The sequence below is a fragment of the Macrotis lagotis genome, chromosome 1 (assembly GCF_037893015.1).
Source record: "Macrotis lagotis isolate mMagLag1 chromosome 1, bilby.v1.9.chrom.fasta, whole genome shotgun sequence".
Lineage (NCBI taxonomy): Eukaryota > Metazoa > Chordata > Mammalia > Peramelemorphia > Peramelidae > Macrotis > Macrotis lagotis.
The window spans coordinates 775,881,483-775,953,571 of record NC_133658.1 but is presented as its reverse complement, the minus strand read 5'-3'; the positions used below and the strand labels follow the sequence as shown (position 1 = coordinate 775,953,571).

Sequence of the window (72,089 nt, the reverse complement as noted above, 5' to 3'; positions counted from 1 at the left end):
TTATGAAGATGAATCTTTTTGATTCCAAGCTCAGTACTCTATTCACTGTACCTCCTAGCTGTCCCTAAAAGGCAAAAGCAATCAGGAAATATTTAGCAATATAAATACAATAAAACATAATATATTTTAAAACTAAGTAGTCAGCCTATAAGAATCCTTATGTTACATATTAATGACCTCTATTTCTATTTAAGTTTGACAGCACTGATCTAATCCACCCCCTTCATTTTACAGATGAAGAAACTGAAGCCCATAAATATAAATAGGCTGTCTTCGTGAGGCATACTGCTAGTGATGAAATGATCTAAGTACATAGATGTCTATAATACAAAGACAGTCTATCTCTTAGACTAGATCAATATGACAAAGAGAAGACTTAATTCTTAATTATGAAGCAGTTTGGAATAGTGCATGAAAAAATTGTTCTTAAATTTAGCAAGCTCTGAGTTCAAATCCTGCCTTTAACACAAGTTAGTTATATGATCCTGACTGGGTAAGTCACTTAATGCCACAGTATTCTAGGCAACTCTCTAAGACTGTAAATTGCTGAGACCTTGAATCTCATTGGTAGAAAGAGTTCCTTTAAACAGAAAGAAGTTCCCTGTATAAGTAAAATCACAGGTCTAGTCTCTATTTTACTTTTTTAAATGTTACATAGGGCCTTAAATATGCCCCCATTTCATTTACTCTGAGAAAGTGAAATAACCAAATTCAACAATGATCATTTGATTTGTTTCCTCTATTATTTATACATATGAAGTCAAGTTTCATGTCTGATGGAGCTATCTATTCAGGAAAGGATTTTGTGTCATTTAAATATGAGTTAATAAGTGATTTAAGTCAAGTAGGCAGTTGCTGAAATGGTTATATTTTAATGGTGTCAAGAAGGTCTCTTTCTCCCTGATGCCTGAAATACTATACAATAGAGAAATATTTTCATTCTATGATTAAGTAACAAAAGTCCTTGGGAGAGGGAATAAATCAATTTAAAGTCATCCTAATGGACAATTGGCTTATATCAGAGTTCTTTCTGAAAGCAACTTTGAAAGGAGACCTGAGATAGCACAAGAGCATGGGCTCCAAAGGTAGGAAGGTATAGTGGATTCTGCAGAGGGATAATAAAGGTGAAGAAAGGGGGAAGCTGAAGGACCAAATACAAACTTTGACTCCTTCCCCATTTTGCAAAATGTTGGCCCTCTTGTCAGGAAACAGGATATAGCAAATGTGCAACTTCTAGAACATTTAAACAGTCCCCAAGAATCAGCCTGAAAATGTTGGTTTTCTGACTAGCCGCTTAAAGAAAAGTCAAGTAAACCAAGCTTGACTATATAAGTAAATTCACCAATATGACTGCAACTTAAGGCAAACATTAGATACTTCTGTGCAAAGTGTATGTTTTAACTGTACATCTGACAAAAGGGGAAAAAAATCAAACAAAAACTACCCCATGAGTGCATCTGGAGTCAGAAAGATCTGCGTTCAAATGTGAATGCACATACTTACTAGCCTTGGGAACATGATCAACTCACAACATGTTTGCCTCAGTTTTCTCAACTGAAAAAAAGATAATGAAAGCAGTTACCTTGAAGGGTCATTGTGAAAGCTCCTAACACAGTGCCTGGCCTATGGCTCTATAAAGGTTTATTCCTTTCCCTTCATCCATGAGATAAAATGTGGAAAAACACCTTGAACTGCTTTTGGAAAAGGCACTATTTGGATTCTGAGTTGCTATGGTATTGATTTTATAATTCATCTTTAATATGTCATTTGGATAATTATAACTGGAATTTATACAATATTTTAAGATTTTTAAAGACACTTTATAAATATCATATCATGTGAATCTCCCAACAAACCTGGGAAACTAATGCTTGTCTTATCATCACCATTTCACCGATAAGGTAATTGAGGTACACAGATGTTACATGAGGTTCTCGGGGTTAGACAGCTTGTAAGTGTCTGAAGGTGTTTTCAACCCAGGTCTTCCTGAATCTATGAATAAAATGATCATCTATATGCTCATGATTTTCAAGTATAGTGGAGTCCATGACTGGGAAAGCATGAATAGTATCAGAGTCAGGATTTGCATTGTATGAGCCTAATAGAGGTAGTACATGCACAGTCCCTTCAATGTTGACTGCCTCCCCTAACCACATGTCCCTAGACTTTGTATGTAGTTATTTGTATGCTATCTTCCCCATTAGATCATGAGTTCTTTAAAGACATTCCTTTGATTCCCCAGTGTTTTAAGAGTTTCTAACACAATATTAATTTAAACTTTAATAAATGTTTACAAACTGACTCTAGGTTTAGTATTCTACTATATCACCTTGCTGCCTCACTAATCTAGTCCAATTCCCAAGTCTTAAGGTTGATCAAAAATTTTCTAGAAAATATTATGAAGGATCTGAAGTCTTATCTCAACCAAATTAAATATTACAACATATGTATGTATATTCATTCATTTAATAAATATTTCTTAAGGATCTAACATGGAGAAGACTCATGAATGGCACACTGGGATGATATAGGAGGCGATTTTATATAAAGTAGACCAGGTCATTGCTCATGGGTTATAATCTGAAAAGTACTACTTAAAGGCTTCCCTAACCAAAGTTATTCAGGATATGGTACAGTGGAAAGAATACTGGATTTGGGATTCTCTGTGACCATTAGTATCCAACCAGTTAACTGATCAATCAATAGACATTTATTGAGTACCTATTTTAAGTCAGGCACAGTGTTAGGAAGTAGGCAGGCAAATTGTGTCCTCAAGGAGTTTATATTCTAATGAAGGAAATAACAGAAGAAGGACTGTTGATTTAGGAAGAGAGTTGGGTCTGGGGAACATTTCCAGCAGTTGTGATAGAGTTAATTTAAGTTTGACAGTTGAGTTTGACAGCATTGCACTGAGTAACATTTCAGTACTAGTAGGCCCAGGAATACTGGTGGATAACCAGATGGTATAAGAAGCATGATCTGGTTGAGTTACATATAACAGGGTACGTGAATTTTAAGTAGCCCATCCACTAATTGCCTTAACACAGTCCCTGGAGAAATGGAGCCCCAAGATTGAGTGAATTAACTTACCTGTGCTGAGAAAACATGGTTCAAGGAGTTCTACTCAGTTAACCTCCTTTGATCTCAGTTTCTTCGTCTGCAAAATGTGGAAGTTGGAGTAAGTGACCTTTGTCAACTATAAATCTATGAACTTTACCTTCATAGGACTTGAAATTTTACCTTTAGAGATTAATTCTTTTGGATCCTTTTAATTTTTTTCCCATCATCACTCTCCATTCTTGATTTCATCATTGAAAAACATTCTCTTTTCACTTTCTTCAATGGCAGCTCCTATCTTCATGACTCGTGGCTAGGGGCAAAAATCTTTTCAAGTATAATGAGTTGGATAGAACCCAAGTACATTACACATAGGATGTATATTAGTTTACTCTGTCTGTCCCAGTATCTTTTATATGCAGGGGAGAACTTCTACTGATTGGGAGTTGCTTCCTGCTCCTGTGTAGATTTCTCTTACATGTATAATTTTGTTCAAATGAATATCTGAGTGACAAAGTCTGTAAAAAAATCCAGGGAGCAAAGAACAAGACAATCTCTTTTCTCTGTTGAAAGCCTCTTCTCCCTTTCTTGTAATAAATCACAGAATAAAATTACAAAATTGATAATGTAACAAGTAAGGGTTACTTCACAACTTCTGAAGAAACCATCATCTTGGATATTGCTTTATCAGATTCGTAAAGAGAACATTAATATGGGACAAAGGAAGGTAGAAGCCCCACAGGAACAAGCAAAGAAAGGCCTTACCCAGAAAGTCTGGCTTAATGGAAAGTACTGCTACTAGGAGAAACAAACGAAAAGTCATACCAAATATGAAGAAGATCCTTCTGTTTCTCCTGATACTTCATACACAGCTTTCAAGTTCTTTTCCTATATCTCCTAAAAGCCTTGAGGAGAAAAAAATGGCAACTGTTCAGGTAAAATCTTGTTGTGAATGGTTAATTATGGTGGCTGATTTTTTTGTTTCTCAGGAATTTAAATGGATATTGCTGTCTTTCTCAATTGCAATGTCCTAATATGAATGTTAGGAATGGGACTGTTCTCTCCAAAATTTGGCTTAGGTACAGCTTTATGATCTAGTGATTTAGAAGATTCAAAGAGGATGAACATTGTCTCTTCATAACTCTCCACCCCAGAAGGCAGAAAATGAAATTTGCTATGCCTTTAGAATTTATAAAAATGCTATTGCTTCAATATCACTTACTGTGAAAATTTTAGAATGAATTGCTTCTATTATTGATTACTTGAAAACTCCTTTTATTTAAATTAGGATTTCCTGTCATCTCCCATAACTCACCATCCCATGCCTATATAGCCATTAAGGGATGGTTTGGTGTCTTGGAAGCCAGGTGCCCTAGGTTTCAGTTGTGATTCCTTTATTTACTGCCACTGTGATGTTAAGAAAGTCATTTGATTGCTGTGCAACTCAGTTCTCTCCTCTGTAGAACAGACCACTGTACCATCCTCCTTAAAAGGTAGTTACAAGAAAAGAGCTACATAATACCATATATTATTATTGCTAACTGGTTTTCCATTCACAGAATTAAATTATAACCAGGGATCCCAGGGACAGTAGGAATCCTAGAACCAGAAAAAATAGAATAAGAAAAATCAATTCAGTAGACCCCTAAGTGGAATCAAAGTTCCTGTTTGCCAGATTTAGGTGCTATTTATTAATCATAGGAGTAAAAAAGAAAGGCAGAGCTAAGAAATTTTTTCCCATAGTTTCACAGAATGAAAGCTCAACATACCCATCAAAAAAGGAACTAATGAAACTGCTATTAATTAATTAAATAATTGTATCATTCTTTCTTTTTAACTTTCCTAAAATAATTTTCTATTTTTATAAAATACTATAAGACCCATAACTAGCTGAAATGGTAGAGTAAATTTAGTTGATGTGAAAGTATGAGGATAGACCCACAGAAAGAGGGAGAAATACTGTGGCACAATCAAAAGGGAACAGCAAGGAAGTTCTAGAGTGGAGGGTGAAAAGCAACCATTGTATTTTCTCAGGATCAGTTCTAACTAATGCCTATGTAGGACTGGAAGATAAATATCATGACAAGGATGAAAAGTATGGAAGCCTGAACTCCCAGTGGAGAAGTATGCCCATGTCCATAGCAGCACCATAGTAAAAATTCCTATTTATTCTGTTCTGCTTGTGGTTCTGGTTACACACACACACACACACACATACACAAACACATGCATACACATATTTTTATTGTTGATTATTAAATATATGCCCATAATGTGCCACACTAAGGAATATTCTTAATATCCTTAGAATAAGTGTATAGACTTCTAAGTGTCTACTTTGAACGAGACAACATTGATTTGGATATGTAAACTTGGCTCTGTTTGCTAAAACACTGGTCACATGATTTTATAATCAAAACCTATTCATGGGTCATGCTTGTCTTCAATGGGTTTATACTTTTAAAAGCCTATATACAGAAATATTCTCTGTAGCTTTCCCCACATTCCCAGAGACATAGCTGACATGAAAATGGAGATCAACCTGCATTCTCTATACTAGGTTTGATACAAGAATAATTCAGAAAATGTAAGTGCATTGAGATTTAATACAAGATTTCTTATGCTTATCTTTGGCCAGAGGTATCTGGAAAACTTTTATGAAATGCCAAAAAGTGGAGACAAGATAAAACGACAGAAGAATAGCACTCAGTTGTTTGAGAAGCTTAAAGAAATGCAGAGATTCTTTGGATTAGAGGAGACTGGACAACCAGATGAGGAAACTATGGAAGTAATGCACATGCCCAGATGTGGCGTTCCTGATTCATCTGAATATAAGCTGACCCCAGGAAATCCAAAGTGGGAAAAAAGTGAAATTACATACAGGTAAAGTTTCCTATATTCAAGGATGATAGAACACAGGTTCCCTTTTCACCAAAAGCTGGTAAAATTAAATATTTAATAAATCAATATTTTGGTTAACTAAGTGGTACCTTGTTAGGTTAGCAAGAAGGTATCTCTCCATGTATCCAATTTGCTTTCAACCAAGGAAAGATTTAGTGAGAATCTAGTTCAAATTTATCCAATTACTAAACATTTCTCCTTTAGGTCTAGCACCTACTTTACATTCTTCTCTCACTGATTCATAGTCTGACATTCTCCCAAAGAGTAGTGGAAAATATATTTTCCACTTACTCCAAAAACAGAAAGGAGATTCATATGTGACATTAACTACCTAACTTCACTTTCTCAAAACAACATATTAATAATTGTTGAGTGCCTATATATATTATATATATATTATATATATATTATATTATATATTATATTTTGTATATTGTATATATATGTGTGTATATATATATATATATATATATATATATATATATATATATATATACCATAAACCAGACATTAGGGATACAAAGATGAATCATGACTTGTAGTGTGATGCACTACAAAGAACAGCAAATATGGAGGCCCAAGACTTGATTTTCAATCCCATCTCTGCTAATTCCTACCTGTGTGACTATGGCACATCACTTAGCAGTTCTAGTTCTTGGTTTTCTCATCTGCAAAATTAGCTTTAAATTAGATGATCTCTAAGGTCTATTTTGACTTTTTGTTGTTCAATTATTTCAGTCATGTCCAATCCTTATTTGGGATTTTCTTGGCAAGGATACTAGAGTTGTTTTTGTCATTTCCTTCTCCAGCTCACTTTACAGATGAGGAAATTGAGACAAACAGGATTAAGTGACTTGCCCACAGTCATATGGCTAATAAATATTTGAGGTCAGATTTGAATTCAGGAAGATGAGCCTTCCTAACTCCAGGTCTGGCACTCTATCCATTGGACCACCTTTCTGTCCTCTATTTCTGCAATACATCTCTGATTCTATGACCCTACCCACAAGGAATTTTTATCTCTAGGAAAGGGGATAAAACAAGTACTTAGATAACTCAAAGAAATTACAAGGTGATTAATGCTTAATATGATGAGTTTGATTTTGCTATCTCTTACCATCCCTTTCATTTTAAAGCATTTTAAACTACACACCAGATATGTTAGAAGCTGAAGTGGATTTGGCAATTGAGAAAGCCTTAAAGATTTGGAGTGATCCATCACCTTTGAAGTTCACCAAGAATACTAATGGTGAAGCTGACATTAAGATCTCTTTTGTTCGAGGAGGTAATAACAGCTTATGCTGCTAAATTTAGCCTCTTTAGCCAATCAGAGAATATGGAAGGCTCAGGATTGATTTTGTTTTGATTACAGCTCATGGTGATAACTCTCCTTTTGATGGTCCAAATGGAATTCTTGCACATGCATTTCAACCAGGTCGGGGAATTGGAGGAGATGCTCATTTTGATGAAGATGAAACTTGGACCTCAAGCTCAAGGGGTAAGTTACAAAAAAAAAAGTTTCTGAATTGAACTTTTGAAATTGGTTTTTCCCCACAAATCTCTTAACATCTCTTTTCTGGAAAATCAAGGTGGAATGAGACTCTAGAGTCAGAAGACTTAGGTTCAAATCTTGCTTTAAACCCTTAGAAACCATGTGACCTTGAAAAATATCAGTTAACTACTTTAAGCCTGTTTCTGAATCTGTAACATTTAAAGGGTTGAACTGAATGTCTCAAACTACTGTCAACAAAATTCCTTTTGACTCCAACCAATTGACAATTTTTTTTAGTTTTGTTTTTTTTTTTTGCAAGGCAAATGGGGTTAAGTGGCTTGCCCAAGGCCACACAGCTAGGTAATTATTAAGTGTCTGAGACTGGATTTGAACCCAGGTACTCCTGACTCCAAGGCCAGTGCTTTATCCACTATACCACCTAGCTGCCCCTTCCAATTGACAATTTATTTGTGTTTAATTGTAGCCCAGAATGTCACTTGATTTTTTACTATATGACGATATTAAGTTTATCCTCTCCATTCTACTATCTTTCTATATATAAGCCATCAATGTGAATACTTTTCCCACATATATAGATTCCAACTTCTCCATACCTTTTTGGAATCATAGTAAAGGCTTAATACACACTAATTGAGCAGTTTTTTTTAAAATGAATTTTAAGCTACAGAATCCCTTGATATAAATGACCTTATAAAGTCATTGTATATTTCTTTAAATATTATAGGATTTGGGATTTCTGGAATGACTCATAAGATCACAGATCATAGAATTTAGAATTGGAAGACACCTTTGTATCTTTTGTAAACTCTCCCTTTTGAAAACACCTTGTATTAGGATCATAGATTCAGAACTTGAAAGGACACCAGGGGTCTAATTCCTTTATTTTAAAGATGAAGAAACTGAGATTCAGAGAAAGGAAATCATTTCTTCAAGATCACATAGCTAGTAATGGAGGAAGAATTCAAACCTTTTGGTTTTTTTTGGTTTTGCAAGGCAATGGGGTTAAAGTGACTTGCCCAAGGTCACACAGCTAGGTATGATGTGTCTGAGTCTGGATTTGAACTCAGATTCTTCTGACTCCAGGGATGGTACTCTATTCACTGCGCCACCTAGCTGCCCCCAAACTTATTCTTCTAACTCAACGACTATTTTTTCCATGCTACCACACCACTCAGTTTCTGGTTTAAACACACATACACACACACACATACACACACACAAAGACACACAAAGACACAGTATTCAAAATAGTTTCATTTAGGAAAAAAACTAATCAAATTATTTACACTAAAGTCTAAATAATCTCCCCCCACTCTTCTCACTAAATTTAACCAAATTCAATAAATATTTATTAGGCACCAAATAAACTCACTAAGATGAAAGACTTGGTCTTTCAAAAGCAGGACTAGAACAAGAAGACTTTTATCCTTTCTCCTAGACATATATGCTTCCTGAGAATCCAGTTCCAGGGATATCAATTTAATAATTCAGCTCAACACACATTTACCAAGTCTTTGCCATGTTCAAAGCTTACATTACTAGCTTACCTGTTGATTTTGTGAAAGATAATGCAGCATGGTCAATTAATAAGCACTTATTTAGTATTTGCTGTATGAGAAATATGGTATAAAAATGCAGGGGATACAAAGAAAGGTAAAAATAGTTTGTCCCATCAAGGAGCTCACATTCTAATGGAGAAGACAATATGCAAAAAACTGTGTACAACTCAAATATAATCATTTCAATGGAAGTATTATCTGTGGGAAGAAACCACTATTGGAGTGTGCTGAGGATAGAAGGAAGTCTCCTGCAGAAGGTAGGATTAGAACTGAGTTTTGAAAGAGACAGGGAAGCCAGAAGGTATCAGGGATAAGGAATCGTGTTCCTTGAAAGAACAGTAGCCTGTGAAAAGGTACAGCATTGGAAAATAGAATATCCACTGTAAAGAACAATAAGGAGGGGCAGCTAAGGTGGCACAGTGGATAAAGCACCGGCCCTGGAGTCAGGAGTACCTGGGTTCAGATCAGGTCTCAGACACTTAATCATTACCTAGCTGTGTGGCCTTGGGCGAGCCACTTAACCCCATTTGCCTTGCAAAAAAAACTCCAAAAAAAACCTAAAAAAAAGAAAAGAACAATAAGGACACAAAGGTTGCTCAAATAGAGAGTATGGGAAAAGTCAAGTATAAGACTGAAATGGTAGGCCAGGCTGTGGAGGGCTTAGAAGACAAAAAGAAGACAATTTTTTTTTCTCCTGGAGGTAATAGGAAAGCACCAGAATTTATTGAAGAGGGAAACACATACTTTTTAAAAACCATAGAAAAGTCACTTGATTTCCAGTGCCTAGGCAACTTCCCAAGACCAAAAATTCTAAAGAAGTTGTTGATCTGCAATTGTGGAAGGTATTTTCACAGTGTGAATTCCAGACATTGACAAAATCATAGTCTTGGACTTAAAACATGTGTAGATCTGTGCCAGACTTCAGAAATACAAAGATAAAAACAAAGTAACCCCTTGCTCTCCAGAAGCTTATGTTCTATTGGGGTTATGCATAAATGAGTAAATCCAAAATATAGGAGGTAACATAGTATAGTGGAAAGAAACATTAACTTTGAATCAGAAGACTTGAATTCAAATCCTATCTCTGATTCTAATATACTGTGTGACTACAGGGAACTGATAAACTCTTGGACTACAGTTTTCTTATCTGTAAAATGAAGGGATAAAATTAGGTACCATAGAGGTCCTTCTAGTTCTAGATTTAATAAAGATTTTCAAGGACAATATATAATCAACCTGTCATGGCTCAGGAAGACCTTGAATAGGAGGTGGAATCTTTGCTATTTTGAAGGAAACTTGGGAAACTGAGATAAAAATGAGGAGAGTTGATTTTAGATTTGGGAGGGAATCTATACAAAGTTGTGGAAGAGGGAAATAAAATGTAACACACACAGAGACCAATAATAACACCAATTTAACTTGATGGTAAATGTATGAAAGAGGTCATATAAAATTGGGCTTGGAAAATTAAACTGATTACTAATTAATAAATTCAAATTCAAGAATTTTATGTTTTAGCCTACCAGTATAAGAGAGTCATTAAATATTTTTGGACAGGGATAAATCTGATGGTTTGATCTCTGTTTTAGGAATATTCATTTGGCTTGTGGTGGATGGGTTAGAGGGTTGAGGGATATATAAATGATGAAGAAATGTAGAGGGATGAAATAACTGTTATAAGCTGGTGAGGAGGAGGAAGAGATATGAAGAAAACATAGAGAAGATGGTGTTTGATATGGGCTTTGAAAGATGGAAAAAATTTAAAGAGAATTCTGGGTAGTCTTTACAAGTAAAGGATAAGAAAACACAAAAGCATTTTCTGAGGAAAATAGTAGACTATTTTATCTGCAGTAGAAATTTTGTATAATAATAAGAGTTTACATTTTGTCAGATGGGTAACAAATGTTTATTTAGTCTCTACTGGGTGCCAGCACTGTAACTAAGGCCCCGGGGGATACAAAGACAGATAACAGGAGTAATAAAGAAGGCAACATGCAAAAAAAATCATAAAAATTATATAGAGCACAAATCAGATATAATCAATGGAAGGAAGGCATTAGATTAAGAGAATTGGGGAAAGGCTTCCCACAGAAAATGGGATTTTAGCTGGGACTTGAAGGAAGCCAGGAGGCAGAGATGAGGAGGAAGAGAGCTCCTGTGAACAGTCAGTGAAAATGCCCCAGTTAGGAAATGGAGTGTCTTGTTTGAGGAACAATGTTTTTAGTTTTTCAAAGAACATCTCACAGGAGATTGGAAAGAAACAAGTATAAAACAATGTAAGTCAATATATAACTAAATGCCAAAATCAATGTCTCCTTTGATCTATACCTTCCTTGGATGCCTATTCTCATTCATATCCTGAAGTTGGCTTTGACTATGCTAATGAAGATTAAGGAGGTGGAAGACCAAAGTGTAAAAAACAAAACAAAACAAGAAAACTGAATGAGATATAATAGAAAGAACATTGAACTGGGAGTCAAGAATTGATTTCAAGTCCAAAATCATTACTTCTGATCCTGGGCAAATGACATTATGTTTCTGTTGCTTCACTTTTCTCATTTTAAATAGAATATTCCATAAAAGACGGTCTTATTATATTCAAATCATATAAAGAATGCCTGGATCCACCTATTTCCCATCACTTGGTTCTATGTGTAAATAAGGTCTTAAACACAGGTTGCAAGAAGTGGTCTTCAGGCATTTCTGGTCTGGACATGTCAACACCTATAATAATGATTCCTATAATCTTATATATATGAAAATGTTGTGATTCCTCTCTTGTTTCAGGTTACAATTTATTCCTTGTTGCTGCTCATGAATTTGGTCATTCCTTGGGCCTTTCTCATTCCACTGATCCTGGTGCCTTGATGTTCCCCACTTATTCCTTCTCAGATCCCAGAACTTACGTACTGCCTCAGGATGACATTAATGGCATTCAGTTTATCTATGGTGAGTAGAATTCTCTCTATTCTTAGGACTGGTTCATAGATACAATTAGGAGCTGAACTCCATGTGTTTGGAGGACCCAAGGAATGGGTCTCCATAAGCTCTGAAGAACTCACTTTTACTCTCTTGAAGATTCTCTCCATAAGTTCCTTTAGTATTTTTAAGTTGTTGATACTAAGGAGCTTGTTTATTTAATTTTATAGTGACTCAGCTGATGCTCCTCTGGCAAATATTATAAGAGTTGTTTTATGGGCAGGAGGAGACTTTATGCTTTGGCAACAACACTGGCTCCAGGTGTCCCCTCTTTCTCCCTCCCTCAAAAGGATGTAGTGTATTGGAACTCTATGATGGTGTAGTGACTGAGTTGACTAAAACTTTAAATAAGTATATGATAAAATGAGTTGGATTGAGGTGATAACATTCTTTTTGCTAGAATTGGATAACTCCTATCTCTCCAGGAGGTCTTTCCCTGGTCTCCGAGCATCTGCCTCTGTTGCTTGAATCTTCCCTCTTAAATTACCTCAAGAAGCAACACAGTAGTCTTGCAACCCTTCACTTTTTAAAATCTTGCCTCTTCAAATATTGTCTTTAAGGTCATTCAAATAATCCTATCAAACCTACTGGACCCACTACACCCAGAAACTGTGACCCACAGCTGTCCTTTGATGCAATTACCACTCTCCGTGGAGAAGTCATCATCTTTAAAGACAAGTATAAAGCTGAATCAGTACTTCCTTTAACTTTCTCTTTTATAGATGTATCCCATGACATTTTAAAAATAAATTATTGGGTTTAATTCATTACCTAATGCTCTGATTTTCCTTTCTACTCATCATTTTTGATGGTTGCTTGATTTTGGTTTTCATTGGAAATAATGATTGTATTTACACTGCTTTAAATCTCTAGAGCAGAGGTAAGCAAACAATGACCTATGAGCTAAATGTAATTCACTGTTTTTGAAGGACTCCCACCTCAAATTAAGTATTATAGTAAATTTTAAAAATAAAAACCATTCTTAGTTTACAGGCTGTAAAAATAACGGGGCCATAGTTTCCAACCTCTGCTCTAGAGGAAAAGAGAGACATTACAGATATCTTTGTAGAGTAGCTTAAAATGCAAGAAAAGTTTGGGACAAGATACTTTCTTAAATCAGGATAAGTCCTTTATAAGACACAAGAAAAGTGGACTTCATTACATACATCTTGGTTATTGAAAGAGATACTGCTATTGTCAACTTTAATTTTATTTCCTTTTTTTTTTTAAATTCTCATCAGGTACTTTTGGCGAAAGCACCACCCAGGAGTAAGGCCTGAACTACATACGATTTCCTTATTCTGGCCATCATTACCTTCTGGGATACAAGCCGCTTATGAGGATGTTGAAAAGGATTTAGTTTTTCTATTTAAAGGTAACTGCATTTGGATTTCTCTCCTTACCCTAGTCTTGCCCAAAGAGAGACATGAGCTGGTTTCAAATACCAGTTATTGTCCTTTTCTATGTTCCCATATCAGGAATCTGTTACTTTAGACCTTGGAATAAGGAATTTTAAAAGTTACTTATTATTCTATTAGTCTGCTTCTGTTGCATACTGCTTATATGACCCTGGAAATCTTATTTAACCTATCTGTGTGCTAGGTAACTTTCCAAGGCCAGAAGTTACAGAAAAGGTTCAAACTTGCATTAGTAGAGGATTTTTTCATTTGGAAAATTTTATCAATGAAATCCCAAATTTTATCCCCATCCATTAGAATTTAAGCTCCTTGAGGGCAGGGACCTTATATTTGCATTCTTGGAGTTTAATACACAACGTGGCAAAGAATAATTACTTAATAAAATTTAATAACTGATTGATCCAATGAGTGATATCAGTTGTATTTGATTTTCTGCAGAAAGCATGATGTGGGAGGAGCTAGGTGGCATAATGGTTAAAACATTGGTCCTGGATTCAGGAGGACCTGAGTTCAAATCCAACCTCAGATACACATTTAATACTTAGTTGTGTGACCTTGGGAAAAGCATTTAAATCCACTGCCTTGCAAAAACCAAAAAAAGGAAAAAGAAGAAAAAAAAAGAAAGGCTGGTGTGCTCTCGTGATCTTTAAGGTGCCATAGTGGGAAGCTCCTGTCAGATGAGGCAGTATGAGCTCATTGGGAGTCTGAGTAGAGTGATGATATAGTAAGAAGAACTGAGCTGAAGAGAAATCTTATTGTTGTTCCGTTATTTTTCAGTCTTGTCTGACTCTTCATGATTCCATTTGGGGTTTTCTTGGCAAAGACACTGGAGTGATTCGTTATTTTTTTCTATAGCTTCATTTATAGATGAAGAAACTGAGGCAAACAGGGTTAAGTGATTTGCCCAGGATCATACAGCTAAGTTTCCGAGGGTAGATTTCCATTTAGGAAGATGAATCTTCCTGACTCCACACTCTATCCTCTGTGCCACCTAGATGCTCCAACTTCTGACCCCGTTCATACCATTTACCTAAATGTTATAAGAAAACTATTATCATCTCATAGTGTGATTTTGAACTATTTTTTGAAAATTTAGTTAGAATGAGACTAAATTAACTCTAATGGAGAATACAGTTCTAAAATTGCCCCATAATTGAAGCACATAGCATGTCATCTCCTTAATTATCTAATCATTACCCTATTATTAATTTTTCAACATATTTCAAGACTTTCCCATACATTAATTGATGGATTTGGGGGTTCAGCTGTCTGATTTTTCATGTATGTAGAATAGTTTATAAACTTGCTACATGTGGACTGGCAACTCATTCGTAATTTAAAGTCATAGAGAGTTAAATGGGGCATTAAGAAGTTAAGTGACTTGTCCTTGGTCATACAACCAGTTTTTATCATGGGCAGGACTCAAACTCAAGTTTTCTCAGTTCCAAAAACATTCCTATGCTGATTCAAAGTTTGGGTTAAATGTAAACCCTAACAGAATGCCTTCTGTGGGGGGTGGGGAGAGGGAGGCAAAAATAGGGGAAAAATTGTAAAACTCAAAATAAATAAAATCTTTCTTATAAAAAAAAGTTTGGGCTAAAAGAGTTGTACACATTTGGGTATAGCATTTGCTTAGGATTTTTCTGAAGGATATTAGGAGTTTCTTTGAGAACCTACATACAAATGGGAAGATGACTTTGGAGATAACCACCAGTTTCACCATTTTTATACATGTCCAAGACCAGATTATCAGACAAAGACTATTGGCTATAATGTTGAGTCCCAGCAAGTAAAAATCTAATTTCTTCTTGCTCTGTGTCTATACCTTTGAAGTCTCTCATCAAACAAAATTTCTATTTACAATGGAAGGAATTGCTACCACCATCATAGAAATGTATTCCTTGTATTCTTTATATTTGCAAGGAGAGTCCAGTACTAAACTAAAAAAGGGCTAGAGAATTTGGGGGTAGAGATGAGGATAAGACTTCACCTCTGTTCTCAAAGAATTTACAGTCTCACTAGATAAACTATACATCACAAAAGTAGTAACTTAATAAATCAGTCTGGATTAAGTGCCAAATAGATAGTGAGGGCAACAAAATCTACAGGAATTTACATAAAAGGGACAGATCTTTTGCTAACACTAGAAGGAGGCTATGACTGAAACAAAAAAACAGTTTGGCATCCCCAGTAGAGAAAACAATGTGAGTCAAGGGACTATTTTGGGAATCATTTTTTGCATGTGAAAATAATCACTGTTTGCTCAGTAGGTCAAGTTTGGTTGGAGCAAAGGGAATTCTTGGGTAAACTTTTTTAAGAGGTAAAAAGAGGTCAAATCGTTGAGGGCCAAGATAAGGAATTTGGCTTTTTATTGTGCAAGTGATAGGAGGTACCATTAACTATGACTCAGCAGTATGGGAATATAATTTTGATTATTTTTTTAAATGCACAGGCACTAATTTGATTTTTATCATGAATTTACAACGAATAGAAACAGTTTGGAGAAATTTAAGTTTTATATAATGGATCCCCATCACTATTTCTAGGTAATCAGTACTGGACTCTATATGGCTATGAAATCAGACCTGGTTTCCCCAAAGATATATCCAACTTTGGCTTCCCAAGAAGTGTGCAAGCTATTGATGCAGCTGTTTCAAATAACAACTTTGGAAAAACATACTTCTTTGTAAAGAACCAATACTGGAGGTAAGGATGCATGTTTCCATATCCAGAAGTTGAAATTTGTTTTTAAGATGATAGGAAGACATCCTTGCTCTTCTTTGACAACTTGAAAAAATTCAGAGAAAGGTGCTAACTCCATTTTCCAGTGATTTCCAAAGAGCTGAATGTTTGTTGTAACAAGATATTCATGTGTTTGACAAAATAGTCCAGTTTTCCAAAACTAAGTGAGTTTCATAGCTAGTTGATGATCCTTTGAGACAAAGGCCATTTTTCTTCATCTCTAATATTCTCCTGGTGCTATAAATATATAGTTGGAAGTCTTGGAATATTGGTGTCAGAAGATTCAAAATTAAAAAAAACACAAAGGGGAAACATGGTAAGGAATTGTGGTAATTATGAAGTCAAAGTATTTGGATTGAAGTTCCAGATCTCCTCTTACTGGTCATGTGACTTTGAGTCTTCTTTACATTTATTAATCTCATTTTCTTTATGTGTAAAATTCAGGAATTAGATTAGATTACCTTTAATACTTTTTTGTAATTCTAAGTAAACTATAACAATAAGTTAAAATAATGTCTTGTATTGAAAAGTGGTGCAAAATATATTATTAGTGATATGAATTGCTACAAAAGACGAAAGGATATGGAAGAGCTCTGACTTGTACTCATGGAAGAGTGACCATAACCATGGTTGATGGACTGAGAGATTACTGTGACCATAACCATGAATTGATTGTGCCATCAAAATAACAAAGAGTCATATTACTTGGACGTCGTGACTCTTGCATTGGTGCTCTTTTCATGACTTATATGTTGTCCATAAAAAGATAAGGTCTGGGAAAATTTGTCTTTTACAAATTGCTCAATCAAATAAAGGAATGGTGGCTTCTATACAAGAAGAGAACACTTTAGGCTGGGGTAAATACAGAGGTACAATGGAAAGAAAGTGCTCATTTTTTAGGGATTCAACTCTAGTCTTCTGAAGCAAATATTTTGCAGATGGCCCAGAGTGATGTTGACCATAACTATCACCACTAGTGTTGTATTAAATATAAATATACATGTACTCATGCAATGCTCTGGGCAGGTGGATTAATTACTTTGTAAACCTCTCTTACTTTAGAAATAACATTGACACTGGGAGGCTAGGATTCTAGTGCTAATTCTACCACTGACTACTTCACCTTGGAAAAATCACTTAATTACTCTGTAAATAATTTTTCTCATCTATAAGATAAGTATGAATACCTTGACCAAATTATCTTCCATGATTTTGAATCAAATAAGCAAATGTGCTTTCAAAAGTATATAAAGTGTACTTTGTGAACTACTTATTATTACGATGATGATGATGATTATAAACCTATATCTATTTTTATCAGATATGATAATCGAAGACATGCAATGGATCCTGGTTATCCTAAAAATATAGCAGATAATTTTCAAGGTTTGCAAACTAGTGTCGATGCTGTTTTCCCAAAAGATGGTAAGTAGAAATAACTATTTTGTGAGATCATTTCTAAATTGTTTTTTAGAAATAACATTGAGGATTTTGTGAAGAACCAAAAATCTTAGAATAATCATGGATAATATAGTGGATGATAGAATGTCAGTCATGGAGTCTGAAATATGTGAGTATAAGACTTATGTCTGACACATACTAGCTCTGTGACCAGAAGCAAATCACATTAATCTCTCAGTCCATCAAACACTAAGACTAGAAATTGCTAGTCTACACAGGATTTTCCACAGTAGATATTCCCTATATCAGTGAAATCACAGATCCAGAGAAAATATATAATAAGAAGAAGAAAAGTAAGACTGGAAACTGTATTTTCCTTCATTTGAAAAGTTTGAACATATCTGTATGCTAACTATTGATTTCTTTTTCCCCCCTAGACTATTTCTACTTCTTTAGTGGACCTACATACTACAAATTTGATCTCCGTACTAAAAGAATTGTTGCTGTTGGAAGAAGTAACAGATTGTTAAATTGTAGATAGGCTATAGCTAAGATATAAGCCAGAAGTAAGGTTGCTTTTAGATGTATCAATAAATGGGTTTTTTTTAAAGTCTGTCAGTGAAGATCCAATATACAAGGCGTTTTTAACACATTTTGTAATTGTCTTCTAACATCTTTCCAGTTATTATGGCAGTTAATAAGATAACTTTATATTTCAATTGTGAGTAAAGAATGAGGTTTAATCAATGCTTTTATATTCTTGCCCAATTGTATTCAAAACATCTATTCATATTTAGAATTGTCTTCAAGTGAGTCCTTGTTTTATATACACTTTGTCATTTTGCCAATGCTTTCTCTTTCTCATCCTTAAGATGATTCTTTTTTGAAAATATTATCTAAAGTATCTAGGATTTAGAAAAAGCATTCAAAAACCAAATGTTTCCCAACTTTTTATTTTTAAATGTTGGAATATAATAATGACCTCAAGATACTATTTCATAATGATGATTGAACAGATTTTTAAACACTTCTGAACAGCAGTGTATTATATACATATATATATATATATCCTATGTTTCAAAGTTTTTATGAGCAAATCATTGTTTTATTAATCTTCCTCTTTATTTCTGCTCAAATAAAATTTGAAGTATTTTAAAACAAAATGTTAATTGAAATCATGACTAACTTATATTGCCTATATGGTTTTCTCTCATCAAAATATTACCACCATATTTAAGGGGTTTAGGGGAGCTAATGAGAATAATAGGATATCTGATTGCCTCTTCTGATTTCTAGAATAAGGAAAATGCCAAGAAATGCTCCAGAAAGGGATTTGAGTTCAATTGATGCTTCCATGGAGTTTTTAAACAAGTTACCAATGAAGTAGTGGACCAGATACAGTCAATAAGAGACCTAAATAAAACAAAGTGGAAGACAGTACTTTTCAGCAATACTGGTAGAGGAAGAATATACTAATGAACACTGGAAAGTTTGCCCACAGAGTTACTGAAATACCTATACTCTTTGAGACAGCAATGCAGCTACTTGGCCTATTTCCAAAAACAACCAAGGGAAAAGGAAAAGGAACTATATGTTCTAAAAATTTATAGCAACTCCCTTTGTGATGGTAAAGAACTGGAAGTTACAAAATTGACCATCAATTGGGGAATGGCCAATTGGGGAAGAAGTTGTAGTATATGATTGTGATGGAATACTACTATGCTATAAGAAATGATGAGTCCAATGATTTTAGAAAAACATGGAAAGATGCCTCGACCAAGAGAACAACATATTTAGCAATAACAATATTGTTTTAAGAACAACATTAAGAGAGTAAGTTAATATTGTCTATTATAAATACCCAAATTAACTATTGAGTATATGAAGAAAGCTAGTATCTTCATTTAAAGAACTGATAAATAAAAGTGTGTGCAGAATAGTTTTATATATATGTACATATACACATACATATACACATGTGTTTATGTATGTATATACCTATTTGTATCTAATAGTAGCCAAATCTAGGATAGGAGGAAAGGAAGAGAAAGAAATTATATGATAATTTGATTTTATATTTGAAAGGAATAGCAAGTTGTGCATGGTAGATTTGCTGTCTTGTGTACAGCTGTCTTTTTTATTGTCCAGTGTTATAGAAATGCTTGCTTTATTTCATTAGTTTCATTATTTTTTTAAAAAAAAGGAAGTACATGAGATCCAGTATAGCATAATGGTTAGAAAACTATCCAGAAAAAAATAGTTCAGGTCCCACCTTTGACAAATCCTGGATCATTCACTTAATCTGTGAATGCTTTAGAAAACATAAGCCTCTAAATAGTGGGGAAGGCACTGATTTACCTTGATAGAAGAGGATTCTTACCCAAGTCCACTATACCAATGAAATCACAGCCCCAGTCTTTGATATAGTCCTTTCCTCTTGTGAATATAAACAGATTTTCAGGGAAAGCTCTAATTTAATTTGAATGTAAATATTTTTAAAATAACTTCAATAATTTAATGATTAAGACTTGTAAAATCATTTTTCCACTTGCTCAAGTCTCTTATGTCTGCTCCAAAGTTACCCTTGACATATATGTCCAGAGAGTGGAATTGGGACTGGGGAGAGCAGAAGAAATCATACTGTTTACATTTCAAACATTATAGATTTGAAGTCTAATGGGGTTCAGGTCAGTTTTGAGCCAAGGAGGTCCAACATTGCTAATAAAAAGAAGTTGCCTCTTTAATCACTCTGGGAAACTGTACTGTCATGTTTCCAAAAAGATTTTGTTATGGTATAGATTGATGAAGTAAATACAAATTATTATATTCCATTTTAAAATAACTAGAATATGGATGGTACAACGATAGAGTACCAGGCCTGGATTCAGAAAAGTCTGAGTTCAAATTTGGTCTCTTATATTTACTAGCTATGTGGCACAGGAAAATCACTTAACTCAGTTTCCTCATCTGTAAAATGAACTGAAGAAAATATTCTTGCCAAGAAAATTACAGCTGGGATCACAGAGTCAGGAACAACTGAAAAACAACAAGAACTTAATTACAATTTTTTATTAATACATATGTATGGATCAATAATTATAATATTAATAACCTCTCAAAAATAGGAAAAAAGTGATATTTACCTTGGACACCTTGTCTTCAAATGTTCAGACAGGGAGCAAATCTAACCCTTCGGTAAGTTATATTGAACTGTTAGTAATTATTTTCATTTAAGAATAAATTAAGAGGAGAAAATACCTGCAAATGTTGGAAAAGTTGTAGGAAAAAATGAGACATTAATGCACTGTTGGAAGAGTTGTGAAATGATTCAACAATTCTGCAGAACAGTTTGGAACTAGCAGTGCCAGGGTTTGGTTTATATTACAAAAAAGATGAAAAACAGGAAGGAAAAGGACATACATAAATATATATATATATATATATGGCTACATATAACAGCTCTTTTCTCATGACAGGGAGCTAGAGATTCAGAGGATGTCCATCAGTTGGGTTATGGCTGAACAAATCGTGGTATGTGATTAAGATGAAATGCTATTCTATTGTAAGAAATGATGAACAGGATGCTCTCAGTTAAAAACTTGCATGAGCAAAAGCAATGGGAATTGTACTATATACAAAGTAATAGTAATATTATAGGAAGATTAGCTGGGAATGACACCTCTTCTCAGCAATGCTGTGGTACAAGAGAACTCTGAAGAGTTTAATGATTAAAAAAATACTACCCATTGAAAAGACAGAGCTGATGGTTTCTGAATACAGATTGAATCATACCTTTACTTACTCTATTTTTCATGAGGCCACTCTTTTGCCATGGGGGGTTATGTTTACTGTTACAACATTACTACTGTGGTAATTTTTTCATGACTACACATTTTTTTATATCAAATAATTTGCTTTCTCAATGAGGGGGAGTGGGGTGGAGAAGAAGAAGGGAAAGAATTCGGAACTCAGGGTTTTAAAAGTGAATGTTAAAAAATTGTTTTACATATTAAGAGATGGGAGTAGAGAGGAGATGAATTAAATAAAATAAAATATATATCAAGAAATACATGAGGTGCAGCTAGGTGGCACAGTGGATAGATGGAGTCAGTAGAACCTGAGTTCAAATCCAACTTCTGACACTTAATTACCTAGCTGTGTGACCTTGGGCAAGTCACTCGATCCCATTACAAAAAAGGGAAAAAAAAGAGGCATATGCATCCATCACTGTTTAGAGGAAGGTTAGGAAAGTGAGTGGGTTTCAAGCTCCCAAACTGATATTTTGTTAGTCTACACTAATTCATTGTGACCACTCTGCTCCATTAGGTAATGAGAAAGAGTGGAAGGAACAAAGGACCTTGTGTCTCAAAACTTCCAAAGGTGGGTTTTGAAGTTCCATGTGCCAAAGGAGGCTATAAAAAGAGTTGAAGAGCCAGCTAAATAAAGGAAGTGACCAGGAATTTAGCTAGAATGGTTACTTTAGGAAGAGAAGGAAGAGGGACAAAGAAATGAACATGGAATAATGAGACACGAGACTCGGGTATATATATACATGTATGTATGTATGTATATGTATGTATACATATGCATATACACATACACATACACTTACATATACATATACATATACGTATACGTATACGTATATATGTTTTCTGATGATGCATATTTTACACTGAACAGAATGGAAAGCCCTGGACTGGTGATCCCTGTGACAATAAATATCCCCTATATTCACTGGTATTGGAGAACTGAGTTAGAAAGAAGCAGTGTCTATGCTACTTGGCTTAAAAATAGGATTGTATTGGGAAAAGCTGAATGATTCAGAACTGGAATATCTGAAACTGCAACAAAATTAGCACTTCTAAGCAGCCCACCATTTTACTTACCTCCTCCAGAGAAACCTATAACACTAAGAACCTTAAGGTCCTTGAGCTATAACCCTCCCTGGACCATAAACATCTGAGAGCTAAAATATTTCCTGGAGCTATGAACATGGATCCCATAGTCACTAGACTGAGTTAGGCTCCTAATTGGAGCTAAAACTGAGATCTTTCAGGAATCTTTGGGTTAGAAGTGAATGTGGATGAAATGAATATATTCCAGTTCAGCATCTGACCAATCAACCCAATGTTGAGTGAGTGTATCTTCCTTTGCTCAAATCCAAACTCAACATTAGGTATCATATATTTGTATCTATATTATATACAGAGCAAAAGAATGCAATGCACACTATGATCAGATACAGAAAAAATGAGAATAAATGGACAAAAATACTGATGGAAATTTAGAAGGAACCAAAAAAATGCTTTGAATCTTCATGTATAAATTAACATAATATGGTTCAGTTGATCATATTGACAGAGATCTGAGTCTGAGTCATGTAATTGTGAAAAGTTTAACTGGCCACTGAGCTGGCACTGCATGGATACCTCAGACTTTCCTCCACTTACTGACTTTGAGAGCTAAGAAGTTATCAGAGTTATCCTAAGTTTTCAGCTGCAAATCAGATTGAATGACCCCCATAGTTTTAACGATGACATGGAAAAGTCAGTGATAATCCTTCTTCTTCCATGCCATTTTCACTGAAAATTATATCAATTTCTGATTTCAAATCATTTGACAACCTGAAGAACTTTAATGACAAGAATCTTCTTTTCTGGGTTTTCAGTAGCTATAGCTCTAACACCTATAGAAGCCATTGCCAGGATATATTTTGACAGGGTTGCTTCTGATGATGGCTGCAAGTACCAGGCTGGAAGCATTACTTCCCCAGGGATTATGGGGCTCAGGATCCTAAAGGCAGTCAAGGTGGTGATGGTAGTTAGACTTGCCTGTCACATATTGCCTCCTGTCTCTCCTTAATGACTGATGGTTAGTGAGGATGACTGGCGCCTTTTCCATAAGATTTATTTCCCCAGAAGATGGCTATGAGGATTGGACTGGAAGTAAAACAGGTGACTGTGGATGGTGGGTGGAGGTGTTGTCATTCTCAGATATCTTGTGTTTATTTTTCTTAATAGCATCTCTAAAAATAAACACATATAAGAAAGAAAACATGCAAAGAAAACATGACTGGATTATTCATCTTTATCTATCTTAACCTGTCTCCCTTCCCATCAATCAAGGGAACCACAGGAGAAGAAAGAAGAGAAATGTATTAAGAAAAAAAATATGAATGAGTTCAGAAGACCCCAGTACAATATTTCCAGTCTAGCATAGTCACATCTTATCCTTCTTTCATGAGTTTATAACTGCTCTGAGGATGGATTAATGTACTTTCCATTCTAGGATCTATGCTAATCTGAGAGACAACAGAAGTGTCCTTAGTTTTCAAGGGATAAGTTAATTTTGAACATTAAGAAAACATGAAGCAGTATTGCAACTGCTGAACTTGGGTTTAAATCTTATTTCAGATACTGCCAAGGTGACATGATGTTATTTTTTTTCTATTTCTATTTTTTTTTATTTTAACTGCTTATACTGCCAGGAGTCATTGCTCCCAGTTGCCCTAGGGCTGTTCCTGGGAGGCTGAAGTTCCTTTGTTCCAGCCTTTCCACCCCTCCAATCCCATGGAACAGAGCTTTCCCACTAGTTTCCAGGTTACCTTGGGCTGGAGAATTGCTTCCCTGGATCTTTCTGTGGGTTCTGCCTCTCAAAAACTTAGAGTCATAATTTTAAGATTTTTGAAATATTTTGGAGAGAGCACCTAAGAGAGGCTATACTCCTGCCACCATCTTGGCTCTGCCCCAGCCAAGGTGACTTTAAGCAAGTTTGCATAACTTCCCTGTACCATCTTTCCCTTCTTCATCTGTAAAATGAAGATATGGAATAAATGGTCTCTGAAGTGTATTCCAGCTTTCTATCTAGAATCTAATGCTCTTATACTCTTTTTGAATCCAAGTAGTCCTGTCCTTTTAACAAAAGAAAGTCATCTTAATGTAGTAACATGACTCAGTAGGAACTATTTTCCTGATACCCATCATTCTGACTAAAGTCCAAAATGAGAGGGACAATTTATTATTCTCCAACCTCCCATTCCAAATAGCTTGTGATAGTTATTACATTGCCAAGGATAGCTCTATCATTACTACAATTCAACATCTTTTTATGATCTGCCCCAATTCTTCCTATTTAATCATATCATTCATAATTCTCCATATGCACATTCTCTTTAGGTTGGCTTCATTAATACTTGTGACATATGCTAAATTCATTCCTCTGTGATTTTGTTTGTCCTTTACATTCCACCTTAAATGCTATCTTTTCTCCTTTCTACAATTAAGTTCTGTCCATTCTTCAAGGCTATGTTGAAATCACACCAATATAACATGATCACAAAGGGGCAGCTAAGATGGTGCAGTGATTCGAGCACTGACTCTGGATTCAGGAGTAATGAGTTCAAATTTGACCTCGGACACTTAAAGAAAAAAATTATTCCTATCTGTGTGACCCTAGACAAGTCACTTAACCCTATGGTCTTTCAAAAGCCATATATATACATATACATGTATTTATATATATATGTATATATATACATATATATATACCAACTTCTTGATATCCCCAAATTCTTTTCATTTCTATATAATTCAGCACTGGATCATATTATATTTTATAAATACCCTCCCATATTTCATTTGCATTTTATTTTTTCCCACAAGACTGATGTTTTTTGAAACTATGACACATCTATAATTTTTTGATTCCTCAACACCTAACACAGTATTAAACACAAAGTAGATGACCCCAAAATATAAAATTCAAGGGGGGAAAAGGACAAACTTTCAAAGTATATTTCTTTTCTAATATATTGTTATGACCAAAAAATACAGAGCAAGTATGATGAGAGTGATAATCACTCATTCCCTTTATGCATTTCTAATAATGAGGTTGATATTTTGAGTGTGTATGGTTCTTCTGTGAAATAAAGACTATAAAAATACTTGGAGCTATTTTGAGGAAAATATATCTTGTTAATCTATGGGAGTTCAAGGGACATGAAAGTGCTTTTATCAAATCTCAGTATTTCTATTTTTAAAAATCAACTTTACAAAGAGTAAAGTTAGACTTATGTGGTCAACTTCATAACAGAGTCAAGTGGTCCACAGAGAATGGCTGTGTCTAATTATTAAAAAGAAACTTTGGGATTGCAAAATGAATATATTTAAGAGAAAAATAAAATCCTATCATGGTAAGCTTTATTAGAAATGCCCTTCTCTGTTGTTAATTAAAAGATGATACAATCAATGAGTCATGGCTCTGCTGACTTGTATTACTTAAATTCTGTACAAGCAGGACCAAGCTTCATGTGAAGAAAGGAAGGAGTCCTGTTAAAATCAAGGGGGCACAAGTGAGAACCAAGATGAAGATCTTGCCCTTTCTCTGCTTGATCTCTCTAGCATCCTCTTTTGCTTTTCCTGCAGATCCAAAGATGGACCATGAAGAAAGCAGGCAGCTCGCTCAGGTATTTACTCATTCAATGTTCCTGGCTGACTGACTAGAAGCAAACAAAAATAGAGGCAACTTTTGTTTTCTCTCATCTAAGAACCTGAAGCATTAGCAAAATGAGTCCCTGACCTTTGTAAGAGAAGAAAGCTCCTAGGTAGAGGTACTGAATGAGGATGGGGTGGATGAGGGAGACAAACAGTTAAGTTTTGAGTAAAGCAGTAAAGGTGACATCGTGCTATGGAAATCTTAGAAAATGAGAGCAAGAGAGAGACAGAGAAAGACAAAGACAGAGAGGAGAGAGAGAGAGAGAGAGAGAGAGAGAGAGAGAGAGAGAGAGAGAGAGAGAGAGAGAGACAGAGAGAGACAGAGAGAGACAGAGAGAGACAGAGAGAGAGAGAGAGAGACAGAGACAGAGACAGAGACAGAGACACCAAGAGACAGAGTGATACAGAGCTAGACAGAGCCAGAGAGACAGACACAGAGAGATAGAAAGTCAGAGAAACAAAGAGACAGAGAGAAACAGAGATATAGACAAAGAAACTAATACAGACTGACACAGGGACAAAGAAAAAAGACCAGAGTCAGAGAAACAGAGGTAGAAGCAGACAGATAGAAACACAGATAGACAAACACATGGACAAACACAGAAAAAGAAGCAGAGATGGAGACAGACACAACATCTGAAGGACAAAAACAGAGAGATTGAGACAGAGAAACAAAAGCGTTTTGGGGGATAGTAACCACCTAAGAGATTCATCAGGAAGAATTTTTGAGATTGACTAGAATAGTCCAAGTTATGGTTTACAATACCTATTCTACAATGTGAAGCAATGTCTAGCTCAGGAGGAGACTTGTAGAAATCATTATAATTTGATGGTCCCATGTGACTGAAACTGGTCGCATTTGCAAAGCAAAAAACTTGTACTTAGAAAATCTGTTTCTAGGAAACACTAGACTGAACATAGCAGTCAAGATTAAAAACATAAATATTACCCAGGCAAAAGAAATCCAATATCCTCTAGGGTGTGGTTGGATTTGAGAAGTTTTAAGTTTGTTTTCTTTGGTCAGTTGCAAATCATTCTATTCAATGAGTTTAAATTGGAGATCCTAAACTGTGTAGTTGTATTTATGTGTTTGTATCTGTGTGTGTACATATACATGTTTTGTGTTTATCTTTTTGGATCAGGAATATTTAGGTCATTTCTATACACCCGAAATAGAAGGGAGTCATCTTGTCCAAAACAAGAGCAATGTCCCCTTTGATGGAAAACTCCGGGAAATGCAAGCGTTTTTTGGATTGACAGTGACTGGGAGACTTGACTCTAATACCCTGGAGATCATGAAACAGCCCAGGTGTGGGATGCCTGATGTTGGTCAGTATGGCTATATTCTACCTGGGTGGAAAAAACACAACCTCACCTATAGGTAATGCTTGTCTTCTCTAATCCTGTAACTTTTCTACTCTCAAATTACACATATGTGCTTTACTATATAAAATGTGTACAAAAATAAATGGAACATAGCCAATTTAAGTTGGAAATGATGAAGACTTCCCAACTGTGAGGGCTATTTAATATTAGAATAGATTTTGAGGAATTTTACCAAATCTTTTCTTTAAAGCTATTATAAAATAAGGATCACTGTAACTGTTTCACAATAAATTATGTATGTTCCTGACTTTGAATGAAGGAAGTGGACAAAGTCTATTACAGCTTCTAAGATTCTTATCTTTTCCTCAGCTCTCTTGCTCTGCCTAGTTGGTTCAGTAGATGAGGGCTAGATTCGAAGGAGAGAGAACATGAATTCAAATCCAGCATCAGAATTTCCTAGTTGTGTGACCCTGAGCAATCCCTTCATGCCTGCTTGATTTTCCTCATCTGCAATATGAGGATGATAATTTATCTCCCAGGGTTGCTGTGAGGATCAAATTAGATTAAATTTGTAAAATGCTTTGTAAATGCTATATAAGTGCTATATAAATGCTAACCATTATTTTTATTACTACACCTTAGTGACATGAGAGGCAAACAGCAGGTTCAGGAAGATAATATAATGGCTATAAATCTATTACTGAGTGCTGTGAAAAGTTCAATAAATTAAAGGACACCATTTAAAAATGTGAGAAGTAGCAATGACACAGAACTGTTCATAGCTACCAATTATTCCTCAGGTATGTTTATGCATACAAGAATTATTCTCATTTCTAGTATTATAAGTTTCATGATGGAAACCAAGGTCCTATATGGTAAGAAAACACATGCTAGATAGCTGATGGCTTTTTTATATTGAGTCAGTAGTTGTTCACCTAGGCAAGTAGGATCTTTCCTGAGACATCTACTAACTGTATGGTTCTAGGTCTGTGCAAACCATTTAACCTCTCAGCCATAGTTTCCTTATCTGTAAAATAGTGATAATAATAGCATCTACCCCTCAAGATTGTTGTAAAATCAAATGAGATAATGTATGCAAAGCATTTCATGTAAATGCTAGCTATTAGTAGAATCACCATCATAATCATAATCATTCATAAGGTATAACGTGGAGAAGAGGTTGATGACAGTGAAGATAGAGGAAAAGATGCAATGAAATCTAGCTCTGTACTGGTTCTTGAATGGAAAGAGCATATGTTTAAGTGTGGGTTCCAGTCTTTCATTTAAGTTGGGAGCCAATAAAGGAGTCCAATCAAACTCTATATCTGATTACGAATTTTTCTTCTCCTCCATAAAGTACTGAATTTAAAGTCATTAGATTTCATCTCTTCCACTTCTTCCCTATTATTCTCTTTCCCTCAAACATAGTGCTCTTCCAGTTTTTCCTGTCACATTCTTCTAGTCATAGATTCAGAAATACTACATCATTCTTTCCTCCTTGCTCTTCCTCAGCCTACATATTCAATCAACTCAGTCAGTCCAATGCCAGATCTTATTGATTCCACCTCTACAGCAACTCTAATTCATCTCATTCTCTCCATTTATATAGTTCCTCCCTCTTAATTTTGGTCTTCATCACTTCTTTTCTGGAATATTGCAAAAATTTTCTAATTGGTTTCCTCAGTCTCCAGTCTCTTCTATCTGTACTTCATTCTCCACATAGCTTCCAAAATAATAAACCTAAAGCACAGGTCTGACCATATTTCTTCTCTGTTCAAAAAACATTAGTGACTTCCTATGCTTCTAGGATCAAATACAAATTCCTCTAGTATTTAAGACTCTTCAGAACCTATTCTAAGCTTCTATTTATTCTTGTTATACATAATTTCCTTTCTCTCAAAAAACAATTTTTTCTTTACATTTTTTAAAAAAATTGTTTCAAATTCTCTTCCTTTCTCCCATCCTTTTTTAATCCACTGAAAAGACAAACCACATATCAATTATACACATGAAATCATGCAAAACCTATTTCCATATTAGCCATTTTGCAAAAAAATGAGGATATTATGCTTTAATTTACACTTAGAATTCATCAGTTCTCTCTCTAGAAGGAGATAATATTTTCCTCATGAATCCCTTGGAATTATCTTTGATAGTGGTATTAATCAGAGTAGCCAAGTTGTTTTTTTTTAACCATTGATCATCATTAGAGCATTCGTGTTACTGTGCATACTGATCTACTGGTTTTTCTCATTTCACTTTGCATCAGTTCATATAGGTTTATAATTTTTTTTCTAAAACCACCCCTCATCATTTCTTATAGCACAATTGAGCTATTCCATTACAAACATATGCCACACCTTGCTCAAGCACTCTCCAATTGATAACTATTTTTTCGGTTTTCAGTTCTTTCCCATTACCAAATAAACTACTATAAATATTTTTGTACATATAAATCCTTTTCCTTTGTCTTTGATCTCTTTGAGGTACAGTGGTATTGTAGATTAAAGGGCAATAGTCTGGGACAGATTTCTAGATTGTTCTCCAAATGGTTGTACTAGTTCACTGCTCTACTAACAATTCATTAATGTACCAATATTCCATCATCCTCTCCATCATTTGTCATTTGTGATAGGTGTGAGGTGGTACTTCAGAGTTATTTTAATTTACCTTTATCTTATTAACAGTGATTTAGAAAATTTTTTTTCATATAACCATGAATAGTTTTGATTTCTGCTGAAAATTTTCCATTCATATCTTTTGAGCAATTATCAATTAGGGAATGGTTTCCTATTTTTTTATAAATTTTACTCAGTTCCCAATATATTTAAGAAATGAGTTGTTTATTGGAGAAGATTGTAGTAAAAGTTTTTGATATTATTTTATTGTCTATGGTACCTTTTAGCAAAAATGTACTTTTCCTTGATTGTCTGTTATAATTAAGTCTATTTTTGCTTTTGCTTTGTCTGAGATCATGATTGTTACCCCTATCCTCTTCATATAAAAGACTTTGTTCTGGTCCTTCATTTCACTCTTGTGGGAGTGTGTTTCTGTCCTAAGTGTCTAACAATGAATTGTTAGATTCTAGTTTCCAATACATTCTGCTATATATTTCCATTCTATGGATTAGTTCATTGTCTTCACATTTACATTTACCATCATTAATTGTGCATTTCTCCCCATTATATTTTCCTTTGTTAATCCTTCTCTCTCTGAGATATTAGAACATTTTTTCTTAATTATTTCTTAAAATATAATGTCTAGTCTTTTTTAATAATAGCATTAATGTAGTCCATTAATTCTTAAATTATATCTTCTGAATTTATTTCTCAGGTCAGTTGATTTTCAATAAAATATTTCACAATCCCTTCTAGTTTTTCATTCTTTTGACCTTTTAATTATTTTATTGTTTCTTGAATTTTCATGAAGCCATTAGCTTCCACCTATCTAATTCTAATTTTTAAGAAACTATTTCTTCAATGAATTTTTGTACTCTTTTCCATTTAGCCAGCTTTTCTTTTAAAGAAAATCTTTTCTTCTGTGAGTTTGGGGTTTTTTGTGCTTTGTTCTATTTCACTTATTCTACTTTTATAAGACTTGTTTTCAGTGAATTTTTATGCCTTTTTTACCATTTGGTAATTTTTAAGGTTTTATTTTCTTAGTTATTTTGTTTCTCTGTATTCAAATTCTTAATTCTCTTTTCACAATTTTCATGTATTATTAGTATTCTTTAACTCTTCCAAGGATTCTTGCTGACTTCGGGTCCAATTAGTATTTTTATCTGAGATTTTGTTTGTAACTATTTTTATATTCTTTTCCTCTTCTAAGTTTATGCTTTGGTCTTCTCTTCCACCAGAGCAGCCTTTTATGGTCAAGTTTTTCTTTTTGCTCATTTTTCCAGACTATTTCTTGACTTTGAACTTTATGTTAAAATTGGATTCTGACCACCTGGGAATGGGGAGGCATTGTGCTAAGCTTCATATTTTTTTCTTGCTCCTGGTTTCAGAGCCAATTCTCGGATCTACAAGTTTTTGGTGCTTCCAGGTTAGAGCTAATCAACGAAAAGTGTGATAATGCTCTCCTTACCCAGAAAAGGCCCCTACTGTCCTAAAGCCACAAATATTGGTGCTCATTTTGACCCTGGAACTGTGTGACCAGGTCCCCTGTTCTCCTGCAGTTTCAAGTGCTAATGGTCCTCTTAGCCCTAGAACTGAACTCTGGGCCCCTGCTCCCTTGTGGCTGATCCCAAGTGTTCTCTACACTGCAATTAGGACCCAAAACGGCATACAAGTAATAAAATTGTTGCTCAACACCAGTTACAACTAATGCCATCAAAAGGTACCCTGTAATGTCTCTACGACAAATTGTCTGATTCCCCCCACCACCACCATTTCTGAATTGAGAGCTTTTGCTGCTGCTGAGGTTATGGCCAACTCCAATACTATTGCATAGCAATGTCCCAGACTTCTTCAGGTTTCCTAAGTTGTCTTAGGCTGGAAAATAGTGTCCCTCTAATCTTTTGTTGACTCTGTAAGTGTAAAATTTGATTTGAGTTATTTTAAAATTAGAAAAGAATAATGGGAGAATTCAGCTGGATCCTAGCTTGTACTTCATCATCTTGATATAATTTCTTTTCAATACTTTATAACCTAGTCATTGTGATTTTCTTTGTTTTAAGTGTATCTTATATTTCCCAATAACATGCAAAGATAATTTGCAACTCTTCTCAGTATTACAATGAGGAAAGACAATTAATTCTAAAGAACTTGTGATAGAAAATACCATCCTCATCCAGAGAAGGAACTGTAGAGTGTGAACGCAGATCAAAGCACACTATTTTTCATTTTTAAAATTTTTTATGCTTTTCCTTTTGTTCTGATTCCTTTTTCACAACATGAGCAATAATGAAACATGTTTCACATAGTTATATATGTAAAACCTATATTAGATTATTCACTGTCAATGGGAGGGGAGAAAGAAGGGAGAAAAATGTGGAACACAAAACCTGTGAAGAAAGACCATACTGAGGATTAATCCCTCAAGTGATAGTTTAGGACTTACCAGGTTGCTGTATGTTATCACACAGCACAAACTTGTGCTTATTTAGCATTGTTTTGGTGCCATGATTGCCTCACTGATGATATGGGAGGTACCAAAACCATTTAAGACCAAGAGACTCCTACAGTAGTCAGACCATTTCTAGAAGTCCTGTTTCCTAAAAAATAAGGTCCTGGGATTTTTTGCTTCAGCTATAGGCAAGTAAGAATTGTGCTACTCATTCTCTAATCATCTGATTGATAGGTGTGGTCTTCTTCATTCATCAAAGGACTATTAGCAGTGGGGAAAAAATGAATGTTGAAAGCGACCTTTGCATGTAGTTGGAAAAATAAATATTTTTAAAAAAATAATTTGCAAATTGACTTTCTAGATATTCTTTATACATAGCATTCCGTTTAATCTCTCACCTTCATCCCTTAAGAAAACTTCTTAAAAGTTCTCACATGAAGCCTTTCTTGATTCCTTTAGTCTCTAGTGCCTCTCCCAAACAAAATAAAAATGGTCTAGAATTTATTTTGTATATACTCTATGTACATGTGTTTTCCATAATAAAATTTAGGTTCTTCTGGGAAGCAAGTAGCATTTTATTTCTGTCTCTATCCCCAACACTTGGACAAGTTCTCTCATTTCACTGGGCTCTCATTTCACTGCATCTGTAAAATAAAGATGTTGGACTGAGACACAACTTCTCAGTTCTCTCCCAATTCTCAATAAAGTTATGATACAAAATTAGACTAGAAGCTTCTTGAAGACAGTTATTATCTTTTAACTTTCTTTGCATCCCTAGAGGTTCACACAGTGTCTATTACATAGTAGGCATTTTTTAAATACTTGTTAACTAACAAGTAAATAAAGGTGACATTTTCCCCTAAGTAGTTCTTGGATCAGAGGGGAAAATTTTAAGGAGCTGAAATTTAAATTAATTAGCAGGGGGATATGCCTAAATATCCAGCTATTGTAAGACTAATTTCTATAAGTCATTCAAGAATGTGAGTCTCATTATTTTATAGCCATACCAAGTATGTATATCTATTAAAAATATGTGTATGCATACAGGTATATCAAATACATGTTTTATTTCTAATAGGGAATTAGACAAAAAAGTAGTAGATGTAGGATTCGGGTGATAGAACACCAGTGATTTAGTTATCTATATACCAATATGTATGTGGAATGCATATTTGCATGAATGTTTTTGACTTTATGTTAACTTTAAAGGATATTGAACTATACTCCTGATATGGAAAAATCTGATGTGGAGGAAGCCATACAAAAGGCTCTGGAAGTGTGGAGCAAGGTGACCCCACTAACATTCACCAGGATTTCCAAAGACATTGCTGACATCATGGTTGCTTTTAGGACCAGAGGTATAGTTACAGCATAAATGAATCATTAACCAGGGTGTTTTCATCTTGGTTAATTCATCTTATGAATTAAATAAGATTTGTCCTGCTAGGCCCCAGAGGGAAGAATGGCAAGCAATGGGTACCAAACAACTGCAGAAGACTAGTTAGGGTAAAAAATCTAATAATCAGATTCTCAAAATGAAATGGACTTGGGGCAGCTAGGTAGTGCAGTGGATAGAGCACCTTGGAGTCAGGAGTACCTGGTTTCAAATCCCACCTCAGACAATAATAATTATCTAGCTGTTTGGGCAAGCCACTTAATCCCATTTTCCTTGCAAAAACCTAAAAAGAAAAAATGAAATGGACTACATTAGAAGATAATGAATTACCTCTCACCAGGTAGGTTTGCAAGGAAAGGGCAATCTGACTACTTGATAGGGATAGTACAGAGGAGATGTTTTGTAGATATGACTTCCAGCATTGAAATTCTGAAATGCTATAAATGGCTCATTCTTTCAAATATATTCTCATTCATTAGAAGATATAATATATTGTAAAAAATGAAGTCAATGGCTAAAAGGGAAATGTACTGGGAGTTAAAGAGAGGAAAGGTGGAATAGGCTAAGATATTTCATATAAAAGATATTTTTTTTGCAATGAGCTTTTGCAATGAAATGGAAAGGGGAAAGGCAAGGGGGAATGAGGGAACCTTCACTCTCATCCGAAATGACTCAGACAGGGGTAGCTAGGTGGTGCAGTGGAAAGAGCACCAGCCCTGGAGTCAGGAGTATCTGAGTTCAAATCTGGCCTCAGACACTTAATAATTACCTAGCTGTGTGGCCTTGGGAAAACCACTTAACCCCATTTGCCTTGCAAAAAACCTTAAAAAAAAAGAAATGACTCAGAGAGGAAACAGCATACATACTCAATAGGGTATAGACATCTAGAGTAAAAAAGGAGAGAAGGGGAGCAGGGGAAGGGAGGGATGTGGTGATAGAGGAGAGGATAGATCACAGTCAGATATAACACATTTTCTTTTTTATTTTTTGTAAGGTGCTGGGATTGGGTGGCCTGTCCAGGATCACAGCTCCAGGTGACTGCTGGGTCTCTGAGGTGGTACCTGGATTTGGGGCCTCTTGGCCCCAAGGTTGGTACTCTGTCCGCTGAGCCACTCAGCTACTCTACAGCACATTTTAGAAGAAGGACAGAGTGAAAGGAGAGAGAAAATATAATATATGGTAGTAGGGAGGTGGATAGAGGGAATTACAATCAGCAACAGCAACTATTGGAAAATATGGAAGTAACTTCTGTGATGGACTTATGATAAAGCATGTGATCCACCCGAAACAGAGCTGATGGTATCAGAACACAGACTGAAACATATTTTTTTTCTTTCTTTTACTTTATTTCTCATGAGATTCTATATTTTTGTGGGGGAGGGGGTATTATGTTTACTCTTAAACAAGAATATTAGTGATGTATAAATAAAGTGATATTAACCAAAAAAAGAAAAAAAGAAATAAGAAACCAGGAGGGATGGGAATTCAGGGAAGCATGGAAGGATTTGCATGAACTAATGCTGAGCGAGATGAGCAGAACCAGAAAAACACTGTATACCCTAACAGCAACAGGGGGGCGATCATCATCCTTGATGGACTTGCTCATTCCATCAGTGTAAATCAGGGACAATTCTGGGCACTCTGCAATGGAAAATACCATCTGTATTCAGAGAAAGAATTGTGGAGTTTGAACAAAGACTTCGGAGAGAGAGAAACTATTACCAAAGACTATTATTACCTTCAATTTAGAAAAAAAAAACATTATCTTATTATGTACTTTTACTATCTCTTATACTTTATTTTTCTTCCTTAAGGAAATGATTTCTCTCTCATTGCATTCAATTTAGATCAATGCATACCATGGAAACAATGTAAAGATTAACAGACTGCTTTATGTGGGGGGGTGGGGGGAGGGAAGCAAGAAAAAGGGTAAATTTTTAAAACTCAAAATAAATAAAACATGAGATTATATTTGAAAATGTTTTCCAAATTTAAAACACTATTTAAATGTTAGTTTATTATTGCTAATTTTACAGCCCATGGTAAATGCCCTCGTCATTTTGATGGTCCGCTGGGAGTCCTAGGCCATGCTTTTCCTCCTGGCAGGGGAATTGGTGGAGATACCCACTTTGATGAGGATGAAAATTGGACCAAAGATTCAAGTGGTGAGTTTTGGGAATTCTTAATACCCAACAATTCTTTTTAAGAAATTGCTTTAAAGGATGACTATACTCCTGAAATGTAAAAATCTGATGTGGAGGAAGTCACCAAAAGGCTCTGGAAGTAAGTGAACCCACTAACATTCACCAAAATTTCCAAAGGCATTGCTAACATCATGGTTGCTTTTAGGGCCAGGCATAGAGTTATAACATGAATAAATCAAGAGAACAAGAGATCAAATATGACCTCAGACATTGGTTCTATAACCCTGAACAAGTCATTTAATCTCTATCTGGCTTAGTTTCCTCAAGTGTCAAATAGGGATAATAAAAGTACCTACTTCACAGGATTGTTCTAAGGATAAAATGAAATAATATCTGTAAAGTACTTGGCACAGAGGCTAGTGTATAGTAAGTAGGTAAAAAAGATTAATTCCATCTGTGCCCCCAAGTTTCTTCAACTATAATATGGGAATAATAATGCTTATATCTTGGACACATCTTGAGGTTCAAATGAGATAATATTTGTGAATTGCTTAGCAAAATGCCTGACTCATAACATATTTAATGAATGCTTGTTCTTTTCCGTCCTCCATCTCTTTCTCCCTTCCTTCCTTCATTCTTCTCCCTCCCTCTATTCCCTTCCTTTTTCCTTCTTATTCCTTCTTTTCTCACTCTATCTCTTCCTACTTACTTTCCTTTCTTCTTCCCTTCTTTCCTCCCTCCCTCCCTCCTTGCTTCTTTCTTTACCCACACCCCAAAATTAATAGCTTGTCAATAGTTGTTTTTCTCCATATTCACAAGGTTGTCTTGAGCTATTAAACCCCCTAGCCTCCATGTTGTAGAATGACATCACTAACTGCAAATACTAACTCTACTGTTTAATATATATATATATATATATATATATATATATATACACATATATATATACATATATACAAGAAACTTCTCCACATAGTTAGAGGTTAAGGTTAGACAGAGAATCAGAAGTGTGGAGCATGGTGACTCCACCAATATTTACCAGGATTTCCAAAGATCTCTCTCTCTCTCTCTCTCTCTCTCTCGATTCCCAATCTTTTTTAGTTCTTATGCACCTTGGCTTCCAGATAATCTTTTCCAGATAACTCTCTCTATATAAGTAAGAGATCAAATATTTCAAGATTACAGTATAATCATTTACCAAATATTCTCCATAGCCCTTGACAAGCTTCTAATATTTCCTGTGGATAAATGTCTAACTACTAGGTGACTGCTATTCAGAATCACAACTTATACAATTCAAGGAGTTTCATGTCTAGTGATGAAGGTGAGGAAGATACACAAAAACATATAACACAAATGAGGGTGGTTGCAAGAGTGGTTCAGTAGACAGTGTTTTAGCTCAATCAGCCCCAATTTCCCCTTGTATAAAATGTGGATAATAATAACTCCTACCTTTTAAGGTTATTGTGAGGATCAAATGGGATGATATTTTAAAACACTTAAAACACTATGTAAATGTTAGCTACACAATTATTTTATGTATGATATGTTGTAAAAGTGCCATGAGGAAGAAGGATAATTTCTAATGGGGGAGGATCAGGGAATGTGTCTTGGGAAAGATGACATTTGAGTCAAAATTCAAAGAACAGATTAGATTTCCATTCCGGGCCATTGTGGGGAGGATATTTCCTTAAGGTCAATCACTTAAGGATCAATAGAATTGGGGGGCAGCTAGGTGGCGCAGTGGATAGAGCACCAGCCCTGGAGTCAGGAGTACCTGAGTTCAAATCCGACCTCAGACACTTAATAATTACCTAGTTGTATGGCCTTGGGCAAGCCACTTAACCCCCATTGCCTTGCAAAAAACAAAAAACAAAACCAAAAAAAACCCTTAAATTAAAAAAAAAAAAAACCTTAAATTAAGAATCAATAGAATTGGAGCAGTTAGAAAGTACAGTGCATAGAGCACCAGCCCTGGAGTCAGGAGAACCTAAGTTCAAATCTGGCCTCAGATACGTAATAATTACCTAGCTGTGTGATTAGGGCAAGTCACTTAAACCCCATCCCCACCCCATTGCCAAGAGTCAATAGTATTTAGTATTTATTAAGAGCCAGGACTGTGCTAAGTAGTGGAGATACAAAGAAATTTGCCTAGTTTAATTGGTGATAGCCTAATGGGAGACGAAATTTAGGAAAAAACTATATTCATACACAAGAAATATATGAGATCATTTGGTTATAATCATCGGAGGGAAGACATTTGCATCAAAAGAAAGTGGAACAGATTTCTTGAAAAAGGAAAGATTTTTCCTAGAACTTGCAAAAAGTCCAGGAAAGAAGGAGATAAAGATGAAGAGGAAGAGTGTTCTAGGCAGTACAGGGATGTAAGAAGACTGGAAAGTCAAACAAGTTTGAGTAATAAAGGACCTTGACTATCAAAACGATGATTTTTATTTTCCCAAAGATGAATAAAAGCAACTCAAATGAGGGAAGGGAAGCTGTTTGTGTGTGTGTGTGTGTGTGTGTGTGTGTGTGTGTGTGACATGATCAGATCTGCACTTTAGGAAAATCAATTTAACTGCTGAATGGAGAACAGACTGAATTGGATTGTTATTTAAGACAAGGAGACCCACCAGCATTACTGCAATAGTCCAGGAGTTGGGTGATGAGGCTTTCACCATAGTGGTGGCAGGAGAGAAGAAAGTATGTGGAAGAGATATTATGGAGATAAAATCCATGGAATGAAAGGCCTGAACAGAATGAGAGTAAAAAATGTCACTGAGAAATTGCTTCATAGAAGAGAAAATGGGCTGCTCCCAAGGCAAGAATATTGGCAGCTAGGTGGCGCAGTGATAGAACATTGGCCCTGGCTGGAGTCAGGAGGACCTGAATTCAAATATCACCTTGGACACTTAATGATCACCTAGCTGTGTAACGTCGGACAGGTCACTTAACCCATTTGCCTTGCAAAAAAAAAAAATAATAATAATGTTGGACAACAGGCAGATAGAAAGTACTCCATCAAGATTCTCAAGATATCAGGGAAAAGTGATGAGGGACTTTGCTCCACTGGAGGACCTTTCTGTGTCAGATCTATGAGAGAATGTGCACAAGAGGCAATAATCACAGGCAGGTATAGCTGGGTTATAGTTATGGATGATTGTCTGAATCAATGAGCTTATAAATTCACATAAGTATTTGAGAGGCGCTATGAGCAGCATCTTCAAAGATACAAGATAGTAGTCTATAGTCTGAATAGCAAATAATTTAGGTTCTTTTCCTAGAGTAGCAATCATAAGAATTTCTAAGATCCCAAGGGGCAGAGCCATAACAAACAATGCTTGGGACAGTTTAGTTAGGGGAGGGGTAAGAGCCACTGTAAGATGGGGTGATGAGCTGAGTGGGGTGATCTAAGGAGTATCTCTCTTAGACTGTAGACTCTGAAGGAGAGGCAATATGTGATCTTGAGGCTTCCTATTTTATTTAATCCTTACTAATTAGGTGCTACATAGTTATTTCTACACAGCAAGTGTAAGAACACAAGTTCTGTTAAATACCCTTTTCATTTCAATGCTTGGGACAACGGACCAGCAACCCTATCTTAGTGGCAGCTCTGCTGGGAAAAATAATTTTATCTCCACAGGCTGAATTTCATCTTATCTATTGAATGAGAAGATAGCTTGATGGATTTGATGGAATGTTAGGCTAAATATCTATGAAACTTTATTAGGTGGTGTGACCCTAGACAAGATATTTAACTTTTATGTACCTTGTTCAACTCCCTGTGACTTACCTACTAAATCAGAAATGAGCTATAAGAATCTAAGTGGTCTTATCATCCTTCTAAATGAAGAAGCACAAGAAAAACTAAAATATCATGAGTCACAAAGTCAAAATAAGACTAGCAGTAACAACTGAAAACCCTTTCCCAAAGAGTTCAAATATTACCAAGTCACCATTTCCCAAGGAGTTTCCCTCTCCCCACCCTAGCACTATCGTAATTCTGCACCAGTTCTTAAGTCCAGGATCTTTTCTCCTCTCAATGCCTAGTCCTGTTTAATCTTGATAAGAACCCTATACAAATATAGCACATTTTATCAACTTGGGCTCCCAATTCTACCCAGGTAATCCAGGGAATTTGACCTGTATCTACTGTTCCTGACTGTTCTTCTTTATCATAACTTCCCTCAAAAAAAACTTTGCCTTTTCAGGAAAGTTTTGTACTCATGTTTTCTTGAACTGGACTTTGGCATTACAAACCTTACTAAACCTGCAGTAAGACCATTATTTTCTAATAGTGAGTTTGAATAATTCCCAAATGAATTATAGTCCATAACATATTGTCTTCCCTGTGACAATTTTATTTTCAATTCCCCAAAGCCAACCTTTCATCTAACATGCAAATGTCCTAATTTATAAATGTTTATTATTCATTAAAATATCAATAAGTCAATAAAGCAGAGTATTATATTTTTCCCCACTATACCAAACTACAAACTATTTATCTCATAGTATTCCATCTCCTGACAGCATTTGCATTGTATTCCCTGGAATGCTTTCCTTCCCCATTTGACTTGCTTGAATTCACTGGTTGCCTTGAAGACTCAGCTCAAACTTTACCTTCTGCAGGAGATCTTTTCCACCCCTTACCTTCTCTGTGAGATTATTTTTCACCCATCCTATACATACCTTGCATTTATGAAGTAGTTTTCATGTTTTATCTGCCCTCCTCCCTCTCTAGAATGTGAGTTTCATTTTGCCATTCTTTATATTCATAGTGCTTATGTAGGCAAACCTGAAGCTCTTAATAAGCACTTCTTGACTAATTGACCCATTGACTATTTCTTTATCTTTTTTTTTAAGGATTCAACTTGTTTCTTGTAGCTGCTCATGAGTTTGGCCATTCCCTAGGTCTCTCACATTCCAATGATCCAAATTCCTTGATGTTCCCAAATTATGCCTTCATTGATCCCAGCAAATCTCCCCTTTCTCATGATGATATCAAGGGCATTCAGGCCATTTATGGTAAGTGGACTTCAAGACTTTACACAAATGTGTTGAACAAGAAGACTTTCAGAAAGGAAATTAGGTAAATCATTTCTTAATTTTTTTTTCATAAAAAACTCTCATTGTGCAAGCCTCCTCTGTACTCATGTTATTTCCTCACATTCTTGCCATTCAATATGGTTGTTTCAAATGTATTGTTCTCATACTGAAGGATCCTCACCTAAGATACCTGTTAAGCCAAAGACACCCACTATTCCCCAAGACTGTGACCCTAATTTGACTTTCGATGCTGTCACCACCTTGCGCAGAGAAGTTATATTCTTTAAAGACAGGTAAATCATTTTTCTTTCAACAAGATCTCTCCCTTTTCTGGAACTTGTTCTTTTAAATGAATTTTTGTTTTGTTGAATGCCCATTATGCCAAAGGGTGAAATGTCTATTTTAAACAAGAATATTCTACACAAGTCTTTAAATCCTATTCCAGAACACGATAATTTGTGGTAGGGATTTATGCCATATTGAATTACTTGGGCTTTGATTAACCACAGTAACTCGATTTTGTTCCTTATGTCATTTCTGAATTTCCTAACAGATTCCTAACTTTTAATGTTCAAGCAGACACTGGAGAACTACCTGAATGACTATATTAGAGAGCTTTCCTGTTTTGAGTAGGAGGCAGACTAGACAAATTCTGAAATCCCTTCCAATATGGATCGACTTTAACATTCTATGTTTTCAAAGAAGACATTTTTCATTCCAACAGATGCCAGATTTGAAATTGAAGGTCAATCCCAAATGACCTAGGTCATGAGTTCCTAGAGTTGTGGTTCAGTCTGAGAACTCTGAGGGGCTCTACAGAGATTCCACAAGGAGCACAAGCTTTTCTAACTCACAGAGGCAAAAGCAAGTTTCAAAGCTATTGTATCTATGAGAGACACACAAGAAATACTTATAAATTATGATGGGGATGATTCCAGACATTTACATACATCTCATGGCTATCATCATCTATGCTATATGTACACATAAGATTATCTTATATCTGAAACAGGTATTTGTGGAGAATTTATCCTGAACTCTCAGAAGTTGAATTTGAATTAATTTCTTCATTTTGGCCAGCTCTGCCAGATGGTATTCAAGCTGCCTATGAAAATGACAGGGATGAAATTCTGATCTTTAAAGGTAACTTCTTCCATTGTATCTCTCTGTCATTTGTGGCCAATTAAAATATTAGGAAAAGAAACATCACTAGTGACCCAGAATGAAAGTGCTTCCCCATTAAAAAGAAGAGAAGCATCACACATTGTCCTGGTCATTTTAGAAATATCTCATTTAATCTTCACAACAAGTCTAGGAGATAGTTGCCATCATTATCCCAATTTTAAGGAAAGGAAATTGAGGCAGATAGAAGTTAAATGACTTGACTAGGGCAACACAGCTGGTAAGTTGATGAGGTCATTTTTCAAATCTGCTCTCCTTGACTCTAGACATAGAACTCAATTCATGGCACCACTTAGTTGCCCTCACTTGACTTTAGCTTCTTAAACATAATTATAAGAAGCACATCAGAATTAATTTCCAGTATTTCTGTATGTAGATATTTCTAAGGCAGTATCTAAAATGTATCAGGAAGGACATTTGACTTGGAATGGGAAGACCTGTCTTTGATTTGTCTCTCACTTTCTAGGTGACCTTGAGCAAGTCCCTTCATTTCTCATTCCCTCAGTTTCTAACCAGTAAAATGATGATAATAACATTTGTCCTAACTACCCCAAAGGGTTATAGAGAAGAGAATATTAGACAATATATAACCTTAAAGTTGTATCTGCAAATATCAGGTCTTTTCACACAACTTTAAAAATAAACACCAAGTTACCCAGGGTCTAGATGGGTGTCAGAAGAATTGATACTCTTTCCTAAAAAATTAGCATGCATTTTCTATCTTTTCTGCTATCCTTTTATTTGTTTTTCAATAAGAACATGTGCCTTTAGTGGTACTTTGATTGGATATGCTCAGATATAACCTCAAGGTATTTTCTAGAGGTAGATACTTAGTTCCCTCAGTCTAATGATTTGATAAGCAGATGGAAGAGAAGAGATGTAAAAAAGGATAAAATTTATAGTCATGTTGGTAAGCAGAATTGAACTTGTGACCTAAAGATTTTTCATGCCTCTTAAGACAATTGTTTTTACACTGAGAACAAGAATTCACATATTATCTCTTTTCCTCACCCTAGATGAAAATTTCTGGATGATCAGTTCAAGTGCCATTCTACCAGGTTATCCCAAGTCCATTTACAACCTTGGCTTTCCAAGGCACATAAAAAAGATAGATGCAGCTCTCTTTGACAAGAATACAAGAAAAACCTATTTCTTTGTTGAAGATAAGTACTGGAGGTAAATACAGAATTCATTATGTTCTTTGTTCAAGAGTGAAAAATACCCATTTCATCTTCTAGGTCCATAGAGAGGAGGGAAGATGTTTCAGTATTGTCTTATTTCCTATGTAGTACAAGTTTTGATGAAGAGAGTTTTTGTGGTCATCATATTTTTTAACACACATGTTTTATGCTAATAACAAATCTTCAGTTTGGAAGACACCTCAGATGCCAACCAGTCCAATCCTGAATGGGAATCCTCTCTCAGAGTAACTGAAGAAAGGGTAATCAAAAAAGGAACCAAACTGTTGGAAGAAAAAACTCAGAATCTTCAAAAGAAACCCATTTTATCTCACTCAAATTACTCAGATTGTTAGGCACTATTTCCCTTAAACAAAATCTAAATTTACCTCTTTGAAACTTCCACCTTTTGCTCCATTTTGTAATTACAGATATAATGAAATAAACCAATCCATGGAAAAAGGTTACCCTAGACGGATAGCAATACTCTTTCCAGGAATTGGTCTCCCGGTTGATGCTGCATTCCAGTATAAGAGTAAGTAGAAATGTCAAGTAGTTAGGATATGTGGGAAATAGAATTAAATTACTAAAAGTTTCAATCTTTCTTAAAGGTATGTACTTTCATTGTTTTCAAGAACATAAATAGCCATGAGAAGCCGGTGATTTTGGTTTCCTCTGATGCTAAGGGAAGGCTGGATGTTAAAATTAGGAAGTCATTGGTGACTGTTTTAAACACAGGTTAATTACAATGGTAAAGGCAGGGAAAGAATAAAGAGTGAGGAAGAAAAGCCATTATATATCAGCAACATTTTTCAATAAATTCAGTATTGAAAGGGAAAAGAGGAATGATGTAATCAATGAATGGAGTAGAAGGGTGAGGGGAAAGCTTCTTTTGAGACTAGCTCAAACTATCTCACCTAGACTGGAATATCAGCAGCCCTACATGTCAATTCTACTATTGATTGGCACAGAAATATTGACCTTCTCAGTTTCCAGACTGGGCCCAATTACTTGGGCAGTCTGATAACCCTTCTGGTCCCATAGGCTCACCATCTTGATGCTGAAGTTAGTGAGGATGCATATTTGACTTTAGTTTTACTATATCTCAAAATTCCATAGCTCAAAATACACTGACTCCAACCATCTCCATAGCAGAGCATACACATAATCATGCGGCACCACACTCAGTTAAGAGAAAGCTTTTTGGATATAGCAGATCTAACTATTTTTGGAGGAAGATGGTAAGGAAACACTGGTAGAAAAGATGAAAGATGTTTAAAAGAGAAGAGATAACAGTAATAACAGTAGCAAAAGCAGCAGCTGAAGCAGAAGCATCAACACATAAAAATTCTAAGTAGTAACAGCAATGAAGAAGAGAATGTTGAGAAGAATGGCTTGACAAGACCAACAAAAAATAAAGAAATCAATGCTTGAAGGTGTTATAATCTTGAAAACATTGGGAGGGAACACTTTATAAGAGGATAAGATTTTGGGGGGCAGCTATAATAGCACAATGGATAGAGCACTGGCCTTAGAGTCGGGAGTACCTGAGTTCAAATTCGGCCTCAGACACTTAATAATTATCTAGCTGTGTGACCTTGGGCAAGTCACTTAACCCCATTGCCTTGCCAAAAAAAAGAGGATAAGATTTAAAAAGAACAAGGGGAAAAACACAGAAAAATCGTATAACTACTCCAATTAAATTGAGAATGTTGCACCACCTCCCTCCCACATATATTGCTTTCTTTTCTTTATATAATTCTTATGGCAATAATCTACAAGTAGAGAAGACTTTCAAAACTGATTCTCTTCTGTAAGTCACAATTTCACAATCATTCATCTCACTGTAAGGTGCAGAGAACAAGATCCCATTATGTTTATTATTTGTAAATTATTTTTAAAAAGAAAAAAACCATTTGATTCAGTAGAACAAAAGACAATGTTAGAAGTTCTAACAATGAGTTTTGTGCTCACCTTAAGCTTATATAAGCTTGGGGGGTAGCTAAGTGGCAAAGTAAGTAGAGAACAGCCCCTAGAATTAGTAGGACCTGAGTTTAAATGTGGCCTTAGACACTTAATACTTATGTAGCTCCATGACCTTGGGCAAGTCACTTAATGCCATTGCCTTGCAGAAACCAAAGCAGCAACAACAACAACAACAAGATTATATAAGCTTTCCTGATAAACAGAGCTACAGAGATAAATGTCTCAATGACTGATAATTATTATCAGGTAGGATAGAAAACAAGGAGAAACATCCTTACTAAAGTTCCTCACTATAATTGAGGATACCCTGCTCAAGTTTCAAGTAGAGGAAAGATTCCACACAATCATTCTATGATAATCTGTTTGCAGATGATATTGTTTGGTTATATCAAACTTTAAAAGATTATAAGGCCTCCTTAAGGAGACCCAAAGTTATTTAAAAGTTTGGCCTAACAGTTCATACAGGAAAAATTAAATTGATAAAAAAAAAAAGATTCTTGTTCAAACTATGACATATGATGGTATCATCAGATCAGTCACATATTGGGCATTGTAAGTGGGCAGTGAACTGAATACAAAAATAAAGAGAAGAAAGAGTAAGGGCAATTGCATTTTGGAAATTGACAGTGCTTTTAAGATTAAAACTAGTTTGCAACACAAAAGTTTATATTATGATATAAATGTTCTTCAGACAATTTTGAATGAATTAAAATCTTAGAACACCACAGTGTCTGAACAATCAAAATTATGACTAACTCAAAGGGAAATAGATATTCACTGAGTAAATAAATGACTGCAGAATGTTTTTAGTAATGACTCACATGAAATAAATGATTAAAAAAGGAATATTGAGGTGGCTAGGTTGTGCAGTGGACAGAGCACCGGCCCTGGAGTCAGGAGTACCTAGGTTCAAATCTAGCTTCAGACACTTAATAATTGCCTAGCTGTGTGGCCTTGGGCAAGCCACTTAACCCCATTGCCTTGCAAAAACCTAAAAAAAAAAGGAATATTGTTAAGGAAATGTGTGACTTGAAAATAATGTAACAAGACCAATTAATAAAAAACTAGATGATCCAAGAGTTCCACTGGCACCTGGGCCTCTGATTGATCCAGAGATGGAAATTGCTCTAATTCACTACATTGTTTCACTTTGAGATAGCTTGAGATAGCTATAATTGTTGGAACTTTTCCCATATTGAACTGAAACCCATTTCTCCACAATTACATAACTATATAAGTATACAATAGGGAGTTGTGGCTAGACAACAGTTCATGTGAAAAAAAGATCTTAGAGTTTTAATATATTGCAAGCACCAGATGAGGCAAGTGTGATTTTTAAGTGAAAAATGCTTTCATGAAGTTTGGCTTCATAGGAGAAGGGTGGTGCCCTGGCCTAGGGAAGTGATCATTTCACCATGCTCCATGCTGCTCAGTTCTCTGCTAGAAAATTGCCTTCAGTTCTGTCTGCCGAATTTTAGGAAGAATTTTATAAATTATAGCATGTCCAGCAGTAAGCTAAAAGGATAGTGAGAAGGAACAGATATTTTGCTACAGGAGGATTATTGAAGGAACTAAGGGTGTTTAGTTGGGGGGGGGGATCAATACAGAAGAACAGGATAAACTATTTTCAATATTCTAGGACAGAACCAGAAGTAATGGGTGGATGTGACAGAAAGGCTTTGATATAAGGACAAGCTTTAAGTTATTCATAACTGGATCGGGCTATCTGGGGATGAAAGAGGCTCTGCTTCTCTGGAAATATTCAAATGTATTCTAGATGATGTTTTTGTTCAGTCATTTCAGTTATGTTCCACTCTTCATGACCCTTTTCTGGGGTCTTCTTGAAAAAAGGTCCACCTCATTTTATAGATAAGGTAGTTAAGGTAAACAATGTTCAGTAACTAGCCCAGCTAGCCAAGTCACTTAGCTAGAAAGTATCTGATCTGAACTAAAGAAAATGAGTTTCCCTATCTCCAGACCCTGAATTCTACCACTTTCTAGCCAACTGCCTACTCCAGATTAACTATCTGACAATGATAATGTAGAGGATATTTCTGTTCAGATACAGTAGCTCTGGATCTGTAGTTCTCAATATTTTTAGTCTAGGGGACCCTTTTCCACTCTAAAAATTATTAAGGACTCCCCAAAGTGTGAGACAGATATGACTATTCACCTGTACCAGGTAATAATTGGACTTGATTTTCTTTCTAGGTTTCTTCTATTTCTTCAGTGGGACAGAACAGTTTGAGTTTAACCCTAAAACCAAGAATATTGCTCGAGTTTTGGAGGTCAACAGCTGGTTCAAGTGTCAAAAAATATCAAACTCATTACCTTATTATGGTTCTAACCTGGAAAAAAATTCAAATTCAAAATCAGTACAAGTAATTCCTCAAGAGAGTGTTATATTACTTATTTACCTTATTACTTATCTGCTGACAGATCTCTACAGCTGGTGAAATAATTGTCAAATAATAGACATGGAAGGATTTCAAAAAAGTCATCAATTCCAGACTTGTGTCCCAAAATATACCAGAATCATTCCAGATGGATAACCATAAACTTTTTTTTTTTAATCAAAGAGTAAGGATGGTGATTCTACGTCCTTTGGGAGTTTCCAGGTTCAATGTTTTGATATGTTTAGCATTAAGTTTATTAAATTTCCCATATGACAATCTCAGTACTTTGTTGGCATAAAGAAGAATTGAGTATGTGATCAATAATGACCAAATACTAAGTATTAAACCAAACTCAGAATTCTTTTTTCAACTAGATTAAATAATCCTAATCTAACCATAACTTAAGTGTATTAAAACTGAATAATGAGCAAATTGCACTCATGTATCAAAAAATAGATATTGGATTAGAGGCATGTGTGGAAAAAAGTGTCCTTTCTCATTTTTATCATTCCTCTTGTAGACTGTGTTCTTGGATGACCTTCAGATTATAATATTAACTGCAAAACTCTAAGATTTACAAACTGCTTTTCATATATTTTATCACTTGAACCTCATGATCACCCTGAGAGATAGGTACTACAGATATAAAGATATTATTTCACATATTTTAATAGATGAGAAAATGAAGACTCAGAAAATCGAAATGACTTGACCAAGCCCACACAACTAGTTAAATAGCAGAAGCAAGATTTCAATTTTAGCATCCTTACTTCTACATCTAGTATTTTTTGCACTCTACTATATACCTTTCTATAACAAGTTTTCTATTTCTGGCAATTATTTTTCACACATTAGTTATCATTCCAAATTCAAACTCTTCTCTTTGTTAAAAAAAAAAAAACCTTCAGTGAATTATCATGGAAGATGTGAAAATCTCATTCTCATTTGATACTAATTGGATATGGATATAAGAACTACAAGCCACTAGAGACAGAGTACAGAAACAAAAAAAGGCACAGGTGCTATACATTTTCACTACATTCCTTCTTACTTGTTCTCTGAATAATTGTTTTCTCCAAGTCCAGAATTTTTTTCTGATTAAAAAAGGCATTTTAGTTAGATCCATGTAAATATTCATGATTCATATTTCTACAGAGATAAACAGGTGATAGAATGTATTCCTTACTACAACCATGTGAGGTAGGTAGTAGACATATAGTTATTCCCATTTTTCAGATAAGGAGACAAAGTCTCAAAATGGTATAGTAATTAGTCAAATGTTACACAGTTCGTTAAGTGAGAAATTAAGGCTTGAAACCAGATTTCTTTTTTCTCTAGAAATTCAATAATCATTTTGCTACCTAAAGCTTTACCTTACCTATGAAGCAAAAATTATTTTTAAATATATTGTCTCTCATATTAAGCACTCGATTTGTTGAAGGAGTTATTTTGATTTTGTTATTATGAAAGGAGAGGAAGAGAGAGGAAGAGATTGATTCAATAAAAGAACATGAATGTAGATAAATGTAAAGTTGTAAAGAACCTCAGATGTCATTTAGTATTTTATAGTAAGGAAACTAAAGGAGATGAATCCATTTTAAGATCCTCTGACTGTATTTCAGACTTTTTTCCAGTATACCATATTGTTTTTCCACACATAGGTAGTACTATCCAAAAAGTAGTTTAATTTGGTAAATATCTGAAATTCTAAGAGCTATTATCCTTAACCTTAAAGTAAGAGAATCTTCATAGGAAAGATCAAGAATGATACCTCAAGAGAGCCAATCTCTTGGAATATTATAGGATTATAGATTAAGAGCTAGACAACCTTAGAGTTCATCTTGTCCAAAATCCCTCATTTTTCTGATTAGGAAACAGCCCCCGAGAGCTTAAAAGACTTACACAATGTCACACTGGCAGTAATTGGCAGAGCCAGGACTGGTATCTGGGTTCTTATATTTTAAATCTCTCTTTCATTCCCCTTTTCTCCTCTGACTCCTATTTATTTCTACTAAAAACACAGACATGTCTCTTCAGATTTCTAACATAGATTTAAATGTTAGAACTATTAGAATGACAGTTTGTTAACATAGTTGATAGACTATTGAACTTGAAGTCAGAATGACCTGAGTTCAAGTGTGACCTCAGGGACTTTCTAGCTGTGTGATCCTGAATAAATTACTTGACTTCTATTTGCTCAGTTTTCTCATCTGTAAAATGGAGATTATGATAGCACCTATATCCCATGGTTATTGTTATGATAAAAATGAGGCTATTTCTTTAAAGCATTTTGCAACCTTTAAATATGTAAATCTATGTAAGGTATAATATATAGAAAAATTAAAGTATATATTATTAAATAACTATTAGCTATATTAATGATGATTATCCATATTGAAAAGACTGTAAGAAAAGCATTGGGTGCACCATTCTCTTACCCCATTTGAACATATGAAAAACCAAAGCTGGAATTCGGCAACGTATGTATGTCCTCAATTAAGTTATTCCATTCTCCAGACTCTGGGATCATACCAGATGATTTCTGAGCCTTCTCCCAAATTTAGACTTCAACTCTCCATGGAAGAACTGCTGAATTTAGAAAGAGTTTAGTGGGCTCTTTGGTTGTCTCTCCACCGTGCTCCATACCTAACAGAAAACAAAGGTTATACAACAAGATGACCTTGTAACAAGAATCATTGTCTTGATGATCTCATCCACATAAATCATGTTGATCCAAGACAGTAAAATTCAATCATTTCATGGAATGGAAAAGAATTCATTTACATCAAGTAGAGAAAACTTTTTTACTCTTTACCTCAAGTCAAATGTAAAAATAACTTAAAGGTGCCTACTTTTAATAATTCACCCAGGGTCTTAAAAATGAATTGCTTGCTTAGAGAACTGGTTTTGTCTACTAGATTGTGGAGATTTCTGGTCCAAGTCTGTTAAGAATACATTGTCATATCGTTACTTGAAATACATCCCTTCAGATGTTTAGACTTTTAAAGAAGGCCCTAAATAGATAGATTTATGTTCATAGAAAATGTTTTTAGTCTGTTTTTTCTGATATCTGACCTACAAGCTGTACCTGACTCACAATCATATATATTCTGTCCCCATTCAACTTTCATTTCAAATCTTCCCTCCTTCAGAGCATATCCCTGAACCATCTTTTAGTGCCATCACACAGGGAGAGCTGGTTGCTCATAGAAAGGAGTATTTGACCCTTACTAAAGACAAGGAAAATACAAAATCTATGATTTAATAATGAATTTAGGAGGTTTTGTCCCAAAGTCAAATCTTTTCAGAATTTACAAACATGTAATTGCAACAGCTAATATTTGTCATATGGCTAATGAGGAAATGGAACTGCTAAGTCACATTTGCTTTGAATCACAAGATTTAGGGAAAATTTGCTTTATTTAGATGGATGGATGATAGATGAATGAATGAAAGAAAAAGCATTTGTATGTATTTATTATGGTACTTGGTATTTACTATATACTATACTTATAATAAACTTAGTACATACATTGTGCTAAGTGATGCAAATATAAACAGAAGGGAATGACAGTTTGACAAATATTTATTAAGCACCTTCTCTACACACACACGCACACACACACACACACACACACACATAAAGAAAAAGAGAGAGAGAGAGAGTCAGAGAAAGAGACAGAGAGAAAAAGAGAGTCAGAAAGAGAAGGGGGGATTGAGAATCAAAGAACTTTTGCTGTCATATCCTTCTTCTAAAGGCCCATGGACAATTTACTGCATGGTAACTAATAATATTTTCATCACATCTTAAAATCAAGAGGTTCTGCTGTACCTTCCTCTTCCCTATCAAATGACATCAGGTTGGTACTCAGAGATAATTCATTTTTACATATAATTCATTAGAAAATAATAATCATAATTATTTAATGTAGTTTTATCTATGATGATTATAAGTTTTTGATAATAGTGACAGGTAATGATAATAGTGTTTAAAGAGTTTACTATGTACCAGGTACTATGATAAGCATTTTACAATTATTATCTCATTTGACCCTTGTAGCAATGCTGTAAAGTAGGTGCCATTATTTTCCTAATTTTATAGATAAGGAACCTGAGGCAACAGAAGTTAAATGACTTGTCCAGAGTCATAGAACTAATATGTATATAATGTCAGATTTGAACTTGGGTCTTCCCTACTCCAGGCTCAGCACTTTACCACTTAGCAACCACCTAGCTGATTACCAGTATACAAAGCTTATTTGGTGAATTTTGATTCTTAATATGTTTTGAGATCATCAAGGATAAGAATAGAGGGAAATAAAAGAAGCTAAAAAACAGAATTTAGGGAAATATGTCTTTAATGGGACAGGAAGAAAAAGATGAGTCATTAAAGGTTACAGGGAAGTAATGTCAGAGATGGAAACTTAAGGAAGTAAGGGATCACTATCAGAAATAAATCCTGCAAAAAAAAACCAATGATGATAAATAAAAGAAAAGGTCATTGAATTTGAATTTAATTTTCTGCTCTTCCTCGAACAGGATTCCCAATTTTTTTTACTCCATTTTCCTTGAAACTTTAAAGAGAAATTTTCATAATTTCAATAATTCAAGAGTTCTTAATGAAGGATGAGGACAGCCTCCAATTCCTTGCTACATGAAATCACTCAGGTGTCAGCAACTTGTATTTCTGAATATCTAAAAAAGAGTAATGATATCTATACTACAAATCTGAAAACTTGGAAAAAATTTCTGCTAGTGGCTTGTGCCATTATCAGCATGCAAAATTCAACTGATGTCTCATTTTACTTATTCTGACTAGCATGATGCTTTAAAAATTGCTGCTGCTAATGGTGCTACACCTATTCCTGGGAGTTTCACACTAGGTACTTTCACTATCCAGAAGCTTTCCTTCTTATGCATTACTGATCTGCCAATTCTCAGAGGAAGCTATGGGCTTATTTGAGTTTCCTAACCCCGATTTGGGTTATGAGGTAAAGGAACCCCTTTTTGATATATCAGATCATTGGCTCTGATGAATGGATCATGCGACTTGTCCGTATCTATTTATACATTTTATATTATATATATATATATATATATATATATATGTATTCATTATCATTCTTTGTGAATTCTAATTAGAACCATGTCTTCTTATAATTGGGTCCAGAGAAAATTGAAAAAGAAGAGTAGGTAGCAGCTGAAAACATAGTCACAATGGAGCAGTTTCAGGGTGAATGGACAGCCCCAGTTCCAGGATTCACTGCTTCTCTACGTGAGGTTGCACATTGGTCTGAAGGAGTACAGGTACCAGCCAATGCCCATCTGGTACACTGCTCAAGATGTAAATACTCAATCTGCTACTGAAGACTGGTCCACAGCTCTCACTGGGTAGGAACTATCATAGAATGGTATTAAATTTTCAGCCCATATGCTCTTAATAATGGTGAAATAATAATTTCTTACTACCTTCCCTCCCACAGGAATATGGTGACTTATAAGATCGGAAAAACAAAGATGTACAGAAGTTTTGAGGTTATGAGGAAATAAACTTTCATTAAGTATCTAATGTGTGCCAAACACTTCACAATACTATTTCATTTGATCCTCAGAACAACCCTTGAAGGCAGACAGAAGTAAAGTGACTTGTCCAGAATAACATAGTTTGTAAATGTCTGGGATTGGATTTAAATTTAAGTATTCTTGATTCCAGAACCAGTATTCTATCCTTTGCACCTCCTATGCCTCTCCACAATTCTAGAAAAGTTGAGAAAATTCATGGGGAATGTCCTTTTCTCAAAGGTATTGTAAAAGAAGTTTTAAAGAAGATATGAGAAGTTAGGAAGAGTATGAGGTAAATAAGAGTATGAGGTAAGTAAAAGGGGGTCAACATTAGATGAATAAAAGTATTTCTGAGAAGCAATGATGGACCAGTTAAGATGATTTAGCATGCAATAATAAGGACAAAAATCAGCTCACTTTTGTGACTTTCTTTAGCAATGTTTGATAGTCTTGCAGTGGGGCGTAAGAATAAGAGATAAAAAATGAGTTTTACTGGTATTGGAACTTAGCAGAGCAGGAATGACAGAGGGTTAAAAGAATAAGGAATTCTTAGTTGGTGTTAAGCATATTACTGAAATGGAGGACCATGGATCTAGTCTGAGTAGGAAGATTTAAAAAGGCAGAGTAGGAGGTGGGGAGATAGAATGGGCAGAATATAATAGAGTTCTAGACTTATAGTCAAAAGGCATGGATTCAAATTCCTCTTTTCATACTTATTAACACTAGAAAAGTAATTTGACGTCTCTGAGCCTCCATTTCCTAAAATGTAAAATGATGGAATTATACTACAATTGTCTAAAAGTCTTTTCTGGCTCTAAGTCTAGGACCTTAAGATTCTATCATTCAAGGGCAATTTTAGCAAAAGGGAGGGATTAGGAGATGTGGCATTATATGAGGTAATAATAACTGAAAACAGATAAGGTTATACTCAACAGTCATGGATTTTGTTAGTGGACATTCCCATTAGGACAAGCTTTCCTCCCCTATTACACACAGACACATACACACAGACACACACACACATATGTATGTATACATTTACAATGTGTCAGATACAGTCCCTAGGTATCAGAGATACAAAAACAAAAATACAAAGAAATATCAGAGTAGTATAATGAAGAAATAGCCCCTGGCAAAATTAAAAAATACCTCTTGGAGGATGTGTCATGAGCACTTGTCATGAAGGGAGCTAGAGATTCCAAGATGTAGAACTTGGAAAGCAAGTCATTCCAGGTTTTTAGGATACAGAGACAGAGGATGGCATGTCCACTATAAGAAATAGGGAAAAAACAAGTTTGGCTGAAACAAAGAGGAGAAGGAAAGAATGTATAATCAGCCTTTAAGAGTAGATTAGGGGGGCGGCTAGATGGTGCAGTGGATAGAGCACAGGTCTTGGAGTCAGGAGTCCCTGAGTTCAAATCCAGCCTCAGACACTTAATAACTGTCTAGCTGGGTGGCCTTGGGTAAACCACTTAACCCCATTTGCCTTGCAAAAAAAAAAAAAAAGAGCAGATTAGGGTCAGACTTTAAATGTCATATGGTGGGCTTAATATTTTAACCTAGAGACAGTACCAAGATACTGAAGTTTTTTGAGCAGGGGAATGATGCCATGCTCAGTTACTTCAAATGATTCAATGATAGCATGGGTCCTGATTTCTCATGGTTCATGATCCTCAAACCAAGCTAAATTGTTCATCCTAAGAAGGCTGACCACTAGGCAATGAATTTGGAAGATCACAGCAATTTATAAAGTTTTCAAGGTGAGAAGCATTTGTGATCTGCATCAATGGAAGAAATACTAATACCATGGCTGCCTTAAAATCAAGGCATATCTGCTCAGTCATTAAAGTTTGTTGCTTACAAACCTTTCTTACAATCTAAAACATTAAAAGAATCATTATTTATCATTATGTTCTCATCTGATTCAGCATTTGGAAAATGTTTGACTCTGAAATTTATCTTTGGGTAGTGAGCTCACACTATTTATTTAGAAGTCATAGTCTCTTTATAAGAAACTGGTCCACTAGATTGTAAACTCCCTGAGGACAGGGTCTGTCTTTTACTTCTTTTTGTATCTGAAGAATGTAGCATTATAACTAACACATAGTAGACACTTAATAAATGTTTAAAGATTGACTGATTGTGTAGGGGGGGAACCATATATGAAATTTCATTGTAATAGAAAATAAAGATGAACAACTGCTCTGCAACTTTTATCTGAACTGTCTGTGGTACTAAGTCATTAAAAGGCTCACAGGATCACAGAAGCCTTTAGGTGGAACTTGAACCCAACTCTTACTGGACCCAAGACTGACTCTCTCTACAACTCATCATGCTTCTTCTTGGATCTGAGTTGGAAAGTGCAAATGGAAATTCAGAGAATGCTTGGAAAATCTTCTGACACTTCCAATATTTAATCTTGAAACTGGCCCTTTCTGGACTTCAGGAATTCATGTACTGTACTAACTTCCCTCTCGTGAGTTCCCTGAGGGAAGTTATTACTCATCTTATTGTTCCCTCCACCCTGTTTCCTACTGGGACCACATACACACACATATGCAGATACACAGATATGCTAGAGCACATGTACGTGCACACACACACACACACACACACACACACACACACACGATAATACATGGTCTTTCCTTCAAGTCCATTTGCTTTGCAGAAGCACTGAGAAGATTCTTTGCAATGTGTGTTTCCTGGCACCTCCGCAACTCATTTCTCTGAAGTTCTGGTTTTATAATCATTGTGGTTTCTTTGCACAATTTCTTTAAAGAAAAGAGGGAGAAGAGAATAAGCAACCTTTAAGCAATCCTAAAAAAAAGACTATAAAGGGACTAAATATATTAATCTCGAGAGGCCAGACCCCTAAATCTCAGTTTATGTCAACTCAAACTCTACCATCTATTAGACCTCACTTTGAACACAGAATATAAAGGAACATAGAATGCTTTCATCAGGTTTGTACTGAAACTAGTCATGTCAGTCTTCTAACCTTCTCAATGCAACCACACTAAGCTTCAAGCAGGAATGGGACAACAAACCCACAAACTCTTTAGAAATGGAACAGCCTTTAATCCTTCCCTACCTTCTTCCTCTGTCCCCATAAAGATGCTCACTCTCTCTTCTCTTAATTCACTTATGTTCCTAAAAGAATTTGTCTACCCCTGATGCCTCCACATCCTTGTCACTCATTCACATCTCAATTCTGTGCAATCATGCTTCCAATTCCATGACTACTTAATCTGCTCTCTCATTGGTCTTACTGCTTCTGCACACCCTTCTCCTTCCCCTGAGTATAGGCATCTCCCAGAACACTAGAATAGATCCTCTTCTCTCATCATATTCTTCCCTTTGTTGATTTTATCCAAGACTGTAGAGTCTATTGGTTCCAGAGAATCAAATCTCTGCACAGGTGACTCTCAAATCATTCTACACCCCTCCCAGTCTGTCCCCTAAACACAAGCCCTGAATTTCCATTTGTTTGCTGGACATTTGCACTTGGATGTCATAATGGTCCCTTATGGTTTAAGAAGTTTTCAACCTTTCCCCAGAATCCCAACATCTTTCCTATCAAGCAGATTTGAAATCTAACTTGTTAACTTGTTTCTCCTCCCTTTCCCTCCCCACATACAATTAGTTGCCTTGTCATATTAATTTTACTTTCTATCTCTCCCTCCCTCTCCACTTATTCAGCCTTTACTCTAGTTTAAGCATTCATAACCTCTCTCTGCAGTTATAGTAACCTTCTAACTTACTGCCTCTTACTGCCTCTCTGCAATGCTTCATTCCTAAAATTGTCAAGTTTACAAATTAGACTATGTCAGTCCCTCAAAAATCTTCCATGGATCCCTAGACTTCTTGGCTAAAATACAAAGTCTTTAAACTGATATTTAAAGTTCTCAGCATACTGCTCTAGCCTATCTTTTCAGTCTTATTTCATATTAATGCCCTCTTTTATACATTCTGTTCCAACCAAACTGCACTATATCTTGTGCCCAATCTCATTCCCTACTCTGCTGCCTTTAAGCGTACACATGCATAAAGGATGTCTCCATGGTTGAATTATATACCCCTAACTTATTCCTTTCTGTTAAACTCATTCATTGCTCAAATAATCCATGGAGCCTTTCCTAAATATCCCCATTGGAAAGCATTCTCTCCTTCTTAAAATTTTCCTAAAGCATTTTGTCTGGATCTCTCCTTCGATCCTATCAAATTCTACTTTATATTATACTTACCTATATACTCCACCTCCCAATAGTAGATTATAAATTCACTGATGTCAGGGAATGTGACAGTTTTCAAGTGCATATTTACAGTATCTGGCACAATGCCCTAGACTATTTCCTGAATTGCTGTTGTTATTGAAAAGACAGACATTTTTAATCATTCCTGTACCTAAGAAATTATAACTACTGGTTATCAGACGAGCACAACCTTTCCAGAGACAAAATTGCAAAAACGGTTGTGCATCTTCAACTCTTCGGCTTTTCCCTTCATTCCTGTCATTCCATAGAACTATAGGTCTGGGTATGATCTGATATTCACAGTCAGACCTTGGTTGTACAAGGACTATGTAATAGGGTCCCACTTGAGCCTGCTGGAGAGTCAAATGCTAAGTGCTATGGCTCTTTTCTTTCTCTGCTTACACTGAAAATTATTTTCTGCATTCTATGCTAGACTTAACAAGACCACAACTAGTTTGTTTGTGTGTGTGTGTGTGTGTGTGTGTGTGTGTGCGTGCGCGCGCATGTGTGTGTGTGTGTGTGTGTGTGTGTGTGTGTGTGTGGGCATAGTAATGGGAGCAGTGTAGAACCTGGTCTCGTTTGTCAAGAAACAAACACAACTTCCCAGAAATACTGACTCCATCTTTGTTGTTTAACTTAAAAGTGATGAGAATGGTGAAGAATAGAAAGGAGTTAAAGGAAATAAAAAGATCTAAGAACATACTACATCAGCAACTTGGCATATGCATGGAGATGGTCCTATAGACTGGAGGTCAGGATTAAAATCAATAAGTCATTCAACAAATTTTGATCCTGTGTTTTCAGCAGCTCTCATGAGGGTACCAAATGTACACCTAATATAGGTCAGCATGCTTTTCATTGAGCTTTCTCAATCAACATCTCTCCAGTTCCTGTAGATAAAACGTGTTCATTTTTAATAGGCAGAGAAACATATTCCCTTGTTCTGACCCTAAAAACACTGTGGCATTGAAAAGGGATATGAAACCCAGGGTGTCAATCTATTTGAAGCCATGTGAGGGCGGCATGAAGTTGCTAGAAGTGGTTTGAGGCATCTATACATTTATTGGATTAATATGACTTGAAAAAGGAACTTTTTGAGTTCAGTTTTAGAAAAGAGACTACAGTTAGAGCTGGGCTCTAATCTAAATGACAATAATACCAATTCTTATTCTTTTCTACTTGATTCTAGTTCATTTCCTTATGAATTCTCCACCTGGGTTCTAAAGCAATGAAAGTTTGTGTGTGTGTGTGTGTGTGTGTGTGTGTGTGTGTGTGTGTGTGTGTATTATTATGATTACTCAGAATAGAAACACAAATACACACACTCTCTAATTATTTAATTAGTTGAATAAACACCAGTTTAGAAATTAAATTTTCCCATATCTCTGTTTCTCTCTCTGTCTCTCTCAGTCTCTCTCTCTCTCTCTCTCTCTCTCTCTCTCTCTCTCTCTCTCTCTCTCTCTGTGTGTGTGTGTGTGTGTGTGTGTGTGTGTGTGTGTGTATGTGTCTTTCTCCTTCTCTCTTTCTCTCTCCCTTTCTCCTTCAGTATAAAATTCTAGTCACAGGCTTAAAAAATATCCATGTTACTAGTATATAAATTACTTACAGAGTACCTAATAATACAAAGATATGTTTAACTATTTCAATAATATATTAGCTACAAAAATGATCATAGCTATTCATCAACAGCAATTGCTTACTCCTTCACAACATTAAAACCAGAGTTCCATCAATTAGCTTTCTCAGATTATCAATAACAGTCTCTTCTCAGCATATCTTCTCCACAGAATAAAAGTTAAATCTAATTCCCTCAAAATGTCATTTTAAATCTTCTCTGTGACAGTTGTCACTCTAGTTCTCATAAAAAAACTTCTCAATTCTTTTCCTACAAGTCTCTAAATTATGACTCTTCTCAAATGACTTAAATTGTCTGTCCTCAAGACTCCATCCCCTCTCTCTTAAAAATACATTAATATCCCTAGTTTCTGGGAAAGCTATTTCAGCCAAATGACACCTCAGCTATTACTTGCAGCAGAAGGAAGGGTCAGATAATCATAGGTTTAGAGCTGGAAAGGAAATCTGAGAAGACCTATGGAAGGTCCAAATGATCTCACTCGGGTCACACAAGGGACAACAGTAGAATTTGAATCCAGATGATTAGACCTCAAATCCACTACTTCTTTGTATCATGAGAACTTGCTAAGTAAATGCTAATGAATGAATAAATCATGAACACTTAAAAGCACCCATCAGGAAATATAAATGTCTTGCCTGGTCTCATTAAGTGGTAGGTTCCAACAGGACTTGAATCACTTCCAAGAACAGAGCTCTAGAAAAACTTTATTTTCTCTTTTCATATCAATTGCCAATAACCTGGGGGTTGCAATAATCACACATAGCTTGATTTTCATGTTTTCATGTTATATTCACCAGGTTATGACAATTATTTGAAGATCTCCATATGCCATCTAGTGGTAACTATATATATATATGTATATGAAGTATTTTATATTGCAACTTGTTTTCTTCAGCTAAGTATTATATGTGCCTAAAATGAGTCCCTGACTTTCTCTACTTAGTTTTCTTGTTATAAAATCTGTAATCCGTGGTGGGGGAGGGGGAGGTGATGTGGTATGATCCTTTGATTTTATAATTTCATTGTTAGGAAAATGTAGAAAACTTGGATGAAAATTGATTTCAAATATTCCAGCCTCACTCAAATATCAAAGGCCTTGAGATGCCAAAGTGAAGTAACTCCAGAACTGAATAGAGCTCTTTTCTCTTTTCTCTACTTTTCCCTTTTTTTGTACAAAGACTTTTTGTCTTCTGTCATTCACCTACCCCATGGCTTAGCTGCCTTTTGATTGTGTGCCTATTATGGGCCCCTTCTCCCCAATGAGTTCTTCCAGAAACTTTCATTTTGGGAAAAGGTTCAATTCAGCCATCACTCATCCTCCAGGCTTAGTAACCATTCTTCTGTGTGGCTGCCTCCTTTCTTTCCCCTCTCTTTTCAGATCCCTTTTTATGTTTATCTTTGTGCTTGAAACATAGGAGGGGCCTAATAAATGTTTGTTTCTCTCTTTCTTCCCTCTTTTTTCTATCTTTCAAGGATACAAAGCTCTTTACAAACATTTCATCATTTTATCCTCAAAACAACCTTGGGAGGGAGGTACTATTATTATTCCTATTTTACAGTTGAAGAAACTTGAGCAAACTGAAGCTAAATGATTTGTTCAGGTCATCAATTATGCCACTTTGATGATGGAAGGAAGGAAGGAAGGAAGGAAGGAAGGAAGGAAGGAAGGAAGGAAGGAAGGAAGGAGGAGGGAGGGAGGAAAGAAGAGAGGGAGAGAGAGAGAGGGAGGGAGGAAGGACGGAAGGAAGGAGGAAGAGAGCAAAATTAATTTTATGCAACATAGTCATGGAGAAGGAAACAAGACTCTATCACCAATAAGTTGCATGACCTTGTGATTAAAGTCTTACAAACGTTTGTTCTTATAACATAGGTGACAGACTATTTGAAAACCATGATTGCTAGGCATATGCATTAACAACCCTTTTGAAGTCATCATGGACCATCTCAAATGTTTATCAAAGTGGCATAGTTGATAACCTGAAATAAATCTTATATCCTCCTCAACACAAAATTAAGACTGCTTCTAGTTTTATACTTGTCCTCTGCTTATGTTACTGTTCCCTGTGGTGGAATTTCAATTGAACTGGTTGGCATCACTGGTCAGTCACTCAGTGAAATTTCTGTGGGAGGGAAGTTGATGTGTCAGTGGAGTGGTAGAAGAGAAGAAAGACATGCCTGAAGAGTCTTCCCTTACAAATGCTGGGATGCATATAAACATTGTTAAAAGAAAAAAGAAGCTATGCATACAAATGAATTTTAAATACATTTATCATTTAATACAGTGTTTGTCATTATCCAGTAGAAAAGTAAATATTTTATTTTGTAACTAGTTATTTTCACCAAATACTTAAAAATGTATTTCTATCTCTTCACAAGAGAGCTTGTAAAATTCTCCTAGAGTTTTCTACCACATATTTGTATGAGTGACTTTTCTCTCAATTCTTATTTTAAATGAAAATATAGAAGTAAGTTCATGAGAAACTAAATTTAAGACTGTTTGGTGCTGAGACAAATGTTGCATATTTTTGTTCAAATAAAAAAATTGACTTCAAAATCAAATTTTTATATAATTATTCCTTTTCAGTAACTATCTCCCAAATTGTAAGTTATTTCATTAAAGCATTATTTATATTAAACAAAATCTATAATATGAACTTAATATGATTTATTGCAAATAAGAGTAATCATATGAGGTCTTACTGGATTGCTTCTTTTAATTCTTACAGAATGTCTCACATAAAATATTTATACTTATTTTTTATTAGAGTTTACATTATGGGTAAAATAAAATTTAAAATTTTATTACCACTATACTATGTAAATTTAATCTGAACTGGAGAGGACAAAAAACTATTATCATAATTATTTTAAGCATTTAACAAATAAACCTAAAAATAATTTGCTAAATTACCCTGAGAAATCACAACTCATTGGTTTAGTGGAAAGGTTTCACATAACCAAAAATATTAGGAACCACCACACTATACAGCATGCTGCCTCTCCACTTGTATATATTTACTACTTATTTGTTGGGAGATGAAAGACTAAAGTATGATTGTAAAAACTATATAATATTTACTTATAAGAAGTTTTTATCAACTAGAAGTAAAAGCAATGACTGGCATGGAAATAGATTTTTCCTTGAAGAAAAATGTCCTAACTATTTAGGCCTATTGAAAGCTACTCCAAAATAGACTAGGCTACTTCAGTCAGGGATAGGTTCTTCCTCCCTTAAGGTCTTCAAGAGAATGTTGAAATGTCAATAAATTTGTAAAGGAAATTTCGGTTCAGCATAGTACTCAATGATAAGTTAATTAGCAATGCAGTATGCTAAAAAAAACTATGGTGGTAGTGGTGGTGGTGGTTTGTCCTTCATTTTTAAAGAGGACCGATGGCATCACAAAGTGATATCTTGACTCATGGGTGAACTGGATTTATGTGAGACAGAGTTCCACAGATTCATTAGCCTCACTTTCTTCCAGTCATTAAAGTTCAGTGGCAAGACAAAAGTCAAGATGACTGGTAATGACCTTGGTGTTTTTTTTCCATGGTTTTTTGATGTCTGATCAAGCTCTAAGAATTCCACAGTACCTACTGCTTCAGTCTCCTTCATGGTAACTGGAACAGATTGTTCTCATTCACCCATTTCCCTGGGGAAAGTCTTCACATACTTGGGAGAGACACCCTCATGATATGGAGTATGGTCTCAAATTTACTGAAACAATAATGTTAACATGCTGCTATTTTATGAGACAGAAAATGGTTTCCCAAGGAGAAAATTTCCCATGTTAAGAAAAGTAGCTCTTGGGGCGTCTAGGTAGCACAGTGGATAAAGCACCGGCCCTGGAGTCAGGAGTACCTGGGTTCAAATCCAGTTTACCTAGCTATGTGGCCTTGGGCAAGCCACTTAACCCCATTTGCCTTGCAAAAACCTAAAAAAAATGTAGCTCTTTAGTAAGGTAGGTGAGGGCCAATAGTAGCACCATCTTTATACTGTAAGGCTAATTAAACTTTGCTTATGTAGCTTAATAATGGAAACAAAATGTTCCATCCATCCCCTTCATATCTATGGAACTCTTCACATCCACCCCATATCTAGTTCTTCAAGCTTTGACAGCAAATATTTGTAGAATGAATGAATGCAATAGAAACTGAGAATACCAATAGAAGGAATAATTGTGTACCTATAAGCTACAAGGGCACAAGTTACTCACAGTTACAAGTTAATTACTGAGATATTAAAGAAGTATTGAGATAAACTCTAACTACTGGAGTGAGAGGCATCTTGGAGGATATAATACTGAGATGTGGTAAGAAAGACCATAAACAGAGGTGTATCAGGGATAGTCTAAGAGTCTAGGAGTTCAAGCATTAGTGTAAGAATCAAGAGTGTGATCAGAAACAAAGAGGGTCAAGAGAATCAGTGTTTGTGAAGTTTGAGGAAATTAGTGAGTGTGGAGTCTGGGATTGGTTTTTTATTATTATACTGGTTTTTACTGCCAAGAAATTACTGGTTTTCCAGCCAAGATACTTGCCTGAATGTTGGCAGACCACCTACCTCTCCCATGCCTATTATACCTAAGACCTGAAATTCACACTAAAATGAATGATAATCAAGAAATCCATGAAAAATTGCAGTGATTTATTTTGACAAAAAGTCGGCCAGAAGTCCTGAAGGTAATAGGGAAGGAAACTATTAACTGATTGCATTCAAAAACAGGTCAGAAGCTCCCCAGGACCAGTCAGAAACACAATTAACTTGCAGGTTTCTGGAGGATGCATGAGCCCAGAGTTCCACGGCTTAGGAAAGCCCTAAGATAGAAAACCAAAGTGGGAATTTGGAAACCACCAGGAGTAAAAGCCAGTAGTGTGGCAGGGCAGAACAAACCAGGCTCCCAGTATTCCTAGGATTCTGAACTGAGATGCCAAAGGATGCTCTGAAGAGGTAGCAACATTGAACTGCAAACATCCAGTTGGCCTAAGAGATAATGTTCAATTAAGGGGTCCAAGTAAGCTCCTGTGACACCAAACAGGGATGACCACCCTCCCGAAAGCACAGCAGAAGGCACAACTGGCCCCAGAATCAAATACCAACCCAGAAACTAAAACTGGAAAGTTAAGTAAGCTAAAAGACACCAATCAGTCTAAAAATTATTATAGATCTAAAGAGTTCCCAAAATTCAGGCTAGAAGGAGAGTTAACTGCAAACATTACAAGCAGAAATTCAAAAGAAAAATAATTTTTCACTAGGACTGTTAGGAATGTCAAGAAGTGAAACAAGAAGGTTATATGGGAATTTTTTTTAATAAAATAAAAACTGGAGGTGAATGAATTAGGAAGAGTATAAGTAGTTTCGAAGAGAAAGTGATAAATCTTACCCAAGTAATTAATAGACTCACTGAAAACTAGCATTTATGCCACACCAAAAAATATTAGAACAATATTTTTTAATGGAAAAAATGGAGAAAATGTAAGACTCTAATATCCAACTAGTCTGAAAAACAGGTAAAGGAAAGATAATTTAAGAATCATTGGGGGCAGCTAGGTGGAGCAATGGATAGAGCACTGGCCCTGGAGTCAGAGCACCTGAGTCCAAATCCGGCCTCAGACACTTAATAATTACCTAGGTATGTGGCCTTGGGCAAGCCACTTAATCCCATTGCCTTGCAAAAATCTAAAAATAAAACAAAGAATCATTGGAGTATCTGAAACCCATGATTTTTTTAAAATTCTGGACACTATATTTCATAAAATTTTAAGTTGAAGATTGTTCAAATCTATTAGAACCAAAGAGCAAAGTAAAGACAAAAATAATCTTCTAATTACTTCCTGAAACCTCTATCAACAATGATACCCTTCACTTCGAAAAAGGACCATTGAAGCATTTATTAAATGAACAGAAGCAAACCAAAAGAAATTCAGAATATACAAATAGGAAAGTTTTTAATAGCATATAATTTATTATTTTTTTCAAAAAGTCAAGTGATATCAAATAGGTATTCACAATTCCATCCTTTTTTTCTTCTGCTTCGTATATGAAAATCTCATTTTGAAGGTATTTAAGTTCAGAAATTTTTTAAATAAAAAAATCAATGTGAGAGCGAGGAAATGCACTGTGTTCTGGCTTCTGCTGCTTCAATATTAATGAGCAGTCATTAATCAGGTTTGATTATATATAGTGATCTGAATCAACTCTGACAGCTCTACGAAAGATAAGAACACCTAGGGTGCTGAGAAAGACATGAGAGGATTCAGGCACGGATGGATATATGTGAATTTATAAAAACAAAAGAATGAATTGCCATGATCTAACTCTTTGGTGTCCTCTACCTTTGTAAAGCAATAAGGAGAAGAATATCGAACTAAAAAAAAGTATCATATGAAAAACAAGTACACATCTCTACAAATGTGCAAGCTGAAAAAATGAAGAAGGAAGGGAAATCTCAGGCAATTAACACTTGAACTTCTCTCTCATTTAAATGAGTCAAAAGAAGAAACAGAGAGAGAGAGAGAGAGTTGGGAGAGTTGGGTACAAAATACATTTTACTCAGAGGAAAATAGGAGGGAAAAGGGGAGAGTAGATTAAGCAAGGGATCAGTACTATGAAAAGCAAACCTTTCAGATATGTGGATAAGATAATAATTTAGGACCAAACAAAACATAGAGAGCATTATGAAATGTAAAATGGATAGCTTTGATTATATTAAATTAAAAGGGGGTTGCACAAAAAAACCAATGCAAATAAAATTGAAAAGAAAGCAGAAAACTGATTAAAATATTGACAGTATCTCTGATAAAGGATTCATTTCTCAAATGTATATAGAAAATAGTTAAATTATAAGACTACAAGTAATGTCCCAATATATAAATTAGCCAAAGGATAAGAGCATATAGTTTTTAGACAAAGAAATCAAAGTTCTCTAAAGTCATGTGAAAAAATGTTCTAAATCATTATTGATTAGAGAAGTCCAAATTAAAACAACTCTGAGATACCTTCAACAATTCCACTACTATATATGTATCTCAAAAATTTTAAAGGGGAGAATGCACCCATTTGTACAAAAAATTTATAGTACCTCTTTTTGTGCTGGCTAGGAAGTGAAAATTGAAAGAATGCTCATTTATTGGGAAATGGCTAAACAAGGATGTGGTTATAATAGAATATTATTGTGCTTTTAGAAATGATGAACAGGATGATTTCAGGGAAAAAAACTGGAAATTCATAGATGAACTGATATGAAATGAGTAGAATCAGGAGAACATTGTATATATTAATACCTATATTGTATGATGAACAACTGTGGGATAACTTTGTTATTTTCCACAATACAAATATCCAAGACAATTCCAAAGGAATTATGATGAAAAATATTATCTGCCTCCAGAAAAATGAATGGCATCTAAATACAGATCAAAGCACGCTTCTCTGTGTCTCTCTCCCTATATCTGCTCTCTCTCTCTCTCTCTCTCTCTCTCTCTCTCTCTCTCTCTCTCTGTGTGTGTGTGTGTGTGTGTGTGTGTGTCTTCTTCTCTCTCCCTTCCTTTCTTTTAATCTTTCTTTTAAGTTCAATTTTTTTCTCAAAAAATGACTAATATGACATGTTACATGATTGCACATGTTGAATCTATATCATATCACTTACTGTCTCAAGGATAAGGGAGGGAATGAAGGAAGAAATTTGGAACTCAAGACTTTTTTAAATGAATGTTAAACAAAAATTTATACGTGTAATTAGGGAAAAATAAAATATTATGTGAATAAAAAACAAAGTGTTTATTAACAAACTAAAAGAATAAAGAAAAGAAAAAAGACTACTTTGAGAATGTGCAAAAAATATGCTTTTTTTCAGTGTCAAAGGATGGAAATCTGAAAGGATAATCATATACTGGATATGACAAAACAAGTTATTGTGTAGTCATGGAAATATAATTGTTTTGTAAAAAATGAAGAGATTGGTTTCAGAAAAATCTGGGAAGACTTATATGAACTGATGCAAAGTGAAGCAAATAAAACCAGGAAAAAAGGTATATAGTTAACAGCAATAATATCAAAATAATCAATTTTGAAAGACTTAAGAACTCTAACCCACACAATTCCAAAAGTCTCATGATGAAACATGCTATCCACTTCTAGATGGAGATGATGGACTCACAGTGTAGACTAAAGTGTATCTTCTCTCATTTCTTTTGATGAGGGCAAGGGATATGGCTAATGTGGAAATTTGTTTTACATGACTATTTGCAGTAGATTTTGTTTGGGAGGATAGAAGAGGAAGAGAATTTTACTAAAAAAATAAAAGTCTTTATGCTTTAAAAAATAAATTTTTAAAATGATTTTTAAGAATAATGAAGGACATGGTTTCAGAGAAATTTGAGAAGACTCATGAACTAATGTAAAGTGAGCAGAATTATGAGAACAATTTATATAAAGACAACAAAATGGAAAAACTGAACAACGTTAATGATCAAAAATGATTCTAGAGACATGATGAAACATGGCACCTACCTCCTATTAGAGTCATGAAGAACTCAGAGTAAAAATGAGAAATGTTTGTCTTTGGACATAAACAATGAAGAAGTTTGACTTGAATTAACTATAGTATAACAAGATTTTAATTTTCTTTCATTCTCAAGCAGATGGGAGGATTGGGGTGAGATGAAGGGGTATGTATATATGATATATATATATATATATACCTTTACATATATAATATATATTTATAAATATATATTTAACATAAATCTTTTCTTTATGACTTAAGTCTAATACAAGTGATTTAGACTACTAGTGCTCTTACCCCCATTTTACAGATGAGGCAACTAGAAATCAGAGACTTGCTAAAAGTTCATACAGAAGAAAAAGTTTTAGGACCAGGATTTGATTGCAAATATTTAATTATGTATTCATTGCTCCTTCCACTTTGCCACACTGCTCCCCCATAAATAAGCATCCCCTCTCAGAGGCCTAGAAATGCACATAAGGAGATGAGGTTAAAATACAGGGTAAATGGTAATAGAAAATAAGAACCATTGTCCTTCCTTTTAGTTATGAATATCTAACAAAGGAATGTCAAGGAACCTAAGCTCCTTATTTCATCTCTACTAATAATCTGTAGTAACTTTCTTCCCAAGTACATAGATAATGAATTGTCATAAACAAATGAAGAATGAAAATAATGTTCCTCCTGACTTTTTATTTGACAAAAATACCTGATTTTGAATGGTGACATGTCATATAGATCATATCTTTATGGAAAGAACAGAAAAGATGGTTTTCCATAACATACTGTCTTTTTTAAAGGCATCTTCTTACTCTAAACTGGAACCTAATAAGTGATTCTCCAAGAAGGAATTATGTGCAACACCCAAGACACTGGGATGAATAGAGTTAATCTATAGAGAAAAGGTAAAGGTAGCAGAAAAAAAAATTATATTGGACACTAATGAGCTAAGTCTTGGGACTTATAGAGGCAGGTGGGAGAGAAATAATGCCCTTCCATGAAGAAGGAAGTGGGGGAAGGGGAAGGGAAGAAGAGACAGACAGATAGATGGAGAGATTGAGAGAGAGACAGAGAGACAGAGAGACAGAGAGAGACAGAGAGACAAATGACAGAGAGACAGACAGACGGACAGAGAGACTTAGGCAGACAGAGAGAGTAAGAGAGAGATAGAGAGAGACAGACAGAGACAGACAAATGACAGAAAGACAGAGACAGAGAGACAGAGATTACAGAAAGATTACAGAAAGAGGAGGGTAGAGAGGGGAGGAAAGGGAAAGGGAGAAAAGGAAAGGGAAGGAGAAGAAGGGAGAAGGATGTAAAGGGAAGGAAAAAGAAGGAGGAAGGAGGGAGTTGTGCTGATTTTTTTAACCAAAAAAATTTATTTTGCTCCTTTATGAGTTTAATACTTATTCACTTGCCACTAGATGGCGATAGTCTTCTATTTTGTCATAAAAGTATTCAGTTCTCAAAAATCTTCAAATACTGCTAATAACACATTTAAGACTATTCACAAAATATCTTCCAGAATAGACATCAATATGTCTACTGCAGGAGGTCCTTAGCAAAAGGGTTCCCTAAAACAAGAGGAGACACTTCAATCAATCAAAAGGCATTTATGAAGCCCCTAATATGATCTAGAAACTGTGCTATGCTCTGGAGAGAAGATACAAATATAGCAAATGAAACAACTACTATTCTCAAGGAACTTCTTTTCTAACTGGAAAGGCAGCAAATAAATATACAAAAATATGAAGAATAAATACAAATAATTAAAATCAAGGTAATGGAAGGCACTAACAGAAAAACTTCATGTAGACTATGCAACTTGTTCTAGGTTTTGAAGAAAGAAAGTCTCTAGGCAGCACATTGGGGTAGAGGTGGTTGGGGGAGGCATTGCAAGTGTGGGAGATAGTGCAAGAGAAAAAATGGGACATGAGACAGAGATAGCAGATGAGATGATACTGAGTATAAGAATAGATAGAAGGTTGATTAAACTTGATTTGAGTTAGGGGAGGAAGGAAATAATATACAATAAGATTGGGAAGATGAGTTCAGTTTAGATAGACATTTAGCAGATTTATAATTTATCCTAGAATTTTATAGTTTATCCTAGGAGCAATAAAGACTGGCTAGAGTGATTTGCCCTGGGAGAGCAAATGACTCAAAACTGTCACAACAATAGTTGTAAGTGGACTAGTTAAGGCTACAAAAGTAGAGGTATAAATATTATCCTCAAATATTTAAGGGATTGTCATTTAGAAGTGGTTCTAGGAAGTAAAACTAGGATCAAAGAGTAGACTATATAAGAAGACTATAGGTCAACTTAAGATGGCATCTTCTAACTAGAGCCATCCAACAATGCAACAACTGGGAGCCTATGGCTTGTGTTCTCTCCTATTTTGGAATATGGGAAAGAATAGAAGGAGATGAAAAAAGCCAGGAGGTTGAGGAAGTAGTCACTAGTACCTGGAAGAAAGGTTCACCAAGGTGCTACATATTGTGGCAGGCAATATTGTGTAGGTCATGTGTAACCCACTAGGAAGAAAAAATCTGAGCATGTTTCAAGATTGGGCTCTAATGGACCAGTTCCCCATCATACTGCTATCTGAGAAAGCTTAGTTTCCCCCATATCTGTCCCTGAGTCTTTCAAAGGTAGATAATTCCATATCTAGTAAAGTTGGGCTTATCTTTCCATAAAATTATGAAAATTTCTCATGTAATCAAAGCTGTAATGAGGTCAAGTTTGTGCCCAATCAGTATTTATTGAGTATCTGCTATTTGCTGAGCCCAAAGCTAGGTGATAGAGATAGAAAGACAAAAGAATGAAATAATCTCTCCTTTTGGGGAACATATACCATAAAAGTGGCTAACATGGGGAGAAAGATTCCTGTCCCTAACATCTTCCCTCACTCCATAAACCTTCACCAGTCCATCCCCTCACAAGGACTTGATCAATGTAGGTCAAGAAGTAAAGTTGAAAACTCAGAGAAAATAAGGAACCAGGGAAAGGGGGGGAAGGGCAAATGTTATTTTACTCAAAAATCACACTGTCTTCTTCATGTAGCTACTTGTCCTTTGTGCTGCATTTCCCTCATTCAACCCTTTTTTTTCCCTATGATGGAAAAAATCCTATTTACACTTCCAGGTGAAATTCATTTTTCACATGATTTTCAATCAACTCTAAAGAAAAAAGCCTAGGTAAAACATGGAAGGCGAAGGCCAAACAGCCATTTTGGAAATTCACAAACACAGAATCTCATAATAAGAGTGTACCTCCAGAGACATTTAGCCCAACTCTTATAACTCTTACCTAAACGTGAATCTTCTCTAGCTCGTGTACCAAAAGTGTTAACTGGGAAAACATGACCTAGTGGAAAGAGTACTGGATCTGGATTCAAATTCTACCTCAAATTTAGTAACTGTGTAGTCTTGGGCAAGTCACTTAACCCCCTCAGAGCTTCAGTTTCTTTATCTGTAAGACAGAGATAATAATTCTTATACAATACTATTAGAAAAAATTACTTTGAAACTTTAAAATATTGTAGAAATTGAGTTAGTATGATTATTCTCTAGTGAGGGGAAACTTACTACCTTTCCCAAAATTCCATTTATTTTTGGATAGCTGTAAATGTTAGGAAATTCTTTATTCATCTCTGCAACTCATACTCCTAGTTCTCTCTTTAAATTGGCTCTTTTCCTTTGTGTTAGTCTTTTAAATATTTGAGGACCACTAAAGACAAAAAGAAACTTCTTTTATCTTCTCTTGTCTTCTCCTATATTACTTTTCTTGTTGACCTCAACAGCTTCCATGGATTTAATTACTATCTCTATACTGATGATTCACAAATCCACATGTCCTGCTCCAGTCTCTTCTGACCCACCTAGTTTCACATCTCTAACTGCCTTTAGGACATCTTAAACTGAATATCCAGGAGACAACTTAAACTCAGAATGTCCAAAAGAGAACTCTTTATTTTTTCCCCAAACCCTTCCCCACTTCTAACTTCACTATTACTGTGGAGGGCAATACCATTCTCCCAATCCCTCAGGCTTACAACCTAGTAATCACCCTGGATTCCTCACTATCTCTTATCCATCTTATCCGAAATATTGCCAGGGACTACCAATTTCACCTTTGCAATAGTTCCTCAAAATGCCCTTTTCTCTCCTCTGACACTGCTACCATTCTAGTGCAGACACTTATCACCTCTTGTGTTGATTACTATAATAGTCTGCTATTGGGTCGGATGGACTCAAGGTTCTCCCTACTTCAGTACATTCTCTATTCAGTCACTAAAGTTATTTTCCTAAAATGCAGGTCTGATCATGCCCCCTGCCCACTCAAAAA

At 35.3% G+C, this 72,089-nt stretch overlaps 2 protein-coding genes across 3 annotated transcripts; both read left to right on the top strand.

Annotated features, from left to right (window-relative positions):
- Positions 1-3,855: 3,855 nt before the first annotated feature.
- Positions 3,856-18,388, top strand: MMP8 (matrix metallopeptidase 8). The gene is made up of 10 exons (XM_074188160.1): positions 3,856-3,992; positions 5,696-5,940; positions 7,095-7,243; positions 7,331-7,456; positions 11,818-11,979; positions 12,570-12,687; positions 13,251-13,384; positions 15,974-16,133; positions 17,491-17,594; positions 18,008-18,388. The coding sequence occupies exons 1-10, from the start codon at positions 3,888-3,890 to the stop codon at positions 18,109-18,111; spliced, it is 1,407 nt and encodes a 468-aa protein (XP_074044261.1). The 5' UTR covers positions 3,856-3,887; the 3' UTR covers positions 18,112-18,388.
- A 7,478-nt stretch (positions 18,389-25,866) lies between these two features.
- On the top strand, positions 25,867-52,812 carry MMP27 (matrix metallopeptidase 27). 2 transcript variants are annotated; one of them, XM_074216561.1, is made up of 10 exons: positions 25,867-26,037; positions 27,208-27,446; positions 33,668-33,816; positions 35,891-36,019; positions 40,862-41,023; positions 41,217-41,337; positions 42,057-42,187; positions 43,243-43,402; positions 43,836-43,939; positions 47,602-52,808. In XM_074216561.1, exons 1-10 carry the CDS (start codon positions 25,936-25,938, stop codon positions 47,844-47,846), a joined length of 1,542 nt encoding a protein of 513 aa, XP_074072662.1. In that variant the 5' UTR covers positions 25,867-25,935; the 3' UTR covers positions 47,847-52,808. The 2 variants fall into 2 exon arrangements, with proteins under 2 accessions (XP_074072662.1, XP_074072663.1); XM_074216562.1 differs by lacking the exon at positions 33,668-33,816 and having other exon boundaries at positions 27,208-27,394; positions 47,602-52,812.
- Positions 52,813-72,089: the final 19,277 nt, after the last annotated feature.

Coding starts and splice junctions, on each gene's coding strand:
- MMP8 (XM_074188160.1), top strand. CDS start 3,888: ATGAAGAAGATCCTTCTGTTTCTCCTGATACTTCATACACAGCTTTCA. Junction 11,980..12,569: donor TGGCATTCAGTTTATCTATG/GTGAGTAGAATT, acceptor ATTGTCTTTAAG/GTCATTCAAATAATCCTATC. Junction 13,385..15,973: donor TTTAGTTTTTCTATTTAAAG/GTAACTGCATTT, acceptor CACTATTTCTAG/GTAATCAGTACTGGACTCTA.
- MMP27 (XM_074216561.1), top strand. CDS start 25,936: ATGAAGATCTTGCCCTTTCTCTGCTTGATCTCTCTAGCATCCTCTTTT. Junction 27,447..33,667: donor AAACACAACCTCACCTATAG/GTAATGCTTGTC, acceptor TTAACTTTAAAG/GATATTGAACTATACTCCTG. Junction 36,020..40,861: donor TTGGACCAAAGATTCAAGTG/GTGAGTTTTGGG, acceptor TTTTTTTTTAAG/GATTCAACTTGTTTCTTGTA.